Raw genomic sequence first — 72,089 nt, 5'->3', positions numbered from 1 at the left:
AGACTATCCATTTTGTTGCAACTGGTAGAATTTCATGGTTTAGTAATCATTTTACTAAAGATATATAAGCATGCATTTCTGCTAATAAAATACCCTTGTTCCACTAGAGACTTGGGTCCCCCGTGTCCTTCTTTCTGTCTCTGGCTAGTTCTTCGGAGTGTGGAAGCCTACTGAGCTCACTTTCTTGCCCAGGCTTTCAAGACCTCCTTGAGGCCCTGTGCCTTCGTGAGTGGTACAAGCCCTGTGTATGGGCTTTATTGGCTTTCCACATAACCCGAAGGATATTGCTCTTTCTTTCTCTCTTTCTTTTTGTTGACTCCAGCCCCCAGGTCCCAGTCTGTAAAAGACCGCAACACTTGGTTTTCATTGTAGCTGAAATTTCATTTTAGCTGTGATGGCCTATGACCACTATGCAGCCATTTGTCATCCCCTGCTTTACACGATGGTGGTATGTTGGCGGACCTGCCGTCTTCTTCTTTCCCTCACGTACCTCTATAGCTTTTCTATAGCTGTTGTAGTTTCATGTTGTGTATTTTCTGTGTCTTATTGTTCTTCCTATGTGATTGATAATTTTTACTGTCCCCCTGTTAGCATTGTCTTGCTATGATACTTCATTACCAGAAATATTAGTATTCATATCTGCATCTACAAGCCTGATGTTTTCCATAACTGTAGTTGTATCATCTTATTTCAACATCATTTTGTCCATTCTAAGGATACGTTCATCAGAGAAAGGAAAAGAGCCTTTTCCACATGTGCTTCACATATGACAGCTGTGTCAGTCTTCTATGGAATTCTGTTTTTCATGTATTTGCAGCCTCAAAATAACCATTCACTGGATACTGATAAAATGGCCTCCATGTTTTGCACATTGGTGATCCCCATGCTGAATCCCATGATCTACAGCCTGAGGAACAAGGACGTGAAGGCTCCCTTGAGGATATTTGCCGGGAGCCGGTATATTGCATATTGAGTGCATATTGCATATTGAGTGCAGCACTTTCCACAGCATCATCTTTCAGGATCTGGAATAGCTCAACTGGAATTCTATCACTGCCGGGAGCCAGCGTAAGGAACTCCGCCCATGACAAAGGTCATGAGGAAGGAGGCTCGGCATACGCAAGGCGGGATCGAGCTTCAGGAGTCCCCCTGGAAATTCTCGAGCATTTACACCCAAAACCAGAGTCTGCCTACTTTCTGCTTTGTGCCTTCACCTACACCTCCGACTTTACGGGGGGCTGTCCCCCACTACCTCTCTCTGAAAAAATGAGTTAGCTTACAGCTCTAGTTAATAATTCCTGGGTGTGACAGTGTTTAACCTACAAACTCCTTTGGAAATCCTCTAGCCTGCCTGAATAAGTTTTTCGGCCACATGTGATTGTTCAGAGCCTCCCAACTGTGAGAGGCAGATGTTCTAAACTGTCTAAACACAGATTCTTTTGAGCAGTTAAAAGATTGATTAGAAATTGTATTGGTGAAGGGATTTTCACTTGTTGGGCCAATGTTTGCTGCTAAGTTTCCATATCCCTTACCTGCTGTGTCCCTGGCAGTGTATTGATTAATATAATTGGTGTAAGTAGTAGCTTTAATGTTTGTAACCTGGGACCCTTGAGTTAATTCTTTTTCTTGTTATAGCCCACCACACCTTTGCTCTGTAGGAATGCAACTTTATCTAATGCTTTTGGAGGGTGGCTCCTGACCAATCACCTTTAGAGAAAAATAAGTTTTCTGAAGAAAGGGTCTTAAAATGTTAACAGGCCTCCGGGCCAGAAGATGATGCAAATCACCTAAGCTTTTGCATATGATAAGTTTGCAGGAAGAAAGCCTGGCTTGCTGCATGACTCTACCCCTTCCCCCATTATGCTCTATGCATAACTTAAGGTATAAAAACTACTTTGGAAAATAAAGCACGGGCCTTGTTCACTGAAACTTGGTCTCACCATGTCATTCTTTCTCTTACCTTCTGGCTGAATTATTCAGCCTCTTTTCTCCACTGAATTTCCTCACTGAGCTATCCTCATTCTATTACTCTTTATATCCTTAATTAACGTTTAATTAAGCAATTGTTTCCTGATCTTTGCCTACGCCGTCTCTCCTTTGAATACCCTGGATCAGCCGGGGCTGGACCCCAGCAGATATTTCTGACAAATTAGTGATGCAATGTTAAAACTCTATAGGTCACTGAAGAGATGGTGAAGACAGGCTGCCATTGTGTGGCATATAGTCTGAACAACATTAGAAGATAAATGAATGGGTTATTTTCCCGTTGTACAATTTCTGTTTTTAGAAAAGGTCCTAGTCTACAGCTTTCAAACAGAAATTTTTAATACAAGCCCTTTTTTCTAATATAAAAATGGAAAAAATTGAGACAACTGCCACAGAAATTTTGGGGATGAATTGGAAACACAGCTAGTGAAAATCAGATCCATATTATTTGTACAAAATCTGTGCAATTCACTGGTCTTGAGGCATTTAGGTGTGGAGATTTAGTATCCCAGGAAAGGCTGTGTGTGTGTGTGTGTGTGTCTGTGTGTGTGTGTGTGTGCATATGCTCAGTCATGTCTGACACTTTGAGACCCCATGGACTGTAGCCCACCAGGCTCTTCTGTTCATTGAATTTTCCAGGCAAGAATATTCAAATGGGTTGCTATTCTTCCTCCAGTAGATTTTCCTGACCCAGGGATAAAACCCATGTCTCCTGTGTCTCCTTCAGGTGGATCCTTTACCACGAGGCCACCTGGGAATCCAAGACAAGGCTAAAAATACAAAGAAATATTTATGTAACCACCAATGAGACAGGGTTTATAGTTTGACACAAACTTTGTTAACTTTTTCTAAAGTAAAAGGAAAAGAACAAATATAATCAACTCTTTTAAGATTATAACAATATTTAGAAACCCTCACAGTATGATGTCCCTGTGTCCAACATAGACTCCATGTCCCCTGAACATCAATGTTTTCAAGAAAATTGGTGTAATCATTGAAGTGATAAAAGAGAGTGAATCTGTGTTATCCTGATCCCTTCTCAGTCTTCAGTGTTAGTCTGTGTACCTTAGGTTGGGATTTTTTCAGCTTTATGTCTTCTCCTACCCACTTCATCTTCTTCATCACAAACTGTTTTGTACACATGGAACTCTTTGCTGGGAGAGACTGTTCTGCCTTCTTCACTGTAGCAAAACTCTTTTTTGTAAAACTGCAAGATCATGGGTCAAAGTGCTAAACAGAAAAATCAAATATAAAACTTCTCGAATAAAATTTGAAAGAATAATTTTATCTATCGCACATAAAAATTCTAAAAACCAAGCAAATCTCAATTGAAATGAACAAAATTTAGACATTTAAGATGGAGATATATGAATGAACAAGTATGTAGAAAAGTGTTCACTACTATTAATCATCAAGTAAATGAAAATAAACTGACAAAGAGATTATTTTTATCCCAGTTTCAATAAATAAATCTTTTTTTTTACTTCAAATATTGAAAAATATGTGGGGAAAGTATGAATTCTCTTACATGGATTTAGGTAATGAAAATGCAAGAGTTAGTTTAGAAATCTGCAGTTTGTTATAAAGTTAAATATATAATTATCTATGTTCCAGCAATTTCCTTCATAGACCTATTACTAGGGAAATTAATACATCTATAAACATGCATGCTAAGTCACTTTAGTTGCACCTGACTCTTTGCGACACTATGGACTCCTCTGTCCATGGAATTCACCAGGGAAGAATACTGGAGTTGGTTGCCATGCCCTCTTCCAGAGGATCTTTCCAACTCAGGGATGGAAACTGCATCTCATCTCTTATGTCTCCTTGATTGGCAGGCGGGCTCTTTACCCACTAGGAAGCCCCACATATATGCACACATACAGTTACATAAGAGTGTTTATACTAGACTTATTCAGTTCAGTTCAGTCACTTAGTGTTGTCCGACTCTTTGTGACCCCATGAACAGCAGCGCACCAGGCCTCCCTGTCCATCACCAACTCCCGTAGTTTACCCAAACTCATGTCCATTGAATCGGTGATGCCATCCAGTCATCTCATCCTCTGTTTTCCCCTTCTCTTCCTGTCTTTAGTCTTTCCCAGCATCAAAGTCTTTTCAAATCAGCTCTTCTCATCAGGTGGCCAAAGTATTGGAGTTTCAGCTTCAACATCAGTCCTTTCAATGAACACCCAGGACTGATCTCCTTTAGGATGGACTGGTTGCATCTCCTTACAGTCCAAGGGATTCTCAAGAGTCTTCTCCAATACCACAGTTCAAGAGCATCAGTTCTTCAGTTCTCAGCTTTCTTTATAGTCCAACTATCACATCCATACATGACTACTGGAAAAACCATAGCCTTGACTAGTCGGACCTTCATTGGCAAAGTAATGTCTCCATTTTTTAATATGCTGTCTACGTTGTTCATAATTTTCCTTCCAGGAGTAAGCATCTTTTAATTTCATGGCTGCAATCACCGTCTGCAGTGATTTTGAAGCCCCAAAAAATAAAGTCAGCCACTATTTCCACTGTTTCCCCATCTATTTGCCATGAAGTGATGAGAACAGATGCCATGATCTTAGTTTTCTGAAAGTTGAGCGTTAAGCCAACTTTTTCACTCTCCTCTTTCACTTTTATCAAGAGGCACTTTAGTTCTTCTCCACTTTCTGCCATAAAGGGCGGTGTCAATTGCATATCTGCGGTTATTGATATTTCTCCTGGCAATCTTGATTCCATCTTATGCTTCCTCCAACCCAGCATTTCTCACGATGTACTCTGCATATAAGTTGAATAAGCAGGGTGACAATATACAGCCTGACGTACTCCTTTTCCTGTTTGGAACCAGTCTGTTGTTCCATGTCCATTTCTAACTGTTGCTTTCTGACCTGCATAGAGGTTTCTCAAGAGGCAGGTCAGGTGGTCTGGTATTCCCATTTCTTTCAGAATCTTCCACAGTTTATTGTGACCCACACAGTCAAAGGTTTTGGCATGGTCAATAAAGCAGAATTAGATGTTTTTCTGGAACTCTCTTGCTTTTTCAATGATCCAGCAGATGTTGGCAATTTGATCTCTGGTTCCTCTGCCTTTTCTAAAGCCAGCTTGATTAAAACAAGCCAAACTTCAAATATCCATCAATAAGAGACTGGTTAAAGATGGGGTATATGCATGCAGTCAGTTATTATGTATTTGTATAAATACAACACAGATAAATTTCAATATCACTATGCTGAGTGAAATACAGTTTATTTGAGACTGTTTATTGTGTGATCCCACTTATATGAAATTCAGAAACAGGGAAAATAAGCTTATAGTAGCAGTAAATGGAAGTGGGAGGATGTTGTTCAGGGCATTATAATGCGAATAGCCTAGGGTGTAGAGATATTTTGGATGCATTTAAAATATCAGGAGCCTTTTTGTTGTTGATAATTTTCTATATCTTGATTTAGGTATCAGGTACAAATGGCACATTTACTAAAACATATCCTATTTTACATTTTAGATCCATTCTTACCTATATATGAATTCCCCTCAATTCTACTTGAGGAAGTAATAGAGGAAGAGATCATGGGTAAATGTTATGAGAGGGAATATATTATCTGCTGTTAGATTTTAATGTCTATGAATTTGTGCTGAACATTATGCAAGAATGATGAGATAACTCAGAAAACACTACGATAGACTATTATTATCGTAATACATTGTACTGCAAGAATTATGTGTTTGTCATATTAAAGGTCAATGTATGTATATCACTCAAAGATGACGTTTTAATTTCAAACCTTCTAATCTTCAATTACATGTTTTTTATCAAGTGATATAGTTTGTCTTAGCTTGGTGTCCTCTGGATATGGAGATAGTAATATCTATATTACTATATAGTAATTACCTATATCTATATAGGGTCAAATGATATATTTTTAACCTAGGGCCTACTACTTATTTTATTGGAAAAACAAATTTAGGAAAAAAAAAACTCTATGCAGTGAAGGTGATTCATTTACAGTTTTATCATGACTTTTGAAACTGTTGCAGTTTTGCTGCGAGGGAACTCATACTGTAATGTTTTATTGTTATTTAAATCACTGATTCTGTGAGTAAGTACTTTATGGCATGTAGGTGTCCGTGAAACTCTACAGATCATTTATGCTGCTTTCTTTTTTTTCCTTGAATTATTCCTTACAATTTTTTCCCCTAGAGAATATGCAAAATATTCTGGAGAATTAGCAAGCATCACAGGCAATTATTTTTTAAATCCCTTAGATGATTTAAATTCCATATTACTTCCTCAGGGACATTACAAAGAAAGATAAAAAGCATATATTCTCCCTACCCAAGGAAATATCAGAAGAACATAAGAGCAGAAAATCTGATTCTTCATAAAGGTGAGTATATAAAAATTATTGATTTTGGTAACAACTTGGGTATTGGTAATTTCCATTGATTCTTAGATTCTGACTAAGGACACTTTGAATTCTTTACACCACAAAAATGTCATTATTTCCTTTATTAACTGGTTTCCCTGGAATAGGATGGTAGTTTTAAGGCATTAATCCTATCACTGGACTACATGTCATATATCCTTCAATTTGTGACAGTCAAAAGTGGTACTTGGATATTGCAAGTGCAGAAGTTACAAGTACTGGAAAATAATCATCACCAATTTAATCTAAGAGAATCCATTTATGTTAGGATTTCCAGATAAAATACAGGCTGTTCAGTGGCATTTAAATTTGAGATCAATAACAGATAATTTTTCATATGTTGTATATAATATTTGTTTTTTATAAATAAATATACCCAATGTAATATTTGAAAAATAATAATTTAAATTATGCATTATTCATGAAATATTGTATATACCTAAAATAATTTTATTTATTTTACAATTGGCTCTGAAGTGAAGTGAAATGAAAGTCTCTCATTCACGTCTGACTCTTTGTGACCCCATGGACTATACAGTCCATGGAATTCTCCAGGCCGTAATACTGTGGGTTTAACGGAGTGGGTAGCTGTTCCCTTCTCCAGGTCATCTTCCTAACCCAAGGATTGAACCCAGGTCTCCCATATTGCAGGTTAATTCTTTACCAGGTCAACCACCAGGGAAGCCCAAAAGTAATTTTAATATATGGATATGCATATTCTTCTCTATGAAAATAACTCCCATGCATTAACTTGGAAAAGTTTTAGTTATTTGTTTCTCTTACTCATTTCTTAGCACTTGTTTGTTTCCCAGAAAACATTTTACAAGCTTAGTGAGTAGACTGGCAAATAAGTATAATGATTTATTAAGAGTTATGAGAAAGTCATGAACTCCACATAACTCCTAACTGCTATCACCAGGACTGAAGGTTGAAAAATCAGTCATCCCACTACATGCTTTTTCTATCCTGTCTACTCTAAGGATTGGTTCTCAATGGAAGGATATAAAATGTTGCACCAAGATATTAAAAAATGACTGGAGACAACTTTTTGCCAAGTAAGAATCAGCAGTGTATCCCTATCTATTTAAGATACTGATAGCAGTTCTTTTGGATAAAAACCGGTTGTAAATTGGGTCACATGGGGAATTGCTAATCAACAAATATAGTTTCATTTATGTAACATGAATAAGATATAGAGATCCACTGTACAATTTAGTACCTGTAATTAACAATACTGTACAAATGACCTAAAAATCACTTAATGGGACATATTGCATGCTATATATTCTTAAAACAGAACATTAAAATCAAATTTTAAAAAAGAACGGGCAAGGTAAAAAATCTGGAATTTAAGGAGATAATAATTGACACTGAAAATGGAGATACCCTCAGTAAGCATTAGAATAATCCTAACACAGCTGAAGACTTCAGAATTGTAGGACTGTTACCAGAAATCTGAATTTCTTTGCTTAATCCAATGTGTGTCTATTTGTACAATGAAACCCAAGATAGCAGACCAGGCAACACCTAGTCCTTCTCTGTGCGTGAGGAAGGAGCCTGAAAGCAGAGTGGGACTCAGTACAGAAACAGCAATTTCCTTCTCCAGGGGATCTTCCAGGGATCAAATCTGAGTCTCCTGCATTGCAGGCAGATTATTTACCACCTGAGAAATCACAGAAGCCCAGAGCAACAGCAGAAAATACTATCTAGGAAAGAGGAATGAACTAGCTCAACAACCTTTAGTATTTCCTTTATTTCTCAACCTCACTCCTTGGATTGGACTAGATTCCTGGTTTGATAATTCAGAATCTCTGTAGCATCTTAGAGAGAAAATAACATCTAAGAATAAAATGGTTATTTTCTAGATCGTTTACTCTTAGTTCAACTGATACTTTTGAATATCAATAGGTAAACAGAAAGACTGAGATGAAAATTTAGAGTTCAAAAAGCTTGTTCCAAGGTGATATGAATAGAAAAAAATGATATGGACTGCAAGGAGATCCAACCAGTCCATTCTGAAGGAGATCAGCCCTGGGATTTCTTTGGAGGGAATGATGCTAAAGCTGAAACTCCAGTACTTTGGCCACCTCATGTGAAGAGTTGACTCACTGGAAAAGACTCATGCTGGGAGGGATTGGGGGCAGGAGGAAAAGGGGAAGACAGAGGATGAGATGGCTGTCGGCATCACTGATTCGATGGACATGAGTTTGAGTGAACTCTGGGAGTTGGTGATGGACAGGGAGGCCTGGCGTGCTGTGATTCATGGGGTCGCAAAGAGTCGGACACGATTGAGCGACTGAACTGAACTGAACTGAATAGATGTATCTGATTGTGGAATGCACTGAAAGCAAGGCTAAAGCTTTATTCAACTATTCTAAAAATATATCAGGTTACATACTACTCAAAAGTTTTAATGACCGCATGCTTATCTCATTTGCAAGCTTATTTATCAAGTTTCTGTCCAACAGTAAGACACCTAGTTCTACTACTTAAAAGCCATTTGATTACTTGTTCAACTCCAGTATAGCACTTACAAAATTAACTTGAACCACCATGAGAAACAGATTTATAAACCAGAATGCAAAGTGTATATTCAGTTCCTTTTGTCTGTAATTTTACAGTGTCTAATCAAAGTGCTATTTTCCATAGTTACTCATGACAATAAATCCCCCTTCTTGAGTGTGATTATGTCATACATTCATAATACAGCCAAATACATTTGTGTGCATTTCTTCCTGGCATTGGCTGACAATCTCATTAACTTTTTATAAATTTATATATGTCATTTAATCTTTGCAATATAAAGTTCTATGAATTTATGACAATTGTATAGAGTCAAGTAACAACCCTCTAGTGAAGTTGCTCAGTTGTGTCCGACTCTTTGCAACTCCATGGACTGTAGCCCCCCAGGCTCCTCCATCCATGGGATTCTCCAGGCAAGAATACTGGAGTGGGTTGCCTTTTCCTTCTCCAGGGTATCTTCCTGACCCAGGAATAGGACCCAGGTGTCCCGCATTGCAGACAGACACTTTAACCTCTGAGCCACCAGGGAAGCCCTGATAACAAGCAAAACAGTTCCTTCACCTTAAAAATTCCCTTAATGTACCTCCTAGTCAAATACTCTCTCCTCCCCAAAACTTTGATCAACTGAACTGAACTCTTTCTCCTAAAGTTTAAGAAATGGAAAGATAAAGATAAACCTTCTCCTGGGAAGAGTCTTTGTTGATATATATATATATAAAACTAATGTTGAAATAGCATTATAAAAACCCAGTACTAACAAGCTGTGGTTAATAACCTCTTTTTATTGTCATTTGAATTCAACCTAATGTATTTTTATGTGGGATTTATACAGAAGATTTCTACTTAGTTAATTTTCCATCATCCCTATACGAAGTAGAAGCCAAGCCATTTTACAATAAAACATAAATGAAACCAGAACAACTGTATTATGTTTGTCATTTAAAGTAAAATTAAGTATGGCATAGTTACAGAATAATTATGTAATTTACTAAGCATAATTCATATAATCCTGATTGATGCTGACAAATTGTAATTATGTCAAGCTTTGAAATGCAAGGATTTGCTGCTTTTCCTGCTTGCTGAACGACTATTTTAATGTATCATGTACAAACAATGTTAGATACTAACACTGCCACTCCACTGTAGTCATTATATTAAAGCTCATAGTTATTCCTGGAAATTGATTTCATAGAGAACTACATGGTAAATTTTACCGTGCAATATACAAAGCAGACTAATATGTGTCCTCACAAACTATATGCACAACAATCTGGTTCAGTTTAGTTCAGCTCAGTTCAGTCGCTCAGTCGTGTCCAACTCTTTGCGACTCCATGAATCACAGCATGCCAGGCCTCCCTGTCCATCACCAACTCCCGGAGTTCACTCAAACTCATGTCCATCGAGTCGGTGATGCCATCCAGCCATCTCATCCTCTGTCGTCCCCTTATCCTCCTGCCCCCAATCCCTCCCAGCATCAGAGTCTTTTCCAGTGACTCAACTCCTCACATCAGGTGGCCAAAGTATTGAAGTTTCACTTCAGCATCAGTCATTCCAAAAAACATCCAGGACTAATCTCCTTAAGTATGGACTGGTTGGATCTCCTTGCAGGCCAAGGGACCCTCAAGAGTCTTCTCCAAAACTACAGTTCAAAAGCATCAATTCTCTGGCGCTCAGCATTTGTCACAGTCCAATTCTCACATCCATACATGACCACTGGAAAAACCATAGCCTTGCTAGACAGACGTTTGTTGGTAAAGTAACGTCTCTGCTTTTGAATATGCTATCTAGGTTGGTCATAACTTTCCTTCCAAGGAGTAAGAGCCTTTTAATTTCATGGCTGCAATCACCATCTGCAATCATTTGGGGGCCCCCAAAATAAAGTCAGCCACTGTTTCCACTGTTTCCCCATCTATTTCCCATGAAGTTATGGGACCAGATGCCATGATCTTAGTTTTCTGAATGTTGAGCTTAAGCCAACATTTTCACTCTCCTCTTTCACTTTCATCAAGAGACTTTTTAGTTCCTCTTCACTTTCTACCATAAGGGTGGTGTCATCGGCATATCTGAGGTTATTGATATTTCTCCTGGCAATCTTGAGTCCAGCTTGTGCTTCTTCCAGCCAAGCGTTTCTCATGATGTACTCTGCATATATGTCGGGAGCCGTGTTAGGCATTACTGACAAAATGGAGACACAGCCCCCAGCCCCCTCTTCTCATTCCACAGGCACAGACCTGGGATTAAGGAGTTAGGCCTTGTAATTCTGACTTGTCTTTTCCTCTCCTCGGCTGAGTTGACTGAAAAGGAATATTAAGGTGCTTATTGTTCTTGAGAGGAGCATGAGAAGGCACAAAGCCTTCTGTAGCTGTGCTCAGAGAATAATTCATAAAGTTAATCATTGACATTTGTTTAAGGACTTTTACAAAAGAGTGTTCCAGAATGAGCACATAGGCCGCAGCTCGAGGCCATAGGAGAGATTGCTATCTGAAGCCTATTTGTGAGGAAAATGTTTATGGGAAAGGAGTTTACTGAATTTAGGGCATAGAAATAATTAAAATAGTTAGAAGTTAAAGATTTAAGGAATGTTGTAAAGTTATCATATTTTGTATAGCTTATAGAAGTTAGGAATTTTTAGAGACACTATAGCTAGAAGCCTTTTTAAGAAATAGTGAGCTCAGGATGTTAGGGGCAAACAGGATTTAAGAAGATAAGTAGTAAACTGAGGAATGTAGCATGAGTTACAATGTAACCACAAGTTAACTACAGGATATGTTAGAGGAGGTAGATAATAGATGATAAGGCTGATTCTGAGAGAATCACTGAAGCAGGAACTCTCTTTGAAGAGCAACAATTTATGGAGATAATAAATCTGGGAGAGGGGGAACTGAAAATGTCAAACCTCTGGCCTAATGTTTTTGTAAAAGTATAAAAGATAATCTTGAACTTGAAATAAACAGGCAGTCCGCAGAAAACTGAGAGGTTGTCTCATTTCTCATCTCCAACACCGTCCATCTTTTCAGGTTGAATCCCTGGTTGCTGGAGCTGGACTAAGCAGGGTGACAATATACAGCCTTGAAAAACTCATTTTCCTATTTGGAACCAGTCTGTTGTTCTATGTGGAGTTCTACTGTTGCTTCCTGACGTGCATATAGATTTCTCAAGAGTCAGGTCAGGTGGTCTGGTATTCCCATCTCTTTCAGAATTTTCCACAGTTTATTGTGACTCACACAGTCAAAGGCTTTGGCATAGTCAATAAAGCAGAAATAGATTATTTTCTAGCACTCTCTTCCTTTTTCGATGATCCAGTGGATGTTGGAAATTTGATCTCTGGTTCTTCTGCCTTTTCCAAAACGAGCTTGAACATCTGGAAGTTCACGGTTCACGTATTGGTGAAGCCTGGCTTGGAGAATTTTTAGCATTACTTGACTAGCGTGTGAGATGAGTGCAATTGTGTGGTAGTTTGAGCATTCTTTGGCATTGCCTTACTTTGGGATTGGAATGAAAATGGACCTTTTCCAGTCCTGTGGCCACTGCTGAGTTTTCCAAATTTGCTGGCATATTGAGTGCAGCACTTTCACAGCATCATCTTTCAGGATTCGAAAGAGCTCCACTGGAATTCCATCACCTCCACTAGCTTTGTTCATAGTGATGCTTTCTAAGGCCCACTTGACTTCACATTCCAGGATGTCTAGCTGTAGGTGAGTGATCACACCGTCGTGATTATCTTGGTCATGAAAATCTTCTGTGCATTCTTGCCACCTCGTCTTAATATCTTCTGCTTCTGTTAGGGCCATACCATTTCTGTCCTTTATTGAGCCCATCTTTTCATGAAATGTTGTCTTTGTATCTCTAATTTTCTTGAAGAGATCTCTAGTCTTTCCCATTCTGTTGTTTTCCTCTTTCTTTGCATTGATCGCTGAGGAAGGCTTTCTTATCTCGTCTTGCCATTCTTTGAAACTCTGCATTCAGATGCTTATATCTTTCCTTTTCTCCTTTGCTTTTCACTTCTCTTCTTTTCACAGCTATTTCTAAAGCCTCCCCAGACAGCCATTTGGCATTTTTGCATTTCTTTTACATGGGGATAGATGGTCTTGATCCCTGACTCCTGTACAATGTCATGAACCTCATTCCATAGTTCTTCAGGCACTCTGTCTATCAGATCTAGTCCCTTAAATCTATTTCTCACTTCCAGTGTATAATCATAAGGGATTTGATATAGGTCATGCCTGAATGGTCTAGTGGTTTTCCCTACTTTCTTCAATTGAAGTCTGAATTTGGCAATAGAGAGTTCATGGTCCGAGCCACAGTCAGCTCCTGGTCTTGTTTTTGTTGACTGTATAGAGCTTCTCCATCTTTGGCTGCAAAGAATATAATCAGTCTGATTTCGGTGTTCACCATCTGGTGATGTCGAAGTGTAGAGTCTTCTCTTGTGTTGTTGGAAGCGGGTGTTTGTTATAACCAGTGTGTTCTCTTGGCAAAACTCTATTAGCCTTTGCCCTGCTTCATTCCGTATTCCAAGGCCAAATTTGCCTGTTACCCCAGGAGTTTCTTGACTTCCTACTTTTGCATTCCAGTCCCCTATAATGAAAAGGACATCTTTTTTTGGGTGTTATTTCTAAAAGGTCTTGTAGGTCTTCATAGAACCGTTCAACTTCAGCTTCTTCAGCTTTACTGGTTGGGGCATAGACTTGGATTACTGTGATATTGAATGGTTTACCTGGGAAACGAATAGAGATCATTCTGTCATTTTTGAGATTGCATCCAAGTACTGCATTTTGGACTCTTTTGTTGACCATGATGGCTACTCCATTTCTTCTAAGTGATTCCTGCCCACAGTAGTAGATATAATGGTTATCTGAGGGTATCCATCATTAATCCAGAATCTTTAGGGATGCAAACTTTTTCTTGCTTTGGACATCACGGTTTGCATCAAATGTCTTACTGTTCCTCTCATCTATGTCTTTTAGGTTCACTATGTATAACTGAAGTTTTGTTTTTCACCTCCTATCTATTCAAAACCTCTGAAAGATATAATTAAAGTATGTGGTGCATCCTCACTTAAATGCTGGACACTGTATATTACTGAGAAGGTAACAGAAATTGCACTATATTGGAAAAATAAAGATAATTCCATAATTCCTTTCTCCCTCATCACTCCCTTCCACCAACCCAACAAAAACTTTTCCATTGTAGAAAATTACTGTTTCCATAAACATGCTGTCTTTGTCCATTCAAGCTACCATAGCAAAATACTATAAAAAAATCAGTGGTTTTTTCATAATAGAAAGTCATTTTCTCATAATTTTGGAGACTGGTAAGTCAAAGATCAAGGTCTTGACCAATTTGGCTCTTTGTAGGAACTCTCTTCCTGGATTGTGTATGGCTGCTATCTAACTGTGCTCACATAGCCTCTTCTGTGTGTGTATGACAGTGTGATGTTTGTGTGTGTTTATATGTAAATAGAGAGAGAGCAAGCTAGTGTCTCTCCTTATAAAGTCACTGATTCTATCATGAGGATTCCATTCTCAGTATTGCATCTAACACTACTTCCCTAAGGACCATCTGCAAATATCATCACACCGGATTTGGGGCCTCCATCTATGAATTTGGGGAGGATATAATTCAATTTATAGCAGACACATTGTTTCCAAATAAATTTTAAAGCCATCTTTTATCTGTACAACATTGTTGTAGACACAGAAGAACTAAGAAAGCTCTCTGGGAGAGTGCTCTTTAAACTAGGTCACCAAGGAAATCAAGTAATGATGGACAGAGACAACCTAAAGAGGAAATGAACTCTTCATGAACATTTCAAAGAATAGGGCAATGATGTTCAGAAATAGATTCTTGGGGGAGCTATATATTTATTTCTTTGAAAGAGATGTAGTTATAAAGTTCACAAGGTAATTTTTTTATCTTTCTTCCAAGGATAGATTTAAATCCTTTTGTTGAACAAAAACAACCACATAACAATTAAAACAACAAATAATTAAGAGCAATTTAAAAACTAGAAAATCTTAGGGGAATAATATCATAGGCAAAATTGTAGACCTGAAGTTCTTCAAAATGAATAATAATGCTAATTGATCTCCAGCCTGCCTTGGGATCCCTTTGGGGTGTGGGCTCTAAGCTTTCTGATTATTTTACTTGCATCATGCTCTAAGTATGAAAGATCCCTTAGGATATGTCAGTGACAAAACCTTTCAGTTTGCTGCTGCCTAGACTTATTTGGAGAAGAAATAGGAACACAATCTGCCCAGGTATAGTTTAAAAGAGTATATTTAAAAATTGGGATACAGATGAACAGTTTTAAAATGAATTGGAATAGAATATATTTTAGAATAAAATATTTTGGATGACATTTTCAAAACAAGGGAAAATAATATTCCCTCTAATCTTATTTCAGTTATGTAGACATGTGGTATTATATAAAATGCATTTTTAGTAGGTAGGAGTGAAAAAAACTTGAAATCTCTGAGATAGAATCTATTCAAACATTTAGACAAGTTAGGCACTTAACTGATTAGATTATAAACTATGTCAAAAGTCTCTTTTCCATTTTAGCAAATCTAGTCATTTTACCCAGAATGAGAGATGAGCACATTAAAATTAAATCATCATTGTGACCCTTAATATATTTGATACAAATAAAAGTATGAATTATGAATTGGGGCATAAATTGAAATAGTATGACAAAAATTAATATTTAATTCATTATCACCAAGAATGTAGAAGGGGCTATATTAAGAAATGAATTAAAAATTCATGGCTCCCACCCCTGGAGTTGACAATCTATCAAAAGAAGAAATATGGAAACAGATGGAAATCATAAATGATATGTAAATAAATGATGTATAAAACGTTTCCAGAACACAAAAATGAAAACGGGTAAGTAACAGAGGAACTGGAATTTAAAGAAGTCTCTTTTAGGAAAGGTTGAGTTTTGATAGGCTTTGAAGAATAAATAGAAGCTTTTCTTCCAACTGTTTAATTATCATTCACCTGGTAGAGATAAGCATAGGATAAAACACATAAGAAGTAGGGGAAAATGGAAAGTCATACTGTAATTGAGGGTTGAAAAATAATTATTCTGTGTGTTGACTGCAACATAAGAGATGTGAGTGGAATATGGATATAAACTATCATGGGATAGATCATAAAAGATAATATATAATATAATTTCAAATATATTGTCAAATATATGCATGCTCTACCTTTAAGATAAAATACAATGGCATACTGAAGCACTTTCTAACTGCTAAACAGTGAAGTCTTAGCTGATGTCTTGGAAATAGTAAACAAAACTTCCAATCAAATACTTGCTTAACTATTTCAAAGTGGAATTTATCTATTTGTGGGACCACTAACTAGGCTTTTAAACACTCTGCTGACTCACTTCATGTAATGATCAATACCATCAAAAATTATCCTCTTCCCATAGAAAGTTGTAGAAACACCCACACATGCACACTTAAAAAATATTTTTGATTTTGATAAAATAGGCACCACTTTAAATTAGGAAAATGAGTAACAAATTGAATTTTTGATGTGCTAAAATTAATGTATTTTGAGGGTGACAGAGCATTCAGATAAAGATCTCCCAGTTTCATTCAGGGTTCTTCCTGCTGTGCTGTGCTTGGCATAAATCTCAATGAAATGGCACTTTTCAACAGTTGTCTCTTATTAGAAAATCAACTGTTCATTACTGAGACTCCATTGTACTTTTTTTCTTATAGATAGAATAAGTGAAATCAAATAGAAATTTTGCATTTACTCTTTAATTTTTATTGGAGTATAATTTTTATTGATTTACAATATTGTAATTTCCGCTGTTATACATATACATATATTCAATCTTTTGTAGATTCTTTTCTATATAGGCCATTTTGGAGTATTGCGTAGACTACCCTGCATTATAAGGTAGGTCCTTGTTAGTTATGTAATAGTGGGTGAGCTCCTGCATCAAAAAAACACAAGTTTGAAACCCCCTGTGCTACAGACAGGCTGTCTGAGCATACTTCAGTTGCTTTGTCTCTCAGTGTCTCTTCCCTGCATATAAAATGGGCATATAAGAAGCAAAGTAGGACTTCTCTCATATTTAAGTGGTTAAGAATTCACCTGCCAATACAGGGGACATTCCTGGACCTGTTTGATACCTGGTCCAGGAAGAGCCCACATGCTGTGGGACAACTAAGCCCATGTGACACAACTACTGAGCCTGTGCTCTGCAACAAGGAAAGCCAGCAAAATGAGAAGCCTGGGTGCCACACAGAGGAGTAGCCCTGGTCACTGAAAGCTGAGAATGCCTGAGTGCACTGAGGAAGTCCAGAGCAGCCAAAAAAATATATATATATATTATATTATATTATATTAAAAAAAATAACAACCCATGATGTGGGTTATAGTCTCATAAAGTTGCCCATTTTCAGCATTTGCATCATTAACAGATTTGTAAAGATTATGGAGCAATCCACGGTGGCCTCTCTGCAATAAGTAGTGATTATAGAATAGATGGTTAGAGCATACTGTTCATTGCTCTGTCAGCACTGCAGAATGTGGAGTTTGTATTATATATGCAAGTCTGTCAGAATGATGTCACTGCAGGGGGTTCATTTTCTTTTATATTATTAATGTTAGAATATTTTTAATAAAAGCAATGGCTTTAATGTTTTGAAAAAATAACGTTAAATTTTAAATAACATAATGCTGCTGCTAAGTCATTTCAGTCGTGTTCGACTCTGTGAGATCCCATAGACAGCAGCCCACCAGGCAAGAACACTGGAGTGGGTTGCCATTTCCTCCTCCAATGCGTGAAAGTGAAGTCGCTCAGTCGTGTCTGACTCTTCGCGACTCCATGGAGTGAAGCCTACCAGGCTCCTCCTTCCATGGGATTTTTCAGGCAAGAGTACTAGAGTGGGTTGCCATTGCCTTCTCCAAATAACATATTAGCTTTGAGCACAGATTCAATGTGGGCTGAATCCTATCTACAGCTGTTAATTTCATAAAATGCATTTGATTTGGGGGAGAGAAATATGCCTGGACTATAAAATATCTCAATTTACTCTTTATCCCATTGCCAGACTCAAAGATGGTAGCACTTTTACTGTTATCATTTCCATGTTGATAATACCAATTGCTTTAAAGGATAATAAGACTTGAATTTAATTAAGTTGGATTTCATTATCGTCTCTTCATCCAGACATACTAAAGACACATAATCCAGATAAATTGCATCCAGGTAACAGAATTTGTTCCTGTGGGCCTCACAGATCCTCAGGAGTTGAAGATGCCCCTCTTTGTCCTGTTCTTATCCATCTACTTCTTCACAATAGCAGGCAACCTAGGTCTGATCTTAGTCATCAGAACAGATTCAAGGCTCAACACACCAATGTACTTCTTTCTTAATAACTTGGCTTTTGTTGATTTCTGTTATTCTTCTGTCATTACACCCAAAATGCTGGGGAATTTTTTGTACAAACAAAATGTTATCTCTTTCAATGGATGTGGTGCCAGCTGGGCTTCACATGGCCCATGACTGGCCTTCATGACTGCCAAGTGTTTGCTACTGGCTTCCATGGCCTACGACTGGTATGTGGCCATTTGTAACCCTCTCCTTTATATGGTTGTAATGTCCCCAGGCATCTGCATTCAGCTTGTAGCTGGCCCCTATAACTACAGATTCCTGGTTGCTCTATTTCATACCATCCTCACCTTTTGCCTCTCCTACTGCCATTCCAATATCATCAATCATTTCTTTCTATTGTGATGACATGCCTCTTCTCAGGCTCACTTGCTCAGACACTCACTCCAAGTAGCTATGGATTTTTGCCTGTGCTGGCCTCATGTTCATTTTTTCCCTTCTGGTTGTCTTTGTCTCCTACATGTACATTATTTCTGCCATCCTGAAGATGCACTCCACTGAAGGCAGATGCAAGGCTTTTTCCACCTGTGGTTCCCACATGCTGGCAGTCACCATATTCTATGGGACCCTCATCTTTATATACTTACAATCAAGTTCTAATCATTCCATTGACACAGATAATTTGGCCTCTGTCTTGTATACAGTGATCTTTCCCATGTTGAACCCTTTAATCTACAGCCTTAGGAATAAGTAGGTGAAAGATGCCCTGAAAAAAGTTATCATGAATAGAAACCAGGCTTTTATGTTCATGAAATTAAGAAAGTAACTTGAATGAATAAAAATGGAATTTTCCTCACAGTCTGATTTTTTTCTCTTAAGCTACCAAAATGCCTATTCTTAATACTGGATTTCTACATGTCTGTTCATTGTGTAATAAAATTTTCTAAAGATTTTCAATTAGAATGAGATTTCAGATATAAAAGTGTCCATTAGAATTTTTGCCAATTCTCTCATTTTCAAATGAAATTATATTAAAAAATAATTCTTTGTTCCATAAGAATTTATACCACTTTTTTTAAATTTCTCAAATGAATAATTGCATAACAAACAATTATCTGGATATGTAACTAGATATAGGACAAAGGTTTCACCTTTCCACCACTTCAAAATCCCTGGGTCAGGATTCTCCAGTTCCATTAACCATATCCCATATGAACAGCAAAGATGCACATTGCACTTCTTTCCCTGATTTGCTAGTATCTCAGAAAAATATAACATTATCAAGTGAAGTGAAAGTGAAGTCGCTCACTCATGTCCAACTCTTTGTGACCTCAAGGACTATAGCATATCAGGCTCCTCAGTCCATGGAATTTTTCAGATAAGAGTACTGGAGTGAGTAGTCATTTCCTTCTCCAGGGGATCTTCCCAACCCAGGGATTGAACCCAGGTCTCCCACACTACAAGCAGACACTTTACTATCTGAGCTACAGGGAAGCCTCAAAACATAATGTAGAGGGATTTCTCATAGTTATTTAATACTCTCACAAAGATTAGTTTTATCTTTAAACTTTCCATTGATTAGTGAAAAGTGAAAGTGAGGGTCACTCAGTCGTGTCCAACTCTTTGAGGCCCCATGGACTATACAGTCCATGGAATTCTCCAGGCCAGAATTCTGGAGTGGATAGCCTTCCCTTCTCCAGGGGATGTTCCCAACCCAGGGATTGAACCTAGGTCTCCTGCATTGTGGGCAGATTCTTTACCAGCTGAGCCACAAGGGAAGCTTTATAAAACTGTTCCATAAATCAAGTATACTTCAATAAAAATAATTTTAAATTAATGAATGAATTAATAAAACTACTCCATATTTATACATTTAACAAATTGTCTTTATTGTTTTTTCAAATTGTCTTTATTGAGGAGAATAATACCAAATCCTAAGTTTACCTGAGTCACTGATTTAACGTGGCCTGGCATCTGGTCTGATCTCTGAAGACTAATTTTTAAGTGAACTCCATTTTTTAAAGCCTATGAGACCTTGTTATATTTTTTCAAAGTATCTAAAAAAGGTATAACTCAAGAATAGAATCCCAGGTGTATCATATATTCTAAATTAATATACATAAAATAATTGAAGCATCATAGATCATTTTCCAGTAGCAAGGATCCTATGCAGCTATACTGGGCAGATCTCAGGTTAGTTGGTCACCACTGGATAAGGTATAGCTTATAATATGATGACACACTAGGCAATACAGCCTAGCTTGGAAAAGAACACATGCCTTGTAATCAAAGGATGGACTTGAACTGTGTGTGGTCTTCCTGTAGCTTATTTGTCAATTAAATAAGGACAGTATTACAAAATGTGAAGTCTTCTAAAATATTGAACACACAAAAGAGTAATAATAAAATCATAAGCATTTGCATATGATCTCTCTTGCTAAAGAGTTGAGTTCTAGTCTCAACTACACTAACCTTGAGAGGTCAATTTATAAATGAAGATTAACATATACAACAGATAACTATGATATAGATAGCTAGACAGATATAGATATACAGATATGGATATATAATTTCAGATAAGCGTAATGATAATTTTGCAGTTTCAATTTCACAGAAAATGGTTTTGAGATTGTAATTTGCATAAAATTTTAATATATATTAATGTGTTTGTGTGTGTGTGTGTGTGTGTGTGTGCACACACTCAGGCACTCAGTTCTGTCTAACTCTTTGTGACCCAATAGAAAGTAGCCAACCAGGCTGCTCTGTGCATGGAACTGTCCTGGCAAGAGTACTAGAGTGGGTTGTCATTTCCTATTCCAGTGGATCTTCCTGACCAAGTAATCGAATCTGTATTTCCTCCATCTCCTGAATTAGCAGGCATATTCTTTATCAGTAGGGCCACCTGTGAAGAAGTCTATGTGTGTGCGTGTGTGTGTGTGTGTGTATGCCATTTAAACATAACCATGGAAAGGAAATACAGTATATATTTTGGTGAATCACAGAGATACAGGGTTGACTTAATCCACCGTTCTCTAAAGTTTTTATTTGTCTTTTCTTTGAACATATTTACCTACTATTTGAACATTTCAGTGTTACATATCCTCAAAACCTGTCATTAATGTCTTTGAATTCACACCGTCCTGTCTTGGCAAGATGCAGTTTTTACCATGACACACCTCTTCAATTAAAGATCATAGATTCCCTGGTGTCTAAAAGCCCGAATCTGAATGCTAGGTCTGACCTTTTAGGAGTCAAAACATCTCAGAAACTTAAGTATGCCGCCATCTCTTCAACAGTGTGAAAGTGAAACTAATAACAAATACTAAATCTATTGTGATGAGATCAACTATAGATAAAGTTCTTTTCTAAATGTCATAGTACCAAAAATAATGTGATACTATGAACAATTGCACTCATCTCACACGCTAGTCAAGTAATGCTCAAAATTCTCCAAGCCAGACTTCACCAATACATGAACCGTGAACTTCCAGATGTTCAAGCTGGTTTTAGAAAATGCCGGTGCCAGCCAGCAAAGTCGATCAGGTCCCGAGAACATGCATGGCGGGGCTGAGAAAGGAAACTACAGCAAGAGACTACAACAAAGATGGGGTCGAGAGGTTCAGACACGTCTCCACAAAGGGGAGCGGTCTGACACCGACTTTATTCAGCATCTTATATTTATACAGGAGAGCGTGAGAAAGACAAGACGGTTGACATTTTTTCTTGGTTGACCTATACATCTTACAAACAGTCACAAGAAATCTTGAGAGCATGGGAATGGCACCCTGTTATTATTTCTTACACCAGATAACATTTCTCTGTGCATGAGAAGTTTGCACAGAACTCCAGGTGTCTGCAGTAAATAAGCGCCTAATCTCTGGGGTGGCGGGACAGACAGCTATGTTTGCAAGCAAACCCTCAAGGACTGAGGCAGCTCCCAGAGCTGTGTCCTTCAGACAAAGGACCCCGTTCTCACGGGCAGCTCCCCGCATCTCCCCCTTTCTTTTTATATAGGCACACACTTATGTTCTTTTAACCACAGAGCATTTTAATAGATGGAAGCCTTTATCATCCATAGATTATCAATCAGTTTTTTAATTAAACAAGGTGCAAGAAATAAAACAGTTATGGACTGACCCTCCCAGTCCACCGGTTGGAGAAGGGGAGGGTCAGGAAAATAAGCCCAGTAAGCATTTGAATATTTTTCAGAATTTGCAGTATTAATCTGATTTAAGATAATTAATAAGGTTATCAGGAAGCTTAAAGGCGATATCGAATCACCCTGTACAGCAACATGATTTTGTGCCTCTCGCATCAATGTCTGAAGTTGTTGCTGAGATGGTAATTCATCATGTTCTTGAATCGTCAATCTCCTCATCTGGTTTACTAGAGATCATCTCCGCCGTGCGTACCAACCTTTCTGGCAGCCAGTGCGGTGCTTCAGCATCCTGTGGGAAAACACAAACATGCCCTTGTCCCCAGATTAGTACAGGACCTGGTCCATACCATTTTTCCCACAAGTGGATCTTTCTAAAAGACTTTAGGTCTTATTGTTTGTGCATCAAAGTTCCAAAATCGCTGTGCTGTTGAATGGCCACTTATATTCAATTGTAAAAAAATTAGAACAAGTAAAGCATGGTTTAGAGAGTTGGAGGGGGTATTGGGATTCAATTCCCCCTTCTTTAGTTTTTGTAATTGATGTTTGAGAGTTTGATGTGCCCATTTAATAATTCCTTGACCTTGAGGATTATAAGGGATACCTGTTTTATGTGAGATAGACAATTGTGTACAAAATAGTTGAAATTTTTTTTCAATGTATCCTGGACCATTGTCTGTTTTTATGGTCTTAGGGGTTTCCATAACAGCAAAACATTTAATGTAATGAGCTATACAATGTTTGTTAGCTTTTCTGGATTGTAGAGAGGCATGTAAAAAACTGGAGAAGGTGTCAATAGTAACATGAACAAATTTTTGTTTACCACATTTAGGAATATGGGTAACATCTATTTGCCATATATCGTTTGGCAACAATTTTTGAGGATTAACTCTATAATGGGGGACGTTAAAAAATTGAGGACATGTTTGACATTGTTTAACAATCTGTCTGGCAGCTTCTTGGGTAATATCAAACTGAAGTCTTAAGCTATTACTGTTTTGATGGTGTAAGCTGTGGGAAGTTTTTGCCATTTGTTCCAATGAAGGAAATATCATACGTGTAGCTTTGTCAGCCAAAGCATTGTCTTGTGTTAAAGGTCCAGGAAGTCCAGAGTGAGCACGAATATGACCAAAATAGCATTTATTAACTTTGGAGCAAATTAAATGTATATCACGAAAACGAGTTTGGATAGTAGAATTTAGGGTACCAATAAATGGAACAGTCTCAATAGTGTTTAAGGCTCTTATGATATATAGACTGTCAGAATATAAATTAAACGGAGCAGAAATTTGTAATAGAGCCTGAAAAACGGCAAATAGTTTTACTTTTTGAGCAGACTTATAATTAGTATGCCAGGTGGCAGTATTGTCCTATATAATCAAACTAGCTATTCCATTAGAAGAGCCATCAGTAAATACAGTTAGGGCATCAGCAAGGGGCTGAGAAACAACGGACTTTGGGGAAGAGAAATTGGTGATAGTGAGCAAATTGCAAAATTTTATCTGAGGGATAATGATTACCAAGCCGTCCACTAAAACCAGCTAAGGCAATAACCCAATTTAGCCAACACCATTCCCGCCTGCTCATCGCCTATCATTTTACTAATTGTCTCAAGCAGGCGGGCAACAAAATCCTGATATGGTTTATCTGGCCCCTGGCGAATTTTAGATAAATCTTTGGTCTTTTTATCAGAATTTGGAAGCTTTTTCCATGTTCGTAGAGCCGCAGCACTAATCTGAGGATAGGCTCCAGGCAAATAATTAAGTTGATTATTAATGTCTCGATAATCTCCCTCTTCCACCATCATTTCATAAGTGGTGTTTAGCCCCTGTTGTCAATTGATATCGGCTGTGATCCCACACTGTTCAGCAAACTCAGATTTCCATAATAAATAATCTCTTCCAGATAAACAAGCCCGAGCAACCTGTTTTTAATCATTAGGTGGCAGATTTTGATTTCTTAAAGCCTCTATAATAGTCTGAGTAAACAGCGCAGTCGGGCCGTATTGTGCACAAGCCATTTTTAATTCTTTTAGTTGTTTAAAGGGTAGCAGTTTATAATACCTCTATTGTTCAGCATTTTCAAATACTGGATAGATTCCTGAAAACCCGGGAATATGTTCTCCTTCTTCATTAGCTCGCTTAATCGCTTGTTGAAGAGGAGATAATAATATCTCACTTCTAATTTTTATGTTTTCACTGGGCAAAAAAGCAGGGATAGATATAAGCTCTCACGGTTCTACGAAAGGTGGAGGTGGATTGAGCCCAGCAAGAACCGAGGGAGGATATGCTGGAGGCACAGGCTGGCTGGAGTGGGAGTCTCCCTGTGCATCCTTTTTTACTGGTATAACAATCTTTTGAATTAAATTTTCCAGCTGTTTTTCGGAAAGCCCTGAATGTTTTAATTCCCCCTTTTCCGAGGGGGATTGTATGTTAACCATCATCTCCCAAGGCATACCCTCTCTATGGTACTGAGTTGCTTGTTCATTTAACTCTTTCTGTTCATCAGAGCTTAACACATCATCACTCCCTCCAGCCTTACAAGCTGTTCCCTCAGGCACAGCATAAAGCACCTCAGGTGGAGGGGCGGAAGGCTCTGCAACTTCGGGTTTTGTGGAATCCCTGAGAGCCGTTTGAATTTTATGTCCCTCATGTTCAGGATCCAGACAGTCTCTCTCTCTCTTTTTTTTTTTTTTTTTAATTTTATTTTATTTGTAAACTTTACAATATTGTATTAGTTTTGCCAAACATCGAAATGAATCCATCACAGGTATACCCATGCTCCCCATCCTGAACCCTCCTCCCTCCTCCCTCCCCATAACCTCCCTCTGGGTCGTCCCAGTGCACCAGCCCCAAGCATCCAGTATCGTGCATCAAACCTGGACTGGTGACTCCTTTCATACATGATATTATACATGTTTCACTGCCATTCTCCCAAATCTCCCCACCCTCTCCCTCTCCCACAGAGTCCATAAGACTGATCTATACATCAGTGTCTCTTTTGCTGTCTCGTACACAGGGTTATTGTTACCATCTTTCTAAATCCCATATATATGCATTAGTATACTGTATTGGTGTTTTTCTTTCTGGCTTACTTCACTCTGTATAATAGGTTCCAGTTTCATCCACCTCATTAGAACTGATTCAAATGTATTCTTTTTAATGGCTGAGTAATAATCCATTGTGTATATGTACCACAGCTTTCTTATCCATTCATCTGCTGATGGGCATCTAGGTTGCTTCCATGTCCTGGCTATTATAAACAGTGCTGTGATGAACATTGGGGTACACGTGTCTCTTTCCCTTCTGGTTTCCTCAATGTGTATGCCCAGCAGTGGGATTGCTGGATCATAAGGCAGTTCTATTTCCAGTTTTTTAAGGAATCTCCACACTGTTCTCCATAGTGGCTGTACTAGTTTGCATTCCCACCAACAGTGTAAGAGGGTTCCCTTTTCTCCACACCCTCTCCAGCATTTATTGCTTGTAGACTTTTGGATCGCAGCCATTCTGACTGGCGTGAAATGGTACCTCATAGTGGTTTTGATTTGCATTTCTCTGATAATGAGTGATGTTGAGCATCTTTTCATGTGTTTGCTAGCCATCTGTATGTCTTCTTTGGAGAAATGTCTATTTAGTTCTTTGGCCCATTTTTTGATTGGGTCATTTAATTTTCTGGAATTGAGCTGTAGGAGTTGCTTGTATATTTTTGAGATTAGTTGTTTGTCAGTTGCTTCATTTGCTATTATTTTCTCCCATTCTGAAGGCTGCCTTTTCACCTTGCTAATAGTTTCCTTTGTTGTGCAGAAGCTTTTAAGTTTAACTAGGTCCCATTTGTTTATTTTTGCTTTTATTCCCAGTATTCTGGGAGGTGGGTCATAGAGGATCCTGCTGTGATGTATGTCGGAGAATGTTTTGCCTATATTCTCCTCTAGGAGTTTTATAGTTTCTGGTCTTACATTGAGATCTTTAATCCATTTCGAGTTTATTTTTGTGTATGGTGTTAGAAAGTGTTCTAGTTTCATTCTTTTACAAGTGGTTGACCAGATTTCCCAGCACCACTTGTTAAAGAGATTGTTTTTAATCCATTATATATTCTTGCCTCCTTTGTCAAAGATAAGGTGTCCATATGTGTGTGGATTTATCTCAGGGCTTTCTATTTTGTTCCACTGATCAATATTTCTGTCTTTGTGCTAGTACCATACTGTCTTGATGACTGTGGCTTTGTAGTAGAGCCTGAAGTCAGGCAGGTTGGTTCCTCCAGTTCCACTCTTCTTTCTCAAGATGGCTTTGGCTATTCGAGGTTTTTTGTATTTCCATACAAATTGTGAAATTATTTATTCTAGGTCTGTGAAAAATACCATTGGTAGTTTAATAGGGATTGCATTGAATCTATAGATTGCTTTGGGTAGTATACTCATTTTCACTATATTGATTCTTCCAATCCATGAACATGGTATATTTCTCCATCTATTAGTGTCCTCTTTGATTTCTTTCACCAGTGTTTTATAGTTTTCTATATATAGGTCTTTAGTTTCTTTAGGTAGATATATTCCTAAGTATTTTATTCTTTCCATTGCAATGGTGAATGGAATTGTTTCCTTAATTTCTCTTTCTGTTTTCTCATTATTAGTGTATAGGAATGCAAGGGATTTCTGTGTGTTGATTTTATATCCTGCAACTTTTCTATAATCATTGATTAGTTCTAATAATTTTCTGGTTGAGTCTTTAGGGTTTTCTATGTAGAGGATCATGTCATCTGCAAATAGTGAGAGTTTTACTTCTTCTTTTCCAATTTGGATTCCTTTTATTTCTTTTTCTGCTCTAATTGCTGTGGCCAAAACTTCCAAAACTATGTTGAATAGTAATGGTGAAAGTGGGCACACTTGTCTTGTTCCTGATTTTAGAGGAAATGCTTTCAATTTTTCACCATTGAGGATAATGTTTGCTGTGGGGTTGTCATATGTAGCTTTTATTATGTTGAGGTATGTTCCTTCTATTCCTGCTTTCTGGAGAGTTTTTATCATAAATGGATGTTGAATTTTGTCAAAGGCTTTCTCTGCATCTATTGAGATAATCATATGGTTTTTATTTTTCAATTTGTTAATGTGGTGTATTACATTGATTGACTTGCGGGTATTGAAGAATCCTTGCATCCCTGGGATAAAGCCCACTTGGACATGGTGTATGATCTTTTTAATGTGTTGTTGGATTCTGATTGCTAGAATTTTGTTAAGGATTTTTGCATCTATGTTCATCAGTGATATTGGCCTGTAATTTTCTTTTTTTGTGGGATCTTTGTCAGGTTTTGGTATTAGGGTGATGGTGGCCTCATAGAATGAGTTTGGAAGTTTACCTTCCTCTGCAATTTTCTGGAAGAGTTTGAGCAGGATAGGTGTTAGCTCTTCTCTAAATTTTTGATAGAATTCAGCTGTGAAGCCGTCTGGACCTGGGCTTTTGTTTGCTAAAAGATTTTTGATTACAGTTTCAATTTCCGTGCTTGTGATGGGTCTGGTAAGATTTTCTATTTCTTCCTGGTCCAGTTTTGGAAAGTTGTACTTTTCTAAGAATTTGCCCATTTCTTCCACGTTGTCCATTTTATTGGCATATACTTGTTGATAGTAGTCTCTTATGATCCTTTGTATTTCTGTGTTGTCTGTTGTGATCTCTCCATTTTCATTTCTAATTTTATTGATTTGATTTTTCTCCCTTTGTTTCTTGATGAGTCTGGCTAATGGTTTGTCAATTTTATTTATCCTTTCAAAGAACAAGCTTTTGGCTTTGTTGATTTTTGCTATGGTCTCTTTTGTTTCTTTTGCATTTCTTTCTGCCCTAATTTTTAAGATTTCTTTCCTTCTACTAACCCTGGGGTTCTTCATTTCTTCCTTTGCTAGTTGCTTCAGGTGTAGGGTTAGGTTATTTATTTGACTTTTTTCTTGTTTCTTGAGGTATGCCTGTATTGCTATGGACTTTCCCCTTAGGACTGCTTTTAAAGTGTCCCATAGGTTTTGGGTTGTTGTGTTTTCATTTTCATTAGTTTCTATGCAAATTTTGTTTTCTTTTTTGATTTCTTCTGTGATTTGTTGGTTATTCAGCAGCGTGTTGTTCAGCCTCCATATGTTGGAATTTTTGATAGTTTTTCTCCTGTAATTGAGATCTAATCTTACTGCATTGTGGTCAGAAAAGATGCTTGGAATGATTTCTATTTTTTTGAAATTACCAAAGCTAGATTTATGGCCCAGGATGTGATCTATCCTGGAGAAGGTTCCATGTGCACTTGAGAAAAATGTGAAATTCATTGTTTTGGGATGAAATGTCCTATAGATATCAATTAGGTCTAACTGGTCTATTGTATGGTTTAAAGTTTGTGTTTCCTTGTTACTTTTCTGTTTAGTTGATCTATCCATAGGTGTGAGTGGGGTATTAAAGTCTCCCACTATTATTGTGTTATTGTTAATTCTCCTTTCATACTTGTTAGCATTTGTCTTACATATTGTGGCACTCCCATGTTGGGTGCATATATATTTATAATTGTTATATCTTCTTCTTGGATTGATCCTTTGATCATTATGTAGTGACCTTCTTTGTCTCTTTTCACAGCCTTTGTTTTGAAGTCTATTTTATCTGATATGAGTATTGCTACTCCTGCTTTCTTTTGGTCCCTATTTGCATGGAAAATATTTTTCCAGCCCTTCACTTTCAGTCCGTATGTGTCCCCTGTTTTGAGGTGGGTCTCTTGTAGACAACATATGTAGGGGTCTTGTTTTTGTATCCATTCAGCCAGTCTTTGTCTTTTGGTTGGAGCATTCAACCCATTTACATTTAAGGTAATTACTGATAAGTATGATCCTGTTGCCATTTACTTTATTGTTTTGGGTTCGAGTTTATACACGGTTTTTGTGTTTCCTGTCTAGAGAATATCCTTTAGTATTTGTTGGAGAGCTGGTTTGATGGTGCTGAATTCTCTCAGCTTTTGTTTGTCTGAAAAGCTTTTGATTTCTCCTTCATATTTGAATGAGATCCTTGCTGGGTACAATAATCTGGGCTGTAGGTTATTTTCTTTCATCACTTTAAGTATGTCTTGCCATTCCCTCCTGGCTTGAAGAGTTTCTGTTGAAAGATCAGCTGTTATCCTTATGGGAATTCCCTTGTGTGTTATTTGTTGTTTTTCCCTTGCTGCTTTTAATATTTGTTCTTTGTGTTTGATCTTTGTTAATTTGATTAATATGTATCTTGGGGTGTTTCACCTTGGGTTTATTCTGTTTGGGACTCTCTGGGTTTCTTGGACTTGGGTGATTATTTCTTTCCCCATTTTAGGGAAGTTTTCAACTATTATCTCCTCAAGTATTTTCTCATGGTCTTTCTTTTTGTCTTCTCCTTCTGGGATCCCTATGATTCGAATGTTGTAGCGTTTAATATTGTCCTGGAGGTCTCTGAGATTGTCCTCATTTCTTTTAATTCGTTTTTCTTTTATCCTCTCTGGTTCATTTATTTCTACCATTCTATTTTCTAATTCACTAATCGTATCTTCTGCCTCTTTTATTCTACTATTTGTTGCCTCCAGAGTGTTTTTAATTTCATTTATTGCATTATTCATTATATATTGACTCTCTTTTATTTCTTCTAGGTCCTTGTTAAACCTTTCTTGCATCTTCTCAATCTTTGTCTCCAGGCTATTTATCTGTGATTCCATTTTGATTTCAAGATTTCGGATCAATTTCACTATCATTATTCAGAATTCTTTATCAAGTAGATTCCCTATCTCTTTCTCTTTTGTTTGGTTTGGTGGGCATTTATCCTGTTCCTTTATCTGCTGGGTATTCCTCTGTCTCTTCATCTTGTTTAAATTGCTGAGTTTGGGGTGTCCTTTCTGTATTCTGGCAGTTTGTGGGGTTCTCTTTATTGTGGCATTTCCTCGTTCTGTGTGGGTTTGTAGAGGTGGCTTGTCAAGGTTTCTTGGTTAGGGAAGCTTGTGTCGGTGTTCTGTTGGGTGGAGCTGTATTTCTTCTCTCTCCTTTCGAAGACTTGGGTTGCTTTTCTTGGTGCCTGATGTCCTCTGCCAGCATTCAGAAGTTGTTTTGTGGAATTTACTCAGCGTTTAAATGTTCTTTTGATGAATTTGTGGGGGAGAAAGTGTTCTCCCCATCTTACTCCTCCGCCATCTTAGCTCCTCCCCCCAGACAGTCTCTTTTGAGAGTCCACAAAGAGAAAGCATCCACAGGGACACGATTGGGACCATGTAAGGAATAATACGTCTGTAATTGTTTTCCTACTTTTTTCAAAGTTTCCAGACTAACTGTTTTTTTCTCTGGAAACCAAGGAGAAACTTCCTTTATAAAAAGTAAAAACTTCTCTAGCTATAACTTATTTACATGAATTCCCCTACCTTTTAACATAGTTTTCAACATATGTACAAATAACTGGCGGCTATTGTCTTGTCCCATGATTTATTACTCTCGACAATAACACTCCCTGTCCTTTACTTTAATTAATTAGGAATTTTTTGTCACTTACCTCAGTCTTGGCGGGCAGCAGCTGTCATCATGCTCCGATTCCTGGGTCCCTGTTCAGGCGCCACCTGCTGGTGCCAGCCGGCAAAGTCAATCACATCCCAAGAACATGCACGGAGGGGCTGAGAAAGGAAACTACAGCAAGAGACTACAACAAAGATGGGGTCGAGAGGTTCAGACACGTCTCCACAAAGGGGAGCGGTCTGACACCGACTTTATTCAGCATCTTATATTTATACAGGAGAGCGTGAGAAAGACAAGACGGTTGACATTTTTTCTTGGTTGACCTATACATCTTACAAACAGTCACAAGAAATCTTGAGAGCATGGAATGGCACCCTGTTATTATTTCTTACACCAGATAACATTTCTCTGTGCATGAGAAGTTTGCACAGAACTCCAGGTGTCTGCAGTAAATAAGCGCCTAATCTCTGGGGTGGCGGGACAGAGAGCTATGTTTGCAAGCAAACCCTCAAGGACTGAGGCAGTTCCCAGAGCTGTGTCCTTCAGACAAAGGACCCCGTTCTCAAGGGCAGCTCCCCACAAGAAAAAGCAGAGGAACCAGAGATCAAATTGCCAACATCTGCTGGATCATGGAAAAAGCAAGAGAGTTCCAGAAAAACATCTAATTTTGCTTTATTGACTATGCCAAAGCCTTTGACTGTGTGGATCACAATAAACTGTGGAAAATTCTCAAAGAGATGGGAATACCAGACCACCTGATCTGTCTCTTGAGAAATGTGTATGCAGGTCAGGAAGCAACAGTTAGAACTGGACATGGAACAACAGACTGGTTCCAAATAGGAAAAGGAGTACGTCAAAGCTGTATATTGTCACCCTGTTTAATTAACTTATATGCAGAGTACATCATGAGAAATGCTGGGCTGGAGGAAGCAAAAGCTGGCATCAAGATTGCTGGGAGAAATATCAATAACCTCAGATATGCAGATGATACCACCCCTACGGCAGAAAGTGAAGAGGAACTAAAAAGCCTCTTGATGAAAGTGAAAGAGGAGAGTGAAAAAGTTGGCTTAAAGCTCAACATTCAGAAAACGAAGATCATGGCATCTGGTCGCATCACTACATGGGAAATAGATGGAGAAACAGTGGAAACTGTGTCAGACTTTATTTGGGGGAGCTCCAAAATCACTGCAGATGGTGATTGCAGCCATGAAATTAAAAGACACTTACTCCTTGGAAGAAAAGTTATGACCAACCTAGATAGCATATTGAAAAGCAGAGACATTACTTTGCCAACAAAAGTCCATCAAGTCAAGACTATGGTTTTTCCAGTGGTCATGTATGGATGCGAGAGTTTGACTATAAAGAAAGCTGAGCGCCAAAGAATTGATGCTTTCAAACTGTGGTATTGGAGAAGACTCTTGTGAGTCCCTTGGACTGCAAGGGGATCCAACCAATGCATTCTAAAGGAGATCAGCCCTGGGATTTCTTTGGAAGGAATGATGCTAAAGCTGAAACTCCAGTACTTTGGCCACCTCATGCGAAGAGCTGACTCATTGGAAAAGACTCTGATGCTGGGAGGGATTGGGGGGCAGGAGGAAAAGGGGACGACAGAGGATGAGATGGCTGGATGGCATCACTGACTCGATGGACATGAGTTTGAGTAACTCCTGGAAATGGTGATGCACAGGGAGGCCTGGCATGCTGTGATTCATGGGGTCACAAAGAGTCCGACACAACTGAGTGACTGAACTGAACTGAACTGATGAATTTATTGGACTTAAACATAAATAACATGAATATATAAGATGAATATAGCAATTTAATATTGCTCAGCTCAATGTTAAATTAAGCTTTATGTTTAAATGTTTTGTTTATCATATGAAGTGGAATTGTGAAAACTATGTTTTCACATTTCGTTGAAGTTTCACATTTTTTGTGAAATTATGTTATAATTTTCTTTACGCAGCACTACGATAGAAGACATTGTTACAATCATAAAAAAAAAAATCCATTATTACCTTTTCACTAAACATATTGATCTAGATACACTTTCATACTTTATACTGGAGAAGGCAATGGCACCCCAGTCCAGTACTCTTGCCTGAAAAATCCCATGTATGGAGGAGCCTGGTGGGCTGCATTCCATGGGGTTGCTAAGAGTCGGACATGACTGAGCAACTTCACTTTCACTTTTCACTTTCATTCATTGGAGAAGGAAATGGCAACCCACTCCAGTGTTCTTGCCTGGAGAATCCCAGGGAAGTGGGAGCCTGGTGGGCTGCCGTCTATGGGGTTGCACAGAGTCGGACACGACTGAAGTGACTTAGCAGCAGCAGCAGCATATTTTATACATAACTGTTTTACCCTTTCCTTCATTGCATTGGCTAGCACATTAATAATAACATTTAGTAAGAGTCACAATTGTCTTAATTTTAGTAGAAATGCCTATTGTTTCTTAATATATTAACCTTAATATATTCATGGTCATCTCTTTAACTCTTGAAATATTTATCCTGCTGTACTACCTATGCAGAGAAGGCAATGGCACCCCACTCCAGTACTCTTGCCTGGAAAATCCCATGGATGAAGGAACCTGGTAAGCTGCCATCTATGGGGTCGCACAGAGTCGGACACGACTGAAGCGACTTAGCAGCAGCATACTACCTATGATGCTGGATTTTTATGTGCATGATATCCTACATTTTAATCCAAAACATTCAGTTTTTCTTAATAAACATCTGGACTACTGAGTGTGTTGGAATTCCTACCTGGAGCAAATCCCTTCAAATCCAAAGCAGGCAGCACTGAAATCTGAGAATGGCCCATTGACCAGTGAGGATTTATCTTTCCAATATGGTCACCATAAAATAAGCATGAGTGAAGTCCTTAATCCACAAAGTGACAGATTATCTGCAATGGGTATTCTGGAGATAAAAGTATGATATGCTTCTATACACAATTTGTGGCCAAACACAACAATTTAGAAGTAACTGAATTCATCCTCTTGGGACTCACAGACAGTCCTGAGCTTCAGGCCCTACTTTGGGGGATATTTTTAGTGATTTGCTTAATTAATATCATGGGTAATCTTGGATTAATCATGCTAATTTGTGTCAGTCTTCAGCTTCGCACACCTATGTTTTATTTCCTTAGCCACCTAGCTTTTGTTGATTTTTGCTATACCTCCTCAGTCACTCCTAACACTGGTGAACTTCCTCCAATAAACTAAAAGAATATCCTTACTTGTTTGTGCCACTCAGTTGTTTTGCTTTATCATGTTTGTGGTTTGCAAATTTTATATGCTCTCAGTCATGGCTTATGACAGGTATGTGGCCATTTGTAATCCTTTACTCTATACCATTGTTTGAACAGAAGGGTCTGTATTCAGATGGAGGTTAGCACATATCTATATAGCTTTTCTGTGGGACTCCTACAAGCAGTTCTTACATTCCACTTATCTTTCTGTCATTCAAACATAATAAATCACTTTTACTGTGATGCTATCCCCTTGGTTGCCCTGGCCTGTCATGAAACCCATTACAAATAGATAAAAAAGCTGTTACTGTTCACACTTGCTGGGTTCAATATCTTTTTCTCTTTTTATCGTCCTTGTCTCCTATGTATTCATTCTATTTGCCATTCTAAGGATTAAACCAGCTGAAAGCAGAAAAAAGGCATTTTCTACTTGTGCTTCCCACTTGACTTCTATCACTATATTTTATGGTCTGATCATCTTCATGTATATGCAACCAGAAACAAGCCATTCCCTTGATACTGATAAAATACCTTCCATATTCTATATAGTGGTAATTCCCATGCTAAATCCTCTCATATACAGCCTGAGGAACAAGGAAGTAAAAATGCTTTGAAGAGAACTATGGCAAAAGTGTATTCTACTATAAAATAAGTGACTTATGTTTTAACTGAAAGCCTTCACATTTAGGAGGCAAAAAAAAAAAAAGTAAAAAACAAATAGTTTTTCTGCATGATCATACCTTTAGTAGCATGCTTTCTAACACTGCAATATTTAAAAAATGAAAGTGATAGTGTTAATCTCAGTCCTGTCCAACTCTTTTTGACTCCATTGACTGTAGCCCTCCAGGCTCCTCTGCCCAAGGAATCTTCCAGGCAAGAATATGGGAATGAGTTCCATTCCCTTCTCCCATGGATCTTCCTGATACAGGGATGAAACCAATTTCCCACATTGCCAGCAGATTCTTTACCATCTGAGCCACCAAGGGAAAGTTAATTAATTATTAATTAGTTAGTTAATTATTTATTAATTAGGAAGTTAATTAGTTAATTATTAATACAGAAGATACACTTATTTTCTAATTTTATTTTTTATTATTTTGTAAATTATAACTTCTGATAATGCTGAATATGCACTGGAAAGATTGATATTGAAGCTGAAGTTCCAATATTTTGCCCAACTGATGTGAAGAGCTGACTCACTGGAAAAGACCCTGATGCTTGTAAAGACTGAAGGCAGGAAGAGAAGGGAACGACAGAGGATGAGATAGTTGGATGGCATCATCGACTCAATGGATGTGAGTCTGAGCAAACTCCAGGAGATAATGAAGGACAGGGAAGCCTGGCGTGCTGTAGTCTATGGGGTCACAAAGGGTTGGACATGGTTAATGATTGAACTACAACAGCAATATTGAAAGATATAAGATTGAAATAAATTCAGTTGCAAACAGTGGTTTAAATTTTGTTTTGTAGATCACTTAAAATCTCTCTCTTTTTTTTTTTTTTTTCACAGCAGAATTTTTACTTGAATGCTTCAATTCAAAAAACTTACATGGTAAAAAAATATCATATCTTCTTTAGATTATTAAAGCAGCTTTCAACTATCAGAATGGTATAAAATACACTCATGCACACACACATACACAAACACACACACACACACACATAGAGTAAGAGGAATCTGAAAAGAACTGTTGATTCTGAAACTCTAACATGAACACTGATATCAACACTGACAGAAAATCTCACTTTAAAAGACTGAAACAGCAACTTGAATTTTAACAAGGAAGCATGTCCTTCTGCACAGAGTAAGATCTATGGCTCCAATAATAAAGTTAATTTGCTGATTTCAACTGAAGTTCTTTGGTCTTTAAAGAATGTCCTTGTTTGAGTAACATACACTTATGATTGTATGAAAACAATTACACTGAATATGTAAACTGCCTTGGAGAATATAACTATTTTAACAAGCAGAGGAACCAGAGATCAAATTGCCAAAATCTGTCAGATCATCAAAAAAGCAAGAGAGTTCCAGAAAAACATCTATTTCTGCTTTATTGACTATGCCAAAGCTTTTGACTGTGTGATCACAATACACTGTGGAAAATTCTGAAAGAGATGGGGATACAAGACCATCTGACCTGCCTCTTGGGAAACCTCTATGCAGGTCAGGAAGCAACAGTTAGAACTGGACATGGAACAAAAGACTGGTTCCAAATAGGAAAAGGAGTACGCCAAGGCTGTATATTGTCACCCTGCTTACTTAACTTATATGCATAGTACATCATTGGAAACACTGGGCTGGATGAAGCAGAAGCTGAACTCAAGATTGCTGGGAGAAATACCAATAACCTCAGATATGCAGATGACACCACCCTTATGGCAGAAAGTGAAGAGGAACTAAAGAGCCTCTTGATGAAAGTGAAAGAGGAGAGTGAAAAAGTTGGCTTAAAGCTCAACATTCAGAAAACGAAGATCATGTCATCTGGTCCCATCATTTCATGGGAAACAGATGAGGAAACAGTGGCTAAGTTTATTTTGGGGGGCTCCAAAGTCACTGCAGATGGTGATTGCAGCCATGAAATTAAAAGATGCTTACTCCTTGGAAGGAAAGTTATGACCAACCTAGATAGCATATTCAAAAGCAGAGATATTGCTTTGCTAACAAAGGTCCATCTAGTCAAGGCTATGGTTTTTCCAGTGGTCATTTATGGATGTGAGGGTTGGACTGTGAAGAAAGCTGAGTGCTGAAGAATTGATGCTTTTGAACTGTGGTGTTGGAGAAGATTCTTGAGAGTCCCTTGGACTGCAAGGAGGTCCAACCAGTCGATCCTAAAGGAGATCAGCCCTGGGTGTTCATTGGAAGGAATGATGCTAAAGCTGAAACTCCAATACTTTGACCACCTCGTGCGAACAGTTGACTCATTGGAAAAGACCCTGATGCTGGGAAGGACTGGGGGCAGGAGGAGAAGGGGACGACAGAGGATGAGATGGCTGGATGGCATCACCGACTCAATGGACATGAGTTTGAGTAAACTCCGGGAGTTGGTGATGGACAGGGAGGCCTGGTGTGCTGCCATTCATGGGGTCGCAAAGAGTCAGACACGACTGAGCGACTGAACTGAACTCAACTGAATGAGTACAATATATCTTTTCATTTATTTTGTCTTTAATTTTATTCACAAATGTCATAGATTTCTGAGAAAAGCATCTTTTTTGAAACTCTGAATCTATGTCAAAATAAAAGTTAAATGAGTCATCTAGCATTTGTTTTTTAATTTTAATTTAATGCTTTAATTGAACAATATCTTTTAACATATTTCTTATTTTGATGTTCCAATTCATAATCCTTTGTAACTTTAAAAGAACAGTAATACCTAAAAGCAAGTAATACCTAAATACCTCTTTGCCAGTAATACCTAAAAGCAATATATCTTTCCTTATGAAAATAAATAAAACAATCCATCTTTCCCAAAGTTTAGTTTAACCCAATTGCCTTTTGCTTTATAAGGGCTTATTACTAAGATTGTATTTTTCATTTGTTACAAACTGTTACAAAACAATATACCATAGCTTTTTAGAAATTTTTATTTTATTTTTTAATATTAATTTATTTATTTTAATTGGAGGTTAATTACTTTACAATATTGTATTGGTTTTGCCATATATCAACATGAATCCACCACATGTATACATGTGTTCCCCATCCTGAACCCCGCTCCCTCCTCCCTCCCCATACCATCCCTTAGAAAACTTTAAATAAGCAACCTAGATGTCCATCAGCAGATGAATGGATAAGAAAGCTGTGGTACATATACACAATGGAGTATTACTCAGCCATTAAAAAGAATACATTTGAATCAGTTCTAATGAGATGGATGAAACTGGAACCTATTATACAGGGTGAAGTAAGCCAGAAAGAAAAACACCAATACAGTATACTAACGCATATATATGGAATTTAGAAAGATGGTAACAATAACCCTGTGTACGAGACAGCAAAAGAGACACTGATGTATAGATCAGTCTTATGGACTCTGTGGGAGAGGGAGAGGGTGGGGAGATTTGGGAGAATGGCAGTGAAACATGTATAATATCATGTATGAAAGGAGTCGCCAGTCCAGGTTTGATGCACGATACTGGATGCTTGGGGCTGGTGCACTGGGACGACCCAGAGGGAGGGTATGGGGAGGGAGGAGGGAGGAGGGTTCAGGATGGGGAACACAGGTATACCTGTGGTGGGTTCATTTTGATATTTGGCAAAACTAATACAATATTGTAAAGTTTAAAAATAAAATAAAATTTAAAAAAAAAGAAAACCCTGAAAAAAAATTTTTTAAATGACTGTATATTTGTTAATAACTTTATGATTAGCCTTAAAATTACAACCACAATAATGAATATATCAAAGTCTGTTCTCAAATATTCAACTCTTTTAAGTTAGGAGGATAAATAGAGCTCTTTTAGATTCTATTTCATTACTTCATGTTTGGAAGTAAAGTACTTTGCAGGCATGGCAGAGTAAAACCAACCTCTGTATCCATTGTATCATTCTTATTCTGCCTGAAGTGTTTCCTGGCCCAAGCAGAGAAGTCTTTAATCATAGCCACCACCTGTCAGATTCCTAGTCACTTCCACAGATTCCACTGTGCCTGCATCACTATGTACCATGTGCTATGTACTCCTAAGACAGGTCTTCTGAAGTATGTTTCAAGATATTATAGACTCATGGTGATGATCTATAAAATGTGATTCAAAGCTGAAATAAAATTTAAAAATGGTTAATGATACAGTCTCTTGCTTGAAGGCACAATTCCCTTTAGCACAAAAGGAACTGACATGTTTACATTCTTTATATATTGAGGTAACATTGGTTTATAATATTATATAAGTTTCAAGTGTACAACATTATATTTCAACATCTGTATACATACAGTACAAGGAAAGGGAGATTTTATATATATATATATATATATATATATATATGCCTGCATGTGTGCTCAGTTGTTTTAGTCGTGTCTCTTTCTGACCCCATGGACTGTAGCCCACCAGGCTCCTCTGTCCATGGGATTCTCCAGTCAAGAATACTGGAGTGGATTGCCATTTCCTCCTCCAGGGGATCTTCCCAACATAGGGATCGAATCCATGACTCCTGCATCTCCTGCATTGCAGGCATATTCTTGAACACTAGAATAGGGACCCCTCTCCAGTATTCTTACCTGGAAAATTCCATGGACAGAGGAGTCTGGTGGATTACATTCCATGGGGTTTCAAAGAACCAGACACAACTGAGCATGCGTACACACAATCACAAGATTCAAAAAAACAGGGTGAGGTCAATCTTGATATAAACCTCAAACATGCTATTCAGGATCCAACCCAAGTCCCCCCAAATTTTACCCAATTTGTAGTATATTTGTGAAAGGCAGATGCCTTTTCACCTGAAATTTTTTCAGTGACCTTCCCTGTTGCCTCATGGCATTAATCCAGTACATCAGGATATGTTAGATTGCAGGGGCTTCACCTTAGCCCATTTGGAGAAAGTCTAAGACAAATTTATCAGCAACCACTACTTCCTTCCACTGTCTGTGGCCACAGATCTCTCTGTATGCAACTTTCCATGTGGCAGGCTAAACAGCTAGGCCATTGGCAACAACCCAGGAACCAAAAATACAATAATTAATACATAGCAAGTTGTTTTTTTTTTTTCCCCCAAGGAATTCAGAATGTTTCATTTAAAAGAAGCTCCTGGCTAAGACTCTCTGGACACCAGCATCTCCTTGAGGATGAGTGGGTCCTCCCTGAGGATGGGTGGGCCCTCCCTAACCCTGCAGACAGGGCGGCTTCAGGAGGGGTCATGCTCAGGGATGGTTGTTGGCTGTGGGCTCTGAGTATTGCCATTCTTCCTCAGTCTGTGTGCCATCCCTTCCTCCCATGGGAGACCACTAGTGGACCAGCATGTGCTGGGCATGGCCTGGAAGATTCCAGTTGACAAGCTGACCGACTCTGTGCTTAGACATGGTCAGACTGTTATCCAGGCTAGCCTTAGAGACTCCTGGTACAGGCTCCTGACGGACTCATTGGTTGGGACGCTGTCTCCACTGGCCATGTGTGCTCACTAGAGAGGCCTGGTGCAGCCCGAGGGCACATCCTCTTGGGTGCCTTTGTCCAAACCTCAGTCAGCTCCCAACTCATAGAATTTTGTTTCTCACTCTTCCTTGACTCTTTCCCTTTGTTTCATTACAGAAATAATCTCACCCTATATCACAGAAAGATTCTTTCTTATTTGGGACAGAAAAGGACAGGTTCAAAAACATGATTATAAAATTCATCTCTGATATCACAGGATGGAGAGCCTATTGAAAAAGAGAGGTGTGGAGAGAAGTATCTAACTGTCTTTTGCTGTTTTGACCAGTTACAGCTTTCCAGCTTCACCACTTTGTCTCATTTTAGTCCATAACTGGAGTAAGGAACCCACTGCTCCATCTTTTGCAAAAGATTCAAACTATATAAGTATTTTCTTGCACATGGGAATCCTCACTCAGTCCCACTCACTCATCACAATAAAAAACCTCAAACCCCATAGCCATTGCTGGCTCCTCCTAGCCATATTTTCAGATCAGATTGGGAGTTCACCTTCCTCTCCCTAGAAAGCCCTATTATGTGAACAAAACTCTTAATATCTTTTCTTCTTAGATGTGCGGTATCATCTGGCTGGCCATCTAAAGCAAGTACACATATATTTATCTGAAATGTAAATTGACCTATGTTTTATATGTTTTGTCTTCTAGATACTGAAGACAAAGAAATGAATACTTTTAATCTTTGCAGCTGAACTGAAATGTCAATCATAATATTGATTTGAACATGAATCTCAGAAGGAAGGAATGAAAGTTACTTATTGGGAAATTCATTTTTATCCAATTGTTTACAAAAACTGCTACCAAATACAAGGCCCATAGATGTAACACTTATCTTAAATAAATTCATAATTTTAATATAAAGCCAATGTGACAGACTTCAAAGCAAATAATCAAAGCAGACATAGCAACTAATCAGGTTGTTCTCCCAAAAGAGATCATGAAAATATTCCTTTACTTTAGATCTTTAACTAAACATAGATGAAAAAATGATCTACCATTTCAAGGGAAATAATTTTCCCCCCAGTTACTAAACATTAAATAATTATGTTCATGTATGTATGTATAATTATATTGTTTTCAACCTTTATTAAAAAGAATGTAGTACAAAAAGAAATCTACCCAAGGGACTACATACATAAAATACAAAGTTGTCTCATAAATACCCAGGTAATTTTAAATGTTACTGGCCTCACAAAGATTCCTGAAATAGTTCAGGCACACTGAACTATTTAGGGGTTTGTTGTTGAACTGAATGATGACATATTGAATATTGAAAGGCATTAGGTAGTAGAAAAATATGCTCAATCCCCTTTTTGGAGGAAGGAATTTGGACTTACAAAAATATAACTTTATCCATTTAATCATTTAGGGATAATTATTTTGAACTGTGGTGTTGGAGAAGACTCTTGAGAGTCCCTTGGACTTCAAGGAGATCCAACCAGTCCATTCTGAAGGAGATCAGCCCTGGGATTTCTTTGGAAGGAATGATGCTTAAGCTGAAACTCCAGTACTTTGGCCACCTCATGCAAAGAGTTGACTCATTGGAAAAGACTCTGATGCTGGGAGGGATTGGGGGCAGGAGGAGAAGGGGACGACAGAGGATGAGATGGCTGGATGGCATCACTGACTCAATGAACGTGAGTTTCAGTGAACTCCGAGAGTTGGTGATGGACAGGGAGGCCTGGTGTGCTGCGATTCATGGTGTCGAAGAGTCGGACACAACTGAGCGACTGATCTGATCTGATTGACCATCTTCTGTATACTAGGTACAGTTGGAGGTAAAGATTAAATTGAATATGAAATAGAAATATTATTGCTTGCCAAAAGGAGTTCAAGCTTCAGATCAGATCAGTCACTCAGTCGTGTCCGACTTTTTGCAACCCCATGAATCGCAGCACGCCAGGCCTCCCTGTCCATCACAAACTCCCAGAGTTCACCGAGACTCACATCCATCGAGTCAGTGATGCCATCCAGCCATCTCATCCTCTGTCGTCCCCTTCTCCTCCTGCCCCCAATCCCTCCCAGCATCAGAGTCTTTTCCAATGAGTCAGCTCTTTGCATGAGGTGGCCAAAGTACTGGAGTTTCAGCTTTAGCATCATTCCTTTAGAATGTGTTATAGACATATTAATAGTTGTCTTCAGTATAGTGTGGTGAATATTATGAAGGAATCAGTGGCTGCAAGAATGTATATATGAGGAGGACTTAAACTCCCTTGAAATTCTCTAAGAGGAAGTGATTTAATAGAGTAGAGAAAATTAAGTAAAAGGAAAATCAGGCAAATAAAAACAATGATGGCAGAGGAAAAGTGTTCTAGGAGGAGAATAAAGGATGTACAAAATTCTGTCTCATATTTAAATTTGGAATACTTGTGACATAGAAACTAGATTAAAAAAAATAAAAAATGTTTCAGGAGGTGCCTGATCTGAGATGCAGAAATTTTCAAGGGCTATGTTAGCCATGAGAAAGAACTTGAAATTTATCCAAACGGCAATGGGAAGATACTGAAGGGTTTCATCAGGACAAAATAAGAATAAAGTTTCTGTAAAATCTCATATAAGCTGAAAACTGAGGAACAGAGAAAAATAAGACAGATTAGAGGCAAGACTAAAAGTAAAAAAAAAAAAAAAAAAAAAAGGCATCATTGTGCTTGGACCAATAAAGCAATATATATGACAAGATTTGAAAATTGTGTGAGGGATAAAATTGTTAGTCTTGTCATTGTTTAGTCTCTCAGTCACAAAGGAGCCGAATTCCCAAGCAAGAATACTAGAGTGGGTTGCTATTTCCTCCTCCAGCAGATCTTTCCAACACAGGGATTGAATGCGCATCTACTGTGTCTCCTGCATTGACAGGTGAATTCTTTATCAGTAGTAGGGGGGCAAATTGAACATTGGCATGAGGATCAGGAAAGCATAGTAAAAGAAATTGCTCTCTGATTTGGAGAGCAAATGGATAATGACACTGTTCATTGCGACTCTTTGTGACCCCCATGGACTAGAGCCAACCAGGCTCCTCTGTCCATGGAATTCTCCAGGCAAAAAAATACTATAGTGGGTTTCCATTTCTTCCTCCAGGGGATCTTCCCAACCCAGGGATCGAACCTGTGTTTCTTATGTCTCCTGCATTGACAGGCAGATTCTTTATCACTAACACCATCTGGGAAGACCATTCATTGCTCTAGAAAATGTATATGCCAAGTCTTGGGTTTTGGGTCCCATGTGCAGAAATATCAAGTTGTTTTCTGTGTGTAATACTTTGATAAATATCTAAATGGTAATTTCTGAGAGATATTTAGTTGTATAAAACTGGAGCAGAAAGAGGTAGTTGGAAAAATAATTTATTAATAGATTTGTTCATAATCAGCATATAGATGCCTATTGAGCACATAGGATTGGATAATTGATCAAGAAGGTGCCAAAATGAGAGGAAGGAGCTTTGGAGAGAACATGAAGAACATGCCATCTAAAGCATAGTAATAGAAACAGACTCCAAGACTGAGGATCAAAATAAACAAACTCAGAAGACTGCTTTGCTTTAGAACTCAAACTTGTATTCAATCGAGTTCAGTGCTACAGTGCTGCCAAAAAATACAGGTTTTATTGAATTCAAAAATAGGGAAGTAGATAATAAACATGCTCAGGAATTTTTTTGTTTTAATGAGAAAGATAGGTGGATTACACCTTGTTAAGTTATAAATGGAGCTTCCAGGATGGCACTAGTAGTTAAATAGTCTGCCTGTCAGTGCAGGAGACATAAGAGATGCAAGTTACATATCTGAGTTGTGAAGATCCCTTGGAGTATGAAATGGTAACCCACTCCAATATCTTTGCCTGGAAAATTCCATGGACAGAGGAGCCTTGTGGCCTACAATCCGTTGGATCACAAAGAGCCACTCTAATGGCAGAAAGTGCTTCTTGATGAGAGTGAAAGAGGAGAGTGAAGAAGCTGGCTTAAATCTCAACATTCTAAAAACTAAGATCATGGCATCCAGTCCCATCATTTCACGGCAAACAGAAGAGGAAAAAGTGGAAACAGTGACAAATTTTACTTTCTTGGACTCCAAAATCACTGCTAATGGTGACTACAGCCTTGAAATTAAAAGATGCTTGCTTCTTGGAAGAAAAGCTATGGCACATCTAGGCGGCATATTAAAAAGCAGAGAAATTACTTTGCCAACACAGGTCTGTATAGTCAAAGCTATCATTTTCCAATAGTCATATATGGATGTGAGAGTTGGACCATAAAGAAGGCTGACCACCGAAGAACTGATGCTTTCAAATTGTTGTGCTAGAGAAGACTCTTGAGAGTCCCATGGGCTGCAAGATCAAGCCAGTCAATCCTAAAGGAAATTAACCCTGAATATTCACTGGAAAGACTTATACTGAAGTTGAAGCTGCAATAATTTGGCAACCTGATGCAAAGAGCAGCCTCACTGATAAAAACCCTGATACTGGAAAGATTGAGGACAGGAGGAGAAGAGGGCGAGATAGGATAAGATGTTTTGATGTCATCAATGACTCAAAGGAAATGAATTTGAGCAAACTCTGGGAGATAGTGAAGGACAGGGATGCCTGGCATGTTGCAGTCCATGGGGTCACAAAGAATCAGACACAACTTAGCAACTGAAAATAGTTATATATTTGAGAAGTTGGGGACAGATACCTGTTCCAATAAGTTTGGTTGAAAACTGGTGATGGGGACAGAAAGAGAAAGGAGTAACCAAGATAAGTTTTCAAGGGGATGTAAATCCAAATTTAACGTGGGAGGAGCTTTTATATTTATTTTATCATGTTTTTTACTGTCCTGAAAATCTATAAGGTGCATGTAAAGTAACCTGAGAAAATACAGTGATAAAGGAAAATCATGTTAACTTATATTCTGCCCTGTTAAGAAAGGATGGGAACAAATTCAATTGTACCAGTTTTTGAGCACTGAGAAGCCACCTTGGGTTTATATAAATTTTCTGTGAAGTGAGGTTCCTCTAAATTCTGTCCAAATGCTCTTCACTTGGGACCATTTGATACTTCAAGATAGAGCTTAAAAACATATATCTTAATTACTTAAAAACATTTTACAATCTGGAAAATTGTTCACTGGTGTGTATTTTCCCAAAAGATAGCCAGAAAATTTCACAATGCCATTTTCCTAAATATAAATATTATGTATATATTGAAAAAAAATAGAATATGAAGAAAAAACAAGGTGAAGAAACTTTTACGATTATACCAAACTGGTTCCCTAAAGATACATACTGTTAGTATTTTGATTTTTTACTTATACTTTCCATGCTTGATTTTGCTTATTTTTAATATTCTTATGAAATGATAAAATGACAGTTCTGTGAAAGAAATATACAACTTAAGAAATTATGTTAATGTATTTTCTATCAAAGCCACTTTGTATCCTGAATGCTCTTTTTTGTTTCTTTAAAGAAAAGCACAACACAGTCTTTGCTATTGTATTGATTATAAAATTTTAATTGAAATTCTCTCTTTCTTCTTTCACAGCTTCTTAGTGGAATTTCCACCTGGACCAAATGTTTTTACAGTAAATTCACAATAAATCTACACATAATTCAGGGTGCTTATCAAGATTCTACTTTAACTGAATTTAGCATGACAGCCTGAAGTGCCAGGGCTGCCTTCTCACACTTAATCATTCCTTTCAGAGTCAAGATTATTCAGAGCATGTGATCTGGTGGGATTTACTATAGAATTGCTTATTTCATGGCAGAAAGCAATCGTTCAGTGGTTACTGAGTTCATCCTTTTGGGCCTCACAGATAACCCAGAGCTTCAATTCATTTTCTTTTGCATTTTATTGTTAATCTACTTGATTACTGCCTTGGGCAATCTTGGTTTTATTGTGCTAATACAAGTGAGTCCTCAACTTCACACACCCATGTATTTTTTCCTCTGTCATCTGGCTTTTGTGGATTTTTATGGTTCCTCCACCATCACACCAAACAAGCTTATAAACACTTTTCATGAAATTAAAAGTGTATCACTTTATGCATGTGCCACTCAAGTGTGTTGCTTTATCACATTTTCAGCTTGGGAATTGTTAATGCTGTCTGCCTTGGCTTATGATCAGTATGTGGCCATATGTCACCCTTTACTCTATGTAGTTCTTATGCCTAGGAAACTCTGCATCCAAATGGTCACTGGCTCTTATATTTATGGATTCCTGGTGGGATTCATACAAGCAGTAGCTACATTCCACATGGCTTTCTGTGCCCCTAATGTGATCAATCAGTTCTACTGTGATGATGTTCCCTTGATCACTCTGGCCTGCTCTGATACCCAAGTCAAAGAGCTGATGTTATTAGCCCTGCAGGATTCAATGTCTTCTGTTCTCTTATCATTGTACTCATATCCTATGTATTCATCATCTTTGCCATCGTAAGGATCCGTTCTGCTGTAGGGAGACAGAAAGCCTTTTCTACCTGCACCTCTCACCTGTTTTCTATTGCTATGCATTATGGGTCCCTCAGTTTTATGTACCTGAAGCCCAGATCAAGCCACTCACTATATAAAGACAATTTTGCCTCCGTTTTCTATACTGTGGTGATTCCTATGCTAAACCCATTGATCTACAGCTTGAGGAATTGGGAGGTAAAAAATGATTTGAGAAAGATTATTGAAAAGATGTATTTGAATAAAAAATAAGAATTGTGTTGTTACTAAAGAAATGCTGGGTATAGTTTTCAGTTCAGTTCAGTCTCTCAGTCATGTCCAGCTCTTTGCAACCCCATGAACCACACCACACCAGCCCTCCCTGTCCATCACCAATTCCCAGAGTTTACCCAAACTCATGTCCATTGAGTTGGTGATGTCATCCAACCATCTCATACACTGTCGTCCCCTTCTCCTCCCGCCCTCAATCTTTCCCAGCATCAGGGTCCTTTCCAATGAGTCAGCCTCTTTGCTCAGGTAGCCAGAGTATTGGAGTTTCAGCTTCAACATCAGTCCTTCCAATGAACACCCAGGACTCATCTTCTTTAGGATGGACTGGTTGTATCTCCTTGCAGTCCAAGGGACTCTCAAGAGTATTTTCCAACACCACAGTTCAAAAGCATCAATTCTTTGGCACTCAGCTTTCTTTATAGTCCAACTCTCACATCCATCCATGACTACTGGAAAAACCATAGCCTTGACTAGACGGACCTTTGTTGGTAAAGTTATGTCTCTGCTTTTAAAAATGCTCTCTAGGTTGTTCATAACTTTCCTTCCAAGGAGTAAGCATCTTTTAATTTCATGGCTGCAATCACCATCTGCAGTGATTTTTGGAGCCCAAGAAAATAAAGCCAGCCACTGTTTCCCCATGTATTTCCATGAAGTGATGGGACCATGAGCTAAGTTTTCTGAATGTTGAGTTTTACGCCAACTTTTTTACTCTCACTTTCATCAAGAGGCTCTTTAGTTCTTCTTCACTTTCTGCCATAAGGGTACAGATTTAGGACATTTTAAATCAAGACTTGTACAATGATTCAGTATCAATAGGCAGAGAAGCCTTTGGCCTTTGTGGCTCAGTTTGCTGATGTCTTATTTCCTCCTTGAAAATAGATATTTTCCTATTTTAACTTACACATAGTAGATATAACAAATATTTTAATGGTCAAATTCTAAGAAAGAGATAGAAACTATCCGTTCTCTTTGAACATAAAATGCTTTGTCAATAGAGATGAAAAATAAAGCACTTTAAAATCATAATTTTGCCTCATTTCTCTCTAATATTGAGGATTTTAGCTATCTTGAGAGACACAAGCTATGCAAATAGTATAAACACCATGTAAATTTTTTCCTTCAGGTTGAACCAAAGTTAAATATGATATGTTGCTTGGTTAAAATGTTTTGGTTTTAAAATGTCCATAAAATGAAGTTATTATCTTTACAGTGTTACATGTATATGGTCAGACATTTTTTAAAAGGCTTTATTTTTTAGAGAAGTTTTATGTTTACAACAAAATTGAAGAGAGATGCAGAGCTTTATCTTATACCCCCTTACTGTCACAGATACATAACCTCCCAGTTATCAACACCACTCACCAAAGTGGCAGAGAAGGCAATGGCAACCCACTCCAGTACTCTTGCCTGGAAAATCCCATGGACAGAGGAGCCTGGTGGGCTGCAGTCTGTGGGTTCGCTGAGTTGGACAGGACTGAGCGATTTCACTTTCACTTTTCACTTTCATGCATTGGAGAAGGAAATGGCAACCCACTCCAGTGTTCTTGCCTGGAGAATCCCAGGGAAGGGGAAACCTGGTGGGCTGCCGTCTATGGGGTCGCACAGAGTCGGACACTACTGAAGCGACTTAGCAGCAGCACCAAAGTGGTGCACTTGTTACAATAGATGAATCTTCATTGATGTATCTTAATCATGCAGTGTCCATAATTTACCTTAGGTTTCACCCTAGATATTGTGCATTTTGTGATTCTGGACAAATGTGTAATGATTTAATCCATCATTGTACTGTTGCACAGAGGATTTTCATTGCCCTAAGCATCCTCTCTGCTCTGTTCATTCATCTCATCCCCACTGCCCTCACCCATGGCAAACATGGATTTTCTGATCATCTCTCATGTTTTGCCTTCTCCAGAATGTCATAGAGTTGTAATTATATAATACATAGCCTTTTTTGGTTGTCTTTTTTCACTTAGCAACATGCATTTAAGGTTCCTCTGTGTCTTTTCATAGCTAATAGCTCATTTCTTTTTAGCTTGGAATAACATTCCTTTATCTGGATGTACCAAAGATTATTTATCTGTTCACCTACTGAAGGACATCTTGGTTGCTTCAAAATTTTAACAATTATGAATAAATCAGCCATAAATGTCTTTATGCATATTTTTATAGAGATGCAAGTTTTCAAATCCTTTTGATAAATTGTTGATTTGTATGGTAAAAAAAATGTGTTTATTTTTGTATGAAACAGCCAAACTCTTCTGGTTGAACATTTTACCATGATCATTTAAGCACTGTCTCTTCTATATTCAGCCTGCATTTTAGCTCCACTGATTAGTTCTGGGTGCAGTGACATAATTTTTATTCTGCATAATTACTGAGAAATTAATTGCCCATTTTTGTCAATTTATATTAATAGTTTGTGCAGTTTCCCACTGGCAGTGGCATTATCACTGGACACAGAAGTTCTAAAGATGCCATATGAATTCCTATGTTTCATATATATATATATTTTTTTTTCCTTGCTCCATTGTGCATGGGTACCCCTAATTTCTTAAGTTAATCCGAGTTCATTACCTTAACTGGCACATTAAGTCTTTCCTTGTCTGACAGTTGGTTGGTGTGAAGTAGTCAAAGATTCCAGTTTCTTAAAACACTAATTGAGCTGCTAGTGCAAATATTTGCCCTCTGGGATTCTCATACTACAATCCAGTGAGCCTAATATTATAGGAATAGGAGACATAAAATCAGAAAATTATTCACAAGATGTAATGATGAGAAGGATCAATTCTACTTTCACGTCTTTGTTTCCAGATGCATGATCCTATGCTGTTAGGGACACTATAACTTATGTTCTCATCAGTTCATTACCTACAGTGTATCATGGAGGATGGTGCACCAATGTAGCCAAATCATTTTCTGAGCTGGTGACTTGGCTGTGTTGTCAGGTTGCCATTCATAGATCCAGTCAAGCCAACTGAGTCTTGACAAGAGATAAACTATTAAGACCATGGCCATGTCAAACTTTCATTGCTATAGAGTGAGTGTATTTCTTCTGAGGGAATATTGTATGGCTTATACTTTCAAGAACAAAACATCCTTTAAACTATTGAAAAATAACACATCTTAGGATAATGGGTCTTGGGAAGAAAAATTCCTTTTCAGTCTATTGATTTTAGTGGGGACAAACTGCTGTCCCATTCAACATTGAAGGGATTTGATATAACTGTTGTATCACGTGTTTCTGATTTTTATCTCAAAAGATGGGTGCCACACTCAGGACTTGGCATAGGTCTCTGCTTCTAACAGATCGGACATTCAGCATTGGTAGCAGTAGGAAGGAGTCATGTTTTTGGTAACACATGGTCTTCATTCCTTACACTGTGACTATGCTGCCCATGGTGTCCCTGGGGCTGTGAGGGAGAAGGGAAGGGGACGAGTATGCATATGATGGGTTTTCCAATCCTTCTTATCAGTGCAGACATCTTCTGTTGTAGTTACTCCTTTCTGTTTAGTCACTAAGCAGTTCAATTCTTTGTAGCCCCACAGACTGTAGCCCATCAGTCTCCTCTGTCCATGGGATTTCCTAGGCAAGAATACTGCAGTGGATTGTCATTTCCTACCCTAGGGGGTCTTCCTAACCCAGGGATAAAACTCTTGTCTCCTGCTTAGCAAGAAAATTCTTTACCACTGAGCCACCTGGGAAGCCCAGTTACTCCTTAGTAGTTTAAAATATATATATATATCAAATCAGCATGCTTTGTGCCTCTTTCACAACTTCATCTAAAGTCCTCTTCCTCAAATGCCATGTTCTTGGACCCCTGCTATCCTCAGTCCATAAATGAGTGTCCAGCGCTGTTCATCACCATCTGTGGGTCAGAGAGTGGCCACCATCTTCAGGCCACACTCTCTCAATTTGAAATAGAAGACCACCAAGACAAACTGCCTTCACTGCTATCATTCAGAACCACCACTGTTTCCTACATGGTGTAAAAGCCCTTCTTTGCACTTGGCTCAAATCTTATTTGTGTGTGTATGCTCAATCATGTCAGACTCTGTGACTTCTTGGACTGTAGCCCACCAGGCTCCTCTGTCTATGGAATTTTCCAGGCAAGAATACTGGAACGGGTTATCATTTTCTACTCCAAGAAATGTTCCCAACCTAGGGACTGAACCCCCATCTCTTGCATCTCCTGCCTTGGCAGGCAGATTCACTACCACTGTTGCCACTCCAACCTTATTTGGAGTCTCCTTTTTTGGATCTGTTTAAGCTCCAAATATTATTTGGGGCCTCTTAATTTGAAACCCCTAGCTTATTAAACTGTAGCATAGACTGTGTAAGGGTCTGTGTGGCAGAGACAGGTAATATAAAAATCCACATCCTTTGTTCATATAATTTGTTACTAACATCTCAACCTAATTTAACCAGGTTGTAAGTGAATGACTCCCATTTCATGGATTGCTATTGTGCTGGACCAAAATTTGAGTTGGTGGATCATGTAAAACCCAGCACAGAATAGACAGCAGATGCTAAATGTTTACTTGCTAGCTCATCATCTGGCACTTAGTTTCTACTAGGGCACACTAGAACACACAAAACCATTTTATTTCTTCATCAGAATATCCGGCTTTTCTGTAAAGTCTGTGCCGTGATGCTGATTTCAGCTTCCTAGAGACTCAGACATCATTCTTTCCCAACATAGATATTTCTAATATCTTTGGATTACTTGCAGAACCTACTCTTTCTGAGGTTAAATCAAATCTGGTAGTCTTCAGAAATATCCAACACATAGCTCAGAGCTATAAGCCCTGTGACATGCTTTTTTCAATAGAATGCTTAAAAGTGTACAGCTTCTAAGGCTAGAACTTTTTTCCAGGGAAATTTTAAATGTTTGAACTCAACCACCATGTTTTCACTGGAAGTCTAAGCCAGACACTCATTACATGGATCACATCCAGCTGTCAGCCTCATCAAGTATAATATCAGCCCTTTGACTGAGGTCTTCATTGACCATACAGCCAGCCTACTGCTCAGCTGACACCACAAGTGGAGAGAGATTGTTCTTAGCCCATGTAAACATGAGAGATAATAAATCCTTTTTGCCTGAGGGCTCTAAAACTTAGGGGTTTTCTTTTAAAAAAATGTTATATAGTTGAAACAACAGTGATCATAGAATGAATTGCAAAACATTTTAAAGTGAAATTAACTCTAATAAGAAATCCTGAAGATAGATTTTATGATTTGACAGAAGGAAAATGTTGAAAAATTTTTTTCTAAAATAATTGAGGAACGTATTTTAGACACTCATAGCTTTGTGCATGCTGATAGATCTCTTTTAAACTTTCTTGAATTTCTACCAAGCCTCTAAGAAAAACTACAGAGTTAAATCATTACAGATTGATTAGAAATAAAATGCAAACAAATATGATGACTTCTGTACAATTTATGTTTGAGGTTCTTTGTCATTTATTCTACTAGAGAAAATGGTGTTATAAAAATCATAAAAGTCTTCCTAGGACAAAATATCCACATTTAATAATAATTGTTCTTTCTTTCTTTGTAATAAGCATTGTCTATGGATTTTCTATCTGTATGTCTTTCTATTTATCACTTTATACATGTGTGGAATGAGGAGAATTTGTTAGAGAGTTTGAAGAAAAGAAGTGTTCATTTCTCTCTGACTTGCATGCCTTTAAAAGCTTTCCATCAGACTTCAGAAAAAAAACAAAGTTAATTTTAAATTATTTTATTTTTTGAACAGAATGTTCAAACAACAATTTTTTTTTAATTTTATTTTATTTTTAAACTTTACATAATTGTATTAGTTTTGCCAAATATCAAAATGAATCCACCACAGGTATACATGTAATCTATACATGTAATCTTTGCTGGTAATTATTAATGTTTAATTTTACATAGATTCAGCAGAATGATTTGAAATTTCAAGTGATCAGTCCCTGTCTGTTAGGCAAACTGAGTCCCAAAAGATTAGGCATAATGATTGTTTATGCTTGTGAAACATCATTACGTTGTTTTGTTCAGAAATTGCTTAAAATTGTGCAACACAGGGAACACATTCTGGAGGGACCAACAAATGATACAAAATATACTCACTACAGTTAAGTAAAGTTAAATGTTGTTGACATTCACAGAGTTTGCCACAAGGTATATTGGACACCTTTTTTGTTTCATTGTGGTTTGCTCAAAGGCAGCAGGCAGTGAGGAAAAATCAAGGTAACTGAAGTAGTAAAAAAAGGGTTTCAGTTCAGTTCAGTTCAGTCACTCAGTCGTGTTTGACTCTTTGCAACCCCATGAACGGCAGTACACCAGCCCTCCCTGTCCATCAACAACTCCTGGAGTCCACCCAAACCTATGTCCATTGAGTCGGTGCTGCCATCTGACCATCTCATCCCCTGTAGTCCCCTTTTCCTCCTGCCCTCAGTCTTTCCCAATATCAGGATCTTTTCCAATGAGTCAGCTCTTTACATCAGAGGGCCAAAATACTGGAGTTTCAGCTTCAACATCAGTCCTTCCAATGAACACCCAGGGCTGATCTGCTTTAGTATGGACTGGTTGGATCTTGTTGCAGTCCAAAGGACTCTCAAGAGTCTTATCCAACACCACAGTTAAAAAGCATATATTCTTTGGCACTCAGCTTTCTTTATAGTCCAACTCTCACATCCATACATCACCACTGGAAAAACCATAGCCTTGACTAGACAGACCTATGTTGACAAAGTAATATCTCTGCTTTTCAATATGCTGTCTGGGTTGGTCATAACTTTCCTTCCAAGGAATAAGTGTATTTTAATTTCATGGCTGCAGTCACCATCTGCAGTGATTTTGGAGCCCAGAAATATAAAGTCAGTCACTGTTTCTGCTGTTTCCCATCTATTTGCCATGAAGTGATGGGACCGGATGCCATGATCTTAGTTTTCTGAATGTTGAGCTTTAAGCCAACTTTTTCACTCTCCTCCTTCACTTTTATCAAGAGGCTGTTTAGTTCCTCTTCACTTTCTTCCATAAGGGTAGTGTCATCTGCATATCTGAGGTTATTGATATTTCTCCCGGCAATCTTGATTCCAGCTTCTGCTTCATCCAGCCCAGTGTTTTTCATGATGCACTCTGCATATAAGTTAAATAAGCAGGGTGGCAATATACAGCCTTGACATTCTCCTTTTCCTATTTGGAACAAGTCTGTTGTTCCATGTCCAGTTCTAACTGTTGCTTCATGACCTGCATACAGGTTTCTCAAGACGCAGGTCAGGTGGTCTGGTATTCCATCTCTTTCAGAATTTTCCACAGTTTATTGTGATCCACACAGTCAAAGGATTTGGTATAGTCAATAAAGTAGAAATATATGTTTCTGGAACTCTCTTGCTTTTTTGATGATCCAGCGGATTTTGGCAATTTGATCTCTGGTTCCTCTGCCTTTTCTAAAACCAGCTTGAACATCTGGAAGTTCACAGTTCAAGTATTGCTGAAACCTGGCTTGGAGAATTTTGAGCATTAGGCTATGGTTTTTCCTGTGGTCATGTATGGATGTGAGAGTTGGACTGTGAAGAAGGCTGAGTGCCAAAGAATTGATGCTTTTGAACTGTGGTGTTGGAGAAGACTCTTGAGAGTCCCTTGGACTGCAAGGAGATCCAACCAGTCCATTCTGAAGGAGATCAGCCCTGGGATTTCTTTGGATTTCTTTTTAAAAAATAGACATGCAACAAATGTTTACTGTGTAGCAGGGAACTGTACTCAGTATCTTGTAGTAACCTTTAATTGAAATAATTTCAAAAATAATATATTTGTATATATATTTTTAAAAAGGCAGAAAATTACCCTAACCTGGGGAAGAATACAGACTCTTTGGTACAGAAAACAAGCTCCTCTCAATTCTTTTCAGTTTCTTGAGTAACAATTGAATTATTTTAAAAAGGAGGGTACACTTTCTTTATAACTTATTTTTACATGATATATTTAAACAAAGACCATCACTCAGTTATACAATTTATTTACAGCAACAAAGAAAAAGAAGAAAAATGCCTGACCTTTATTGAGTGCTTACTTTTGCTTAGCCTAATTTTGAATTTTATCAACTCATTTAATCCTGTTACCAATGCTAAGAAATAAGTCATATGCATTTGTTTAGCAATGTGAAAATCAGGATTTACAAAATAAAGAAAGTGAGATTTAACCCATAACTTTTAGAAAATTATAAGTAGAAAACATATTAAGTTAAATTTTCTTGAAATTATGATTTAATAATTTAACAAAATAAATTGTAGAAGCACTAATTTTCAAGAACATGTTTAGAATGTAAATTCTCTGATGAGTTTAATATTTTGCTGCTTACATATACATACCTCATATTCCCTCAAGTATATTTCTTATTTACATATTAGTTCAGAGAAGTCCATATATTAATATAGTTTGACTGCTTCATAGTAACATTACAGTGTCATCTGTGAAGAAAAACCATTAGTGATTATATATTTCACTTCAGTTCAGTCGCTCAGTCGTGTCCGACTCTTTGCGACCCCATGAATCACCACATGCCAGGCCACCCTGTCCATCACCAACTCTCGGAGTTCACTCAGACTCACGTCCATTGAGTCAGTGATGCCATCCAGCCATCTCATCTTCTGTCGTCCCCTTCTCCTCCTGCCCCCAATCCCTCCCAGCATCAGAGTATTTTCCAATGAGTCAGTGCTTCACATGAGGTGGCCAAAGTACTGGAGTTCCAGATTTAGCATCATTCCTTCCAAAGAAATCCCAGGGCTGATCTCCTTCAGAATGGATTGGTTGGATCTCCTTGCAGTCTGAGGGACTCTCAAGAGTCTGCTCCAACACCACAGTTCAAAAGCATCAATTCGTCGTTGCTCAGCTTTCTTCACAGTCCAACTCTCACATCCATACTTGACCACTGGAAAAACCATAGCCTTGACTAAATGGACTTTTGTTGGCAAAGTAATGTCTCTGATTTTCAATTTGCTATCTAGGTTGGTCATAACTTTTCTTCCAAGGAGGAAGCATCTTTTAATTTCATGACTGCAATCACCATCTGCAGTGATTTTGGAGTCCCCTCCAAAAAAGTCTGACACTGTTTCCACCATTTCCCCATCTATTTCCCATGAAGTGATGGGACCAGATGGCATGATCTTCATTTTCTGAATGTTGAGCTTTAAGCCAACTTTTTCACTCTCCACTTTCACTTTCATCAAGAGGCTTTTTAGTTCCTCTTCACTTTCTGCCATAAGGGTGGTGTCATCTGCACATCTGAGGTTATTGATATTTCTCCCAGCAATTTTGATTCCAGCTTCTGCTTCTTCCAGTCCAGTGTTTCTCAAGATGTACTCTGCATATAAGTTAAATAAGCAGGGTGACAATATACAGACTTGACATCCTCCTTTTCCTATTTGGAACCCCAGTCTCTTGTTCCATGTCCAGTTCTAAATGTTGCTTCCTGACCTGCGTTTAGGTTTCTCAAGAGGCAGGTCAGGTGGTCTGGTATTCCCATCTCTTGAAGAATTTTCCACAGTTTATTGTGATCCACACAGTCAAAGGCTTTGGCATAGTCAATAAAGCAAAAATAGATATTTTTCTGGAACTCTCTTGCTTTTTCAATGATTCAGCAGATGTCGGCAATTTGATCTCTGGTTCCTCTGCCTTTTCTAAAACCAGCTTGAACATCTGGAAGTTCACAGTTCACATATTGTTGAATCCTGGCTTGGAGAATTTTGAGCATTATTTGACTAGCGTTTGAGATGAGTGCAATTGTGTGGTAGTTTGAGCATTCTTTGGCATTGCCTTTCTTTTAGATTGGAATGAAAACTGACCTTTTCCAGTCCTGTGGCCACTGCTGAGTTTTCCAAATTTGCTGGCATATTGAGGGCAGCACTTTCACAGCATCATCTTTCAGGATTTGAAATAGCTCAACTGGAATTCTATCACCTCCACTAGCTTTGTTCGTAATGATGCTTTCTAAGGCCCACTTGACTTCACATTCCAGGATGTCTGGCTCTAGGTCAGTGATCACACCATCGTGATTATCTTGGTCTTGAAGATCTTTTTTGTACAGTTCTTCTGTGTATTCATGCCACCTCTTCTTAATATCTTCTTAATATCTTCTGCTTCTGTTAGGTCCATACAATTTATGTCCTTTATTGAGGACATCAAATGTTCTTCACATCAAATGTTCCCTTGGTATCTCTAATTTTCTTGAAGAGATGTCTAGTTTTTCCCATTCTGTTGTTTTCCTCATTTCTTTGCATTGATCACTGAGGAAGGCTTTCTTATCTCTCCTTGCTATTCTTTAGAACTCTGCATTCAGATGCTTATATCTTTCCTTTTCTCCTTTACTTTTCGCTTGTCTTCTTTTCACAGCTATGTGTAAGGCCTCCCCAGACAGCCATTTTGCTTTTTTGTATTTCTTTTCCATGGGGATGGTCTTGATCCCTGTCTCCTGTACAGTGTCATGAGCCTCAGTCCATAGTTCATCAGGCACTCTGTCTATCAGATCTAATCCCTTAAATCTATTTCTCACTTCCACTGTATAATCATAAGGGATATGATTTAGGTCATACCTGAATGGTCTAGTGGTTTTCCCTACTTTCTTCAATTTCTGGACTTGGCAATAAGGAGTTCACGGTCTGAGCCACAGTCAGCTTCTGGTCTTGTTTTTGTTGACTGGATAGAGCTTCTCCATCTTTGGCTGCAAAAATATAACCAATTTGATTTCAGTGTTGACGATTTGGTGATGTCCACGTGTAGAGTCTTCTGTTGTGTTGTTGGAAGAGGGTGTTTGCTATGACCAGTGCATTTTCTTGGCAAAACTCTATTAGTCTTTGTCCTGCTTCATTCCATATTCCAAGGCCAAATTTGCCGTTTACTCTAGGTATTTCTTGACTTCCTTCTTTTGCATTCCTATCCCCTATAATGAAAATGACATCTTTTGGGGAGCAACCCCATGTCCAAAAAGCAGTGCCTGCACAGGCACAGGAGGGCCTAGAGGAGTTATTCCACGTTCAAGGTCAAGAGTGGTGGCAGTGAGGAGATACCCCTCTTCCAAGGTAGGAGCAGAAACTGAGCTTTGCTGGGGCAGCTGTGAAGAGACACCGCACATCAAGGTAAGAGAAACCCAAGTAAGACGGTAGTTGTTGCAAGAGGGCATCAGAGGGCAGACACACTGAAACCATAATCAGAGAAAACTAGTCAATCTAATCACAGTAGGACCACAGCCTTGTCTAGCTCAATGAAACTAAGCCATGCCTGTGGGGCCACCCAAGACGGGCCTGTCATGGTGGAGAGGTCTGACAGAAAGTGGTCCACTGGAGAAGGGAATGGCAAACCATTTCAATATTCTTGTCCTGAGAACCCCATGAACAGTATGAAAAGGCAAAATGATAGGGTACTGAAAGAGGAACTCCCCAGGTCAGTAGGTGCCTGATATGCTACTGGAGATCAGTGAAGAAATAACTCCAGGAAGAATGGAGGGACGGAGCCAAAGCAAAAACAATACCCAGTTGTGGATGTGACTGGTGACAGAAGCAAGGTCCGATGCTGTAAAGACCAATATTGCATAGGAACTTGGAATGTCAGGTCCATGAATCAAGGCAAATTGGAAGTGGTCAAACAAGAGATGGAAAGAGTGAATGTCGACATTCTAGGAATCAGCGAACTCAAATGGACTGGAATGGGTGAATTTAACTCAGGTGACTATTATATCTACTACTGCAGGCAGGAATCCCTTAGAAGAAATGGAGTAGCCATCATGGTCAACAAAAGAGTCCAAAATGCAGTACTTGGATGCAGTCTCAAAAACGACAGAATGATCTCTGTTTGTTTCCAAGGCAAACCATTCAATATCACAGTAATCCAAGTCTATGCCCCAACCAGTAATGCTGAAGAAGCTGAAGTTGAACGGTTCTATGAAGGCCTACAAGACCTTTTAGAACACCCAAAAAATATATATATACATATATATATATACATATAAATATACATATAAATTTTAAAATTTCAGTTATTATATTCAGTTTTGTTGCTTCTTTCTTATATTTTCTGTCTCTGTTGATGTTTCTCACTGAATTTCTCCATTCATTTTCTGAGTTTGGTGAGCCTCCTTTGATCATTTCTTTGAACTCTTTATCAGGTAAACACTTATCTAAAGACCATTTCATTAGGGTTTGTTCTGGGGTTTTATTTTGCTCTTTTGTTTGGAACTTATTCCTTTATCTCCTCATTATGTTTGACTTTTGATTTCTGTTTTTATGAATTAGCAAAACATCTACCTCTCCTTGTCTTGAAGGAGTATCTTTGTGTGGGTTCATCTCTTGTGTCCACTGCTTGCAAGTGGTGACTTTGGCAGGTTGACTCCAGCTAGAGTGAGTGCAGGCCTGGGATAGACCTGGGGAAGCACTGCTCCAAAGACTGCATAAGAGTGTGGATTTTGATATTTTAGCTGAGGGAATGATGTTTCACAGTACAGTTTTAAAGGCTGCACATAATTGTATGTGTCTGTTTAGGAAGAAGCTGAATAACATAGCTATTGATTATATGTGAATTTCTCCTTGAATTTCCCTGAGAAAAGTCAGGATTACTTTAAGAAATGACTGCTAATAGTAAGGGATTAAAATTGTGTATATATGAAAACTCCAATTTGTGTTTCAACATTGCTATTGTAAATAATCATTGGAATCAAAAAGGTAAAGTGAAACTCCAGAAGAGCAGAGTTCCTCAAGTGAGGCATTAAGATTCTTTAGGTTTGAACTTCTTTTCCTGTGAAGGGGAACCTTCTTATGTTGTTTCTATGTGTTTTATATGTGATATGTGAGAATATGTGTGAATATCCATCATATAAATATGTACTCACAAGACATAGTGCAGTGAATAGAAGCACCATGTTCTCTGTTAAACCTAATTTAAAAATCTGAGAATTCATTCAACTCACAAGGTTCCAAACATATTTCATGGCAACATACATGGGTTCTTTACAAATTAAGTTCAGAAGAGGAAATAATTCCCTTGTACAATACATCTCAAGGCTTCCCTATTGGCTCTGGGGTGAAGAATTCAGCTGCCAATGCAGGAGACTTAGGTTTGATCTCTGATTGGGAAGATCCCCTGGAGAAGGAAATGGCAACCCACTCCAGTATTCTTACCTGGAAAATGCTATGGACTGCTGGGGTCCAGCCCCGGTGGATCCAGAGAATTCGAAGCGGGGACGGCGTCGGCGAGGATCAGGAAACAACTGCTTAATTAAACGTTAATTAAGGATATAAAGAGTAATAGAATAAGGATAGCTCAGTGAGGAAATTCAGTGGAGAAAACAGGCTGAAATAAGGATAGCTCAGTGAGGAAATTCAGTGGAGAAAAGAGGCTGAATAATTCAGCCAGAAGGTAAGAGAAAGAACGACATGGTGAGACCAAGTTTCGGTGAACAAGGCCCGCACTTTATTTTCCAAAGTAGTTTTTATACCTTAAGTTATGCATAGAGGATAATGGGGGAAGGGGTAGAGTCATGCAGTAAGCCAGGCTTTCCTCCTGCAAACTTATCATATGCAAAAGTTTAGGTGATTTGCATCATCTTCTGGCCCGGAGGCCTTTTCCTCTAAAGGTGATTATTCTAAAGTCAGGCGCCAGCCTCCAAAAAGCATTAGATAAAGTTGCATTCCTACAGAGCAAAGGTGTGGTGGGCTATAACAAGAAAAAGAATTAACTCAAGGGTCCCAGGTTACAAACATTAAAGCTACCATTTACACCAGTTATATTAATCAATACACTGCCAGGGACACAGCAGGTAAGGGATATGGAGACTTAGCAGCAAATATTGGCCCAACAAGTGAAAATCCCTTCACCAATACAATTTCTAATCAATCTTTTGACTGCTCAAAGGAATCTGTATTTAGACAGTTTAGAACATCTCATGCCTCTCACAGTTTGGAGGCTCTGAGCAATCACATGTGGCCGGAAAAACCTATTCAGGCAGGCTAGAGGACTTCCAAGGGAGTTTGTAGGTTTAAACACTGTCACACCCAGGAATTATTAACTGGAGCTATAAGCTAACTCTTTTTTCAGAGAGAGGTAGTGGGGGACAGCCCCCCGTAAAGTCAGAGGTGTAGGTGAAAGCACAAAGCAGAAAGTAGGCAGACTCTGGTTTGGGGGGTAGATTGCTTGAGAATTTTCAGGGAGACTCCTGAGGCTTGATCCCGCCTTTGCGTATGCCAAGCCTCCTTCCTCATGACCTTTGCCAGGGGCGGAGCTCGCTCCCCGCAATGGACAGAGGAGCCTGGTGGGCTAGAGTCCATAGGGTCACAAAACAGTCAGACATGAATTAGCAACTAAACAACATTACAAACCTCAAACTGTATTTTACATAATGACTGTAACTACCAAAATCGCCTTCCAAAATGGTAAAATAATAATACTAAATCCGTAATTTAATTAACTTTATGAACTGGCAAAATAATAAAAGAACTTAGAATCACTAACTTCTACATTTCATGTCACAATCCTATATGGGTGATTAAATAAATGACATTGTAGCCTAAAATTAGTTCTATTTGAACATATATGAATTTTTTCATTTTTAAAATATAATTTCTTATAAACCATGTTTTCAAAGTATACCTAAAAATCTAATAATGACACATTTAAGTATAGATAACCTAAATTAGGCTTCCCAGCTGGCTCAGTGGTAAAGGATCTGCCTGCCAATGCTGGGGACCTGAGTTTGATCCCTAGGTCAGGAATAACCCTGGGAGAAAGAAGTGGCAACCCACTCCAATATTCTTGCCTGGGAAATCCTATGGACAGAGGAGCCTGGTAGGCTACAGTCCATGGTGTCACAGAGTCTGACAAAACTTAGCAACTAAACAATAACACAATGACCTGTAATTAGGGCTTCCCAGGTGACTCTAGTGGTAAAGAATCTGCCTGCAGTGCAGGAGACACAGGAGAGGCAAATCCAAGCACTAGGCTGGATTCCTACTCCTCTGGAGTAGGAAATAGCAACCTACTCCAGAATTCTTCCCTGGAGAATCCAATGGACTCAGAAGCCTCGTAGCATACAGTCCAAAGTGTTGCAAAGAAATGGACATGCCTGAAAGACTAAGGGTGCAATCTATAATACTCTTAACATCCAAACTGTTAAGAAAACAAAATTCAAATAGACTTGAATTTGAACTTAGACTATTCCTATTATTAGTCATGTGACCTTAGACAATTTATAAATTAGTGAGACCTAGAAGTGAAACCTTACACTCCAGTAGATTTGATACATAGGATTAAGTAGAACTAGGTGATTAAAATCCTGGCAGCATAAATCTATCTAGGTTCTGACTTTCTTATTTAAGACTGATGAACTTTTGAGAACTTAATTGATTGATTTTTAATTACACATAAAAGCATTTATATAACAAACACATAAAGGCATTTATATAACAAACACATAGAACTTATGGGCTTTCCAGGTGGTACCAGTGGTAAAAAATCTGCCTGCAGGAGACATATGAGATGCACGTTTGACTTCTGGATCAGGAAGATCCCCTAGAGGAGGGCATGGCAATCCACTTCAGTATTCTTGTCCAATAAAGCCCATGAACAGAGGAGCCTGACAGGCTATAGTCCATGGAGTCACAAAGAGCTGAACATGACTGAAGTGACTTAGCATGCATAGCACTTACTATAACAGGATACTGTTCTAAGCCTTTCATAAACATTAACCTGCTTAACCTTCAAAACCGGATCAACCAGTTGGTTCCCATTATTTTGTAAAGTTGGAAAGAGAATCATGCAGAGTCCAGGTCAATTGTCCCAAGTTTCACAGCTAATAAAAGAAGACAGAATTCAAACTCAGGCAGTCTTGGTTCTAAAGTCCTGAGTTCTAAGAAAAAGATGCTGATACCTTTGTTTGGGATACATGTGTATGTGTTTGGGAGTGTATTTGTGTTTGTATTTGAAGATGATTTCATGGTCTTTAAATGCTACAATGTCCTGAGCAAGACTCAGAATCAAACTGACTTTCCAGAATTGACCTGGGTCTTTGTAGTAATTATCAAGATCTTCTGAAGGAAATGGCAACACACTCCAGTACTCTTGCCTGAAAAATCCCATGGACGGAGGAGCTTGGTGTGGGCCACAGTCCATGGGGTCACAAAGAGTCGGGCATGACTGAGCGACTTCATTTTCACTTTCACTTTCTGAATTAACAATCACATTTTCAGTTTATTGGTAAAAAAAAAAAAAATTACAAGCAATGTCAAAAAGGGAAAGACTGACTTATTTCTCTTCTTGTATGTAATAAAATATTATTATTATTATTTTCTTAATTTTAATATATTTAAAGTTTCACAACTTTTTCCCAAGACTTTCTTGGAGGCATCTTTTACCTCTTTGTTTCTTAGACTATAGATAAGTGAGTTCAACATGGGGATCACCACTGTGTAAAACACAGATGCCATTTTGTCTGTGTCCAGGGAGTAGTTTGACTTGGGCTGTAGGTACATAAAGATCAGTGTGCCATAAAAAAAATAGTAATAGCCACCATGTGAGAGTCACAGGTAGAAAAGGCCTTGTGTCACCCCTGGGTAGAGTGGATCCTTAGGATGGTGTCGATGATGAAGAGGTAGGAGGTGAGGACAATGGAAGATGAACAGATCATATCAAAACCAGCAAAGGCAAAGATCAGAATTTCCTTCATGTGTGTGTCTGAGCATGACAGAGCCAAGAGAGGAAGACCATCACAGTAGAAATGCTTATTAACATTGGGCCCACACTGTTAGATGGAAGGTGATGATGGTATGGAACAGGGCAACTAGAAATCTGTATACATGTGGAACTGCCACTAATCGAATGCAGACTCTCTTTGACATCAGTGTGGAATAATGCAGGGACTGCAGATGGCTACATAGCTATCATAGGCCATGAAGGAAACACTCCATGATGATGAAGGTGAGAAAACAGCCCAGTTGCATTGTACAAGCATAGAAAGCAGTAGTATCATGCTCCACAACAAAGTTTACCATCATCTTTGGTGTGACAGCAGAGGAGCAGCAAACATCAACAAAGACCAAGTGACTGAGGAAATAGTACATAAGCGTGTGGAGTTGAGCATCAATTCCAATAAGGGTTATCAAGCTCAGCACCATGACCAGATAAATGACCAAAAACACCACGAAGCAGGGGACTTGAAGCTCTGGCTGGTCTGTAATTCCCTTGAGAATGAATCAGTGACAAAAGTAAGATTCACTTTAGCCATTTAGTCTGTGGATTTGGCAGAGTTTTTTGCGAGTTGAAGAATAAAAATGATACCTTCTATGGCTTCTTCTAGTGCTGGGGAAGGTGATCATTAGCATCTTCTATCTGTGAGTCAAAGCATCTTGTGGGCACAAGGTAGCTACAGCTCTCCAATGGCATGCCATTCTAGCCCCAGGGAAAGGAGTCTATTACTCTCAGAGTAGTCCTCTTAAGCCTTACTTTGCTCTACAAATAAGCAGTACTTCTTTGCTTTGTGATGTAGAAAATATGGGAAGATGCTGATTAAAAATTAAATAGTATCTGAAAGAAAGCACTTGAGATGACTGATAGTAATATTCCAGTGTTTTTGGTGCCACCAAGGCTTTGATGCCCATGTATACGTTACAGGGAAAAACTTACTCCATGTTGGATATATTTCTTTTCTTTAACCTTTGTTTCCTGTGCTTTTGTTCACTGAAAGAATACTGTTCATACATATTGGTCTACCTCAGAAAACCCTTCCCCTCTGCCTGAATGTTAAACCAAAGTGCATTTGTTCAGGACCCTGTCCACCTGTGGATGGCTATGGGAGGGAAAGAATTAACACATCCTCTGCCCAAGACTTGAGACTCCAGGAGATGATTGCAAAACTAATGACCTTTTAAATTTACTTCTTCATCCTCCCCTCATCTCTGTTTTATAAAAGAACCTGTCATCTGGACCCTGATTAGATGATTATTTTGAGACATCAGTCTGCTATCTTCTTGGCCTGCTGGCTTTCTGAATAAAGTCAATATTCCTTGCCTCAATACTTAAGCTCACAGTTAATTGGCTTGCCTTGCAGTAAGCAGAGTAAGCTTCGATTTGGTAACAAAAGTGGCAGTTAAAAATACATAATAGATAAATGAAAATACACTTATATTTCCCTGTTTTTCAATTTTGTGTAAGTCCCGAAAGCTTTAAAATATAAAAATGATCTAGCATGACTTACTTACTTTTATAAAATACATACTTGATGCTATGTAAGTTAAAAGGAAATTAATCAGATCTATGTGAAAATATAATTTTATTTGCATAATAATTAAAGAGACTTAGGATTATGTTCCCATTCAAAAATTTACTACATTTTGTACTTTGTTTCTGATAGATAACACTAATTAAGTAGTCTGTTAGATAATGTATTCTATACTATATGTAGATAACATCTTTTCCCATAAACATGTGTCAGTATATTTCAGGGGCTTAAAACATCCAAAGTACTTACCTTCAATTGTAAACGAAGTTTTGTGGAAGGATGTATAGTAGTTCTTGATGAATGCTTCCGAATAATTACTTTTATTTTTGGCAGCTCTGGAAAAATAAGACTAGTTTCACTAAATCCAATGTTAGCCTATTTGAATTTTATTTTTGATCCTGTTTTTATTTCCCACATAGTGGAACCATGAAATATTAACAAAAAAGGAGCCTCAAGACATGACTCTGTATAATTCCTTCGCATTTCAAATTTTATTTATTAATACTATAATTATTTATCTGTTGAAGTTGAGGACTGTCCTTACAGATATTCTACATAGTGCAAAACATGAATTCACTTGTGCTATGGGCTTCCTTCACAGCTCAGTTGGTAAAGAATCCACCTGCAATGCAGGAGAACCCGGTTCAATTCCTGGGTGAGGATAATCCACTGGAGAAGGGATAAGCTACCCACTCCAGTATTCTTGAGCTTCCTTTGTAGTTCAGCTGGTAACAAATCCACCTGCAATGTGGGAGATCTGAGTTCAATCCCTGGGTTGGGAAGATCCCCTGGAGAAGGAAAAGGCTACTCACTCCGGTATTCTGGCCTGGAGAATTCCATGGACTGTGAAGTCTATGGGGTTGCAAAGAGTTGGACACAACTGAGCGACTTTCACTTTCATTTTTCATAGTTTCTTGCTAACACACTCTGATGAAATTTCTATCCCATCATGTCTGAGTAACAATGGAAAAAACTCAGGCTTAGAGCTGTGGTCACAGAGAATAGGGACTTCCCTGATGGCTTAGCAGTAAAGAATATGCCTGCCAATGCAGGAAATGCAGGTTCTATCCCTATGTTGGGAAGATCCTGTAGAAAAGGAAATGGAAACCCATTCCTGTATTCTTGCCTGAGAAGTCCCATGGACAGAGGAGTTTGGTGGGCTACAGTCCATGGGGTTGCAAAGGGTTGGAAATGACTTAGCAACTAAACAGCAACAGCAACACAGAGAGTAGATGGTACAGTATGGATGTAACTGGGTTTGTTTGACTGCAGAGTCCATATTCCTAATCCATCAAGCTATGCTGCCCAATGTGTAACAATACTGGCAGATATGCCTATTTTGCTCTGGTATGAACCTAATGTTTACAGAAGTCAAAAATGAAAACTATAGTTGAGCCAAATTTCAGGAGATCAAACTTCTAAAAAGTCTTTTAAAAGTATTTGAAGTACCAATAGATATCCTGTAGAAAGGACTGAAATGCAGACAGTATGAAAGTAAGAAATGCAGTTAAGAGGTATTAGGATTCCATTCAATACCTCAGCATATAAAGGAGAAAGGTTTCTAGTGGAAAGCTAAGTTCTAGGTGGACGGTTGACTATTCACTCTACAAACTTCACAAGACTCACCTGCTTAGCCATGATTCTGGCTCCAAATGTACTCATTCCAAAGTTGTCTGGGTGATGTAATAGTTCCTAGATCCCTTTGAGTCTAAATTTGAACCTCGAGAGATATCTGTTTCTTTCAAAGTATGATGAGCTGAACAAATTATAACTGGGGATTTGAAAAAAATATATAATTATCTGTATTCCTAAAGAAGCTATATTTCAAGTATACCTATCAGACAATTTCCATAGAAGCAAAAGTAGGCTGTATTAAAGACAGCAATGTAAAAAGACCATACACTTTCATTCATTTAAATAAGAACTCAAGCTTTGTGAAAGGATAAGACCAGAATTTAAATTCTGAGTAAAGTATAAGAATGTGGGTAATGTCTTATTCTTTTTAGATCTCAGCTTCCTCAATTGTAAAATCAAGTAAAACATGTTTTATGTTTTAATGAACATTGAATGTATTAATATATGTAAAGACTCAGTAAACTCTATGATAAATAGTGAATACTCAAAAGATATTTTCTTTAAAAAAGGAAGTGCTGCTGCTGCTAAGTTGCTTCAGTCGTGTCCAACTCTGTGCGGCCCCATAGACGACAGCCTATGAGGCTCTACCGTCTCTGGGATTCTCCAGGCAAGAACAATGGAGTGGGTTGCCATTTCCCTCTCTGGTGCATGAAAGTGAAAAGTGAAAGGGAAGTCACTCAGTTGTGTCTGACTCTGAGCGACCCCATGGACTGCAGCATACTAGGCTCCTTCGTCCATGGGATTTTCCAGGCAAGAGTACTGGAGTGGGGTGCCATTGCCTTCTCTGAAAAAAGGAAGTAAATCAGAACATTAAAAAAAATAAACATACTCCAAAAAACTACCTGAAAAATGGAACCACTTCAACACAGTGTCAAACTCTATCTTGGTGAATCTGCACAGTAAAGGAAATGTTACCATTAATGGTGAAATCCAGAATTTTTTTCACAAATTTCAAACTAGAAAATCAACTTTAAACCAATTTCAAAATATGTTTGTGCATGAAAACGTTACTCACAGCAGTACACCAACTTCCTGAAAAAGCTGTCAACTGCTTCCAGTTTTTCCTAAACCTTGTCCTTTCCACCCAGTTTTTTCCCACAGCACTGACACCAGTCCTTTCTAGCTTATATGATTATTATATGATTGATAAACACAATAAACTTTTGTCAGTCTTAGTTAGATTCCTCTGAAATTTGAAAATGTTGTACATTATCTCACTTCTTGTCATTTATGATACCATGATTTCTTTGATTTGTTTCTTTTTTATGATATTTTTAATTTATTCATTTTGGTCTACATTGCAGTGTGTGGGTTTCTCATTCCAGTGGCTGTGCTTGTTATGGAGCATGGGCTCTAGGAACATCAGTTCAGTTCAGTCACTCAGTCATGTCCGACTCTTGCGACCCCATGAATTACAGCACGCCAGGCCTCCCTGTCCATTACCAACTCCCAGAGTTCACTCAGATTCATGTCCATTGAGTCAGTGATGCCATCCAGCCATCTCATCCTCTGTCGTCACCTTCTCCTCCTGCCCCCAATCCCTCCCAGCATCAGAGTCTTTTCCAATGAGTCAACTCTTCACATGAGGTGGCCAAAGTACTGCAGTTTCAGCTTTAGCATCATTCCTTCCAAAGAAATCCCAGGGCTGATCTCCTTCAGAATGGATTGGTTGGATCTCCTTGTAGTCTAAAGGACTTTCAAGAGTCTTCTCCAACACCACAGTTCAAAAGCATCAATTCTTCAGCACTCAGCCTTCTTCACAGTCCAAATCTCACATTCATACATGACCACAGGAAAAATCATAGCCCTGACTAGACGGACCTTTGTTGGCTTCAGTAATTTGTGAGTTTGTGTTGCACAGGCTCAGTTTCTCTGCAACATGTGGGATCTTTCCAGACCAGGGATAGAGCCTGTGTCCGCTGCATTGGCAGGCAGATTCTTAACCACTGGGCCGCCAAGGAAGTCCCTCTTTCTTTCTTTCTTTTTTTTTTTACCTGTAGTAAGGACACTTAACATAAGATCTACCCACTTTAATTTTTAGGTACACAATAAGATATTGTTAACTACAGACAAAGTATTGTACAGGAGATCTCTAGAGCTATTCATCTTGTATAACTGACACTTTTCTTTCCTAAACAGCTCTTATTCACCCCTCCTCCCAGATCCCGGCAACCACCATTCGACCATTTCTTTGAAGGACTATTTTAGATACATTATATAAGTGGAATAATGAGCAATTTATCCTACTCTAACTGGCTTATTTTACTTACAATATCCTCCAGGCTCATTTATGTAGTCACATATGGCAGAATTTCTTTCTTTTTAAGACTGATATTCCTATGTATGTATATGCCACATTTTCTTTTCTTTTTTAATTAAAGGATAGTTGACATTTCTTCAGAGGAAAGTGATTCATATCTGTGTGTATATACACACACAGATATATATATATATATATAAAGTGCCTGAAAGGCTACAGTCCATTGGGTCACAATGAGGTGGACATGACTGAGTGACTGAGCATGCATTTTATATATATATATATATATATATAAATATAAATATTGAGCATGCAATATATATATAATATTGAATAATATATATATATATAAAATTATATATTTTATATATATATATAATATATATTATGAGGGATTGGGGGGCAGGAGAAGGGGACGACAGAGGATGAAATGGCTGGATGGCATCACTGACTCGATGGACGTGAGTCTCAGTGAACTCCGGGAGTTGGTGATGGACAGGGAGGCCTGGCGTGCTGCGATTCATGGGGTCACAAAGAGTCGGACACGACTGAGCGACTGAACTGAACTGAACTGATAATATATAATATAATATATAACATATATAAGCATGCAATATATATATAATATTGAATAATATAATATATATGAATATATAATATATAATATTATATATAATATATAATATTGAATATATATATTCTTCATGTTCATTTCTATTATGGTTTATCACAGAGTATTGAATATAGTTCCCTGTGCTATACAGTGGGAACATGTTGTTTATCCATTCTATATGTCCTTACAATTAAAATATATACAATAGAATACTACTACTGAGCCATAGAGAAAAAATGAAATAATGCCATTTGCAGCAACATGAATGGACCTAGAGATGAACTGAGCCACTGAACAACAAGAGGTATGGATGGAACATATCTAACAATGAACAGACATGTTAAAGCTGGCAAGTTTTATGGAGGAAATTATTGTATCAAATCTTGTAATTATGTATAGGTTTGAAAATTTCCATAGCAAAAATCCTGATTACATGATAGTTAGTTTTTTTAGTAAAAAGATAAAAATCATTGAAAGTCTGTTAGTAGTTGTTTCAGCTTGTGGTTTGAAATATTAATACATCTTTATTAAAACTATTATCATACAGGTCAGCAAATCTTTACACAAGAAAAAATATATATTACATATATACCTTCAAACTGTGCTTTACAGTTGCTAGCTCCGAATGTGATAGAAAAAATGGAATTCAAAATGAAAAAAATATATATTATAGATGCTGTGTGTGTACTTCAAAAACAAGAGAATTTAGAGATGTACTTTCATAGTTCATTGCTCTCTGGTTTATGTTGGTGTGATAAGGGGTTTTATAGTGGGATTCTTTTTGAGGAAAGAAAAATAATTTCTTTGGTTGAGATATTTAAAATAATTTAATGATATATATATGTATATATGTATGTATGTATTTGTCTATCATCTATCTAATATACTACTACAAATGACAAAAGTATCCAAGAATTTTGTTAGACATTCTGAAAGGGACATAATAATAGTACATTCTTGAGAATTTTAGATAGCATTAATTTTGAAATATATAGCCATTCTGCAGTTAGACCTTGATTCTTGATACTAGCTAATGATTTAATCAGCTGTGACTTGAGACAAATTATTTAAATTATCTGAGTTTCTCTTATCTAATATATGGGAGTATTTTTCCTGCACCATTGTGTTTTGCAAGGAATAACAATATAAAGTATGTAGATTTTTTAGTACCTTTCTTGTCATATAATTAGGACCCAATAAATCTTAGTCACAGTTATTATCATTACTATCATTCTACTTGCAATTATTATAGCAGCATCAATTTGCAGTCTGCAAAGTGACTGAACTGAATTGAAAGGTTTACTCATCAAAAGTGCCTGGTGTTATAAGTATTTTTCTTTCTTAATTGGGACTCAGAGTTTATGACTTTCCCAAGTGTGTGTAGGGAGGTAATTGATGAGCTTGAGTCAAACCTACATCCTGCTCCAAAACCTGTAATCTTCCCACTGCAGTCTGCAGTTTGATCTCTTAAAGGAAGATGCTTCAAGGCTGAGGACATAGTCATCCCTGAGGAATCAGATGATTACTTCAGCACACTCAAACTGAACTCCATATTCATTAATCCTGAGTTGAAACTTTATTTGTTGAAATTGGTTTCTGTTAATACATCACCAAGAAAAAGCTGAGGAACATAATTTTAATAAGTCTCCTTGAAACTGATTAAAAGGTAAATCTACCTTTAGCAATTACAGTAGGGAATTCTGTTTGCAGGGAAGAGTTTTGTAATAAGACCCAGAGAGACAGTTTCATCACTGAAACTTAAGCACACTCTGACTTCAGTTTCTCTTTACTTAATGATCAGCAATTTTTCATAAGTCCAGTCAGCGCCAGTGCCCAGTGTCCAGTTTTGTCCAACTCTTTGTTACTGTGTGAATTGTAACCTGCCAAGCTCCTTTGTCCACAGACTTTTCCAAGCAAGAATACTGGAGTAGGTTGCCATTTCCTAATCCAAGGAATCTTCCCAGCTGAGGGATTGAACCTATGTCTGTTGCATCTCCTGCACTGGTAGGCATTTTCTTTATCATTAGCTGGGAAGCCCTCAAATCAACTTACTCTGTGAAAACAAATAAATAACTTGCTTCAAGGAATGTCAAATTTTCAGCTTAAAAATATCAGAGAAATAATTGCGTATGTGTGTGTGTTTAATACCAGGGTCTTCTACACTGCAGGCAGATGCTTTACCATTTGAGTTGCCAGGGAAGCCCAAATAAAAGCTGCTGCTGCTGCTGCTAAGTCGCTTCAGTGATGTCTGACTCCACACGACCCCATAGACGGCAGCCCACAAGGCTCCCCCATCCCTGGGATTCTCCAGGCAAGAACACTGGAGTGGGTTGCTATTTCCTTCTCC

General features: G+C 38.1%; 6 pseudogenes; 4 read left to right on the top strand and 2 right to left on the bottom strand.

The window, feature by feature from the left end:
* Positions 1–973, top strand: part of LOC113884421 — a 1,515-nt pseudogene extending 542 nt beyond the window's left edge.
* Positions 974–15,774: 14,801 nt separating this feature from the next.
* On the top strand, positions 15,775–19,111 carry LOC113884420 (annotated as a pseudogene).
* A 4,861-nt stretch (positions 19,112–23,972) lies between these two features.
* LOC113884418 lies at positions 23,973–33,737 on the bottom strand (annotated as a pseudogene).
* Positions 33,738–33,849: 112 nt separating this feature from the next.
* On the top strand, positions 33,850–34,780 carry LOC113884417 (annotated as a pseudogene).
* A 6,827-nt stretch (positions 34,781–41,607) lies between these two features.
* LOC113884313 lies at positions 41,608–46,974 on the top strand (annotated as a pseudogene).
* Positions 46,975–63,300: 16,326 nt separating this feature from the next.
* On the bottom strand, positions 63,301–64,241 carry LOC113884479 (annotated as a pseudogene).
* Between the last annotated feature and the right edge of the window lie 7,848 nt (positions 64,242–72,089).

Source organism: Bos indicus x Bos taurus, chromosome 26 (genome assembly GCF_003369695.1).
Source record: "Bos indicus x Bos taurus breed Angus x Brahman F1 hybrid chromosome 26, Bos_hybrid_MaternalHap_v2.0, whole genome shotgun sequence".
NCBI classification, from domain to species: domain Eukaryota; kingdom Metazoa; phylum Chordata; class Mammalia; order Artiodactyla; family Bovidae; genus Bos; species Bos indicus x Bos taurus.
Note: the sequence above shows the minus strand (reverse complement) of the source record. Positions and strands in the feature narration are given on the sequence as shown.